The following is a 53,992-nucleotide window of genomic DNA, read 5'->3' as shown; positions in this document are numbered from 1 at the left end:
AGATGACTGATTATGCACGCATCAATTTCGAGGTAATAAGTATTTGTACTGATCAAAAACATGACTGTTCTTCCTACTTCGCCAGCCAGTCATTTTATTATATGAAAATACACTCGGGTAAAGGTCAGGCTTAGAGGTCGATCCGAATTAGTGCAGCATAACTGATACACTAAATCTTCTGAGAGCGACATGTACATTAAAGATGTACTTTGAAATGAAATATTTTTAGTTTTAGTTTAAATCAGATGCTGTAAATTAAACAAATCAAACAATCCTCCAGTTTAGCTGATACGATCTGATATCGGTATAAAGTACAGCGTCAAAACTATACTTTACAAAAATACATCTTTACGGCTGGAGCAACAGTAAGTCTACATACACATCTAGGAATTTGCTCAAGGTCAAAACGCTTATCAGATATTGCTGTAAGATCCTGTTTTGAGGAGTAATTTTTGTGAGTTAATATTTCAAAACAGCCAGAAGAGTTACGAAATACTCATCCTACTAGTATATATTGCACAAACATTATCTTATATCTTGAATCTTTTGGATTATATAATTATTGAAGTAAGTACTATTTTGCATGAACTATTTCTTGTATATGTTTTCTAGTTGACTACGCTCGATGAGCACTTTGTATAGATAAGAGGATTTTTTTGTATTCATTCCGCGAATATATATATGAGACATAAAATATATTTGTTTGTTTCAGTGTAAGATCTTTCACGAGTGAACACCAAAATGCAATATTTTCACGAATGGCATAGCCACGAGTGAAAATGTAAGAGTGAAAGATATTTTGATCTTACATATAAAACAAACAGACTTTCTATTTCATGTTTTGACTAATACACATTTTATAATTTCTAACCTGTGAAAAATATACTTGATATTTTATTACTGTGAAAATACTATATATATTTCACTATAATATTTCGATACTTCACTGAAAACCATGTAGTATTCATTGTTAGAGTACTCAGAGTACATTGATTAAGACTCTTTAATAAACATCCGTTCTTATGATTATCTAAGACCTTTTATCAGACAATTTTTTGGCCGTTAACCAGAAATGATAATAAAATTTTGCAGTTTTTCTGATATGGAAAAAACTGCACAAAAAGGGTGATATGAAAAATGTTGAAGATAAGAGTTATACTTTTTACTCACATTGATGTACCAAGTTTCATTGAAATGTTTTCAGTATTTTTGCATAGCCGAGTGGTTAATGTCACTGGCTTCGAATTACTTGCTCCTTACCTGATTCGAAACCTTGCTTGGGGTGCAGGATTCTTTATGTTAGGAAGCCATTCAACCGGCTTAAAATTACGGAGGGTCGGTGGTTCTAACCAAGATGTCCTCCAATGTCTGAAACAATGCAAGGAGTAGCACCTTGGGACTACTCCACCATCAAAATCCGGAATAGTCGCTGCATGAAACAAAATTACAAAATTTAAAAGTCGAAATATCTAGATTCGCATGAATAAATATCACCCGCCTAGAATTAATACTCTTTTTTTCTTTTGTAGCTGTCGTATTTGTTTTCGTATTTTCGATATTTTTATTTTTAGAAAAGGATTGACACGATCGATTTTGGTCATTTCATAATTCTTTTTATGCAAAAAGATAATACACAGACAACTTTGGTTGGTTTAAAAAATATACACATGTCACCTCTAGGTCACCGTGGTATTATATACTTATATACTGTACGTATAAAGAAAGTTGATAACTATGTGACTGTATGGCGGTTTAAATGTCGCATGTTACAACGTTAATTCAATAAGATATATGTTGTACCTTAATTTATTACTAATTTGTTCTCCATAATTCGCGGATTACTTTTCCAAACGAACCAGACGGAGAACATTAAACTCCCAACTGCGGTTACCTCCCTTAACGCTATGTTAACCACATATCTCTTTACTGTCATGGATGAACTGAGTTCATGCAGTTTTTTCTCTGTCAAAACTTCGCAGAGAACATTGCCAACAAGCGATTATGAATTCTTTCATGCAATATACGAATTGTTTATTAATTACAGAAAATCTGGCCCCGATATGCCGACTGTAAGTAGAGGGCTATATAAATGGTTGCTATGGAGAGGCGCTACCTTGGAAGACTTTGCAGACAGGCTAAATCATTTCTGGACTTTTGGCCTTCTTCTTCTATTAGCTTGCATTATTAGCTGGAAGCAGGGCACCAGTTCGCCTATAAATTGTTGGGTACCAGCTCACTTTACACCTAGTTTTACAAGCTACACACATCAACATTGTTGGAACAGTTATTTCATCCAGTATCCACGTGATATTGAAAAAGCTGAAAAGGAAATTCTCGAGATGGAGCTGAATATATCCTTACCAGATCTATCCTTTGTGACATATGAACGGAAACCGATACTTGTGAGCAATGAAGGTATTGATGAAACTGACAATCTTCTCAAAATAATGTCAACAACCAGGACACTATATCAATGGGTACCAGTAATTCTGTGCTTTCAGGCACTTCTCTTCAAACTGCCAAATCTTCTCATGTACATTTTACACAGCCTCTCTGGAATAAGCTTCGACAAGATTGCTGGTCTAACAAGTGGATATGAAAACATGAACTTAAAAGAACGTGATGATCTCTCTAAGAAAATAGGCCGATATATCTTCAACTGGTGTCGACAGTTTGAGAACTGGTTACCATGGCGTTTTCTCACATTACTGTGGCTCATTGTAAAATTCCTATACTGTGTTAACATCATTGTACAGATGTCTCTTATTGATGCCTTTCTAAGGACGACAGACTCACCCATTGACAATTCCACCTCGTACGGTGACGTCATCACTGGTAATCTCTTCCAAAACAACGCTACGGCATGGAAAGAATCGCCAGCCTTCCCTCGGCAAATTCTGTGCGACTTCTCAATCCGTCAGTTACTAAATATTCATAGGTATACAGTTCAATGTGATCTGCCCGTCAACTACTTTAACGAGTATGTCTACATGTTCATCTGGGTGTGGTTTCTCTTTGTTGCCATAGTAACCTGTCTCAGTCTCCTCCTGTGGTTATGTAAGACTATGGTGCCAATGTTCCGTAAACGGTAAGAAAATATTTATATAGATGCGTTCTGAGATAATTTTAAGATCTTTTGACTATTTTAATTAAGAAATGATATATCACAAAAACTGATTTGTAGTTTGATAAAATCATTGTTTGGAGTTCAGATATGAAGGAGTTATATCACAAGGGTGCCAGTTATCAAGAATTATCATGTACATACTTGATGACATCCACCAAATGTTTGATTGGGTTTCTTTCCCAGCGCACCGCTTTGACGTTTGACGCCATAACGTCATAAATGTGACGTACAAACGGTGAATTGTTGCATGATAACGCACAATTTTCAGTTTTCTGCGTTTAATAGGAAAACAAATGTCGTGTTAGAATCATGGCCTAATTTTAAGATCATGATGAACATCAAGGTACCAAAATTTAGCTACGGGATAGACGTTTATTTATGCTATTCACGAAACAGTGGGATATTATCCATACTATTCACTGTTATTAGTACAGCTTCCCGTTGTAGCCTCTACTTGTATATATGTATTAATATCTTATTTTTCGTGTAAAAACACATGAAAACTGTTCTTCACCCTTTGTTCCTTACAAGTATATTTCTCTGTGGTCGAATTATGTTATAATATGAAATTAGGTGCTACCTAAAAGGCAGAGCTCCCTTGAAAAATCACCAGTGCCCTTAAAAGTTAAAGGAGTGTTGTTGGAATTATCTGGAATTATGGATTCGTTTTGGAAGTTTATGTTCTATTAGATCTATTAAAGTTATAAGTATTAATGATAATTCATGATTTCTGAATGCATGTTTTAGACTGCATCAAGATTAATTCTTGACATGGGAAAACTCGAAAGATATTCTATATATAATCAAAAGAAAGTTCGATATAGATTAAAATCGGCACCAAGATAAAGAAGAAAACGTAATTGAATAATTTCTGTTATTCTTCTTAAAACGTACTGCATCAAAAATTTTACATAAATTATTATCATACTGGAAACCAGTCACAAATGATAACTCCTTCAAATTGAAAAGCTTGAATCTTGAAAATTTCAAACCTAACAGAATCTCATTACACCAACAGCCAAAAGAATTCTGTCTCTTTGCGTGTAAATGTTTGGCAATGAGGACTTAATGTAAAAAGTTAATGTTCCAGTTCCAAAGTTAATAGAAATTAGAATTTACGTAATCCTGGAAATGACTATTGTAATTCTTTTAAATGTCATTATTGTCAAATTTTGATTCTTTTTGGATGGAAGAATGTGTCCAACTTTTAGTAAAAAAACTGCTATAAAAGACGCCTAGTATGGGAAAATTACAATCATTTACATGACTGTACAGAGCTTGTTCTAAACCCAAAAGACTAGCAATTTTTAAAAGTTAATGATCAGAATTTTACCTAGAGAAAAACAGTGTTTGCCGAAATTCTCGAAAACACCTACAGTTTATTTACAGAACTTTTATGTTCACAATCTATGGCGTTTTTATGGTTAATCTTTTAGCACTAGAGAATAGGGATGGCAGTAAGAACCTTTTTGATGTTTATTGATAATTCATCGCCAATAGTTTTATTTTTATTTTTATAAACTCTGGTTAGTGATTTTAAAGCTAACGGACGAAATATATGTGAACGGGGAGAAGAGCATTATTTGCTTTTCACAGTTCAATGCCTGTATATTATGATCCTAAAGCTATTTTTTTTAAAGTTATGTCTACTGACTACTGCACAAGCACTGCATTGGAACCTGACATCAAAACTAAACACTTGTTAAATTTCACATGAATGACTTTAGCTATATAATATTTTCAAAACTTATAATAATACAAAAAAGAACTGAAATAAAAAAGGAATTAAAAAAAGTCCAGTTCAGGTGAGGTTCGAACTCACGACCTCAGGATTTCAACGCGAACTCGCTAACCACTACACCACTGTGGAGTTATTACGTCATCTGCACAAACATAAGTATATATAGTTAAGTTCAGTAATGGCAGCGTGACGAAAGTCGTTTCAAAATGAAATTATTGTATTTTATTTCTTTTTTCTTCCTAGAAAATGTATTTAGCACTAATTTCTTATTATCAAACGCTCATTTACATTGTTATTCTATATTCAAAGCAGTAAGCGAGACGCTTTTGTCAACCGTAAACAGTAAGCGTCTACTGACGTCTTTACTGATTAATAGGTATGAAGGTATTAAATGCATCCGCTACTATTTTCTATATAAAATTAACAACTTATAACATATTTTTATCAAGACTTCTAGCCTTTCACTTCCTGCGAGACTACCCTTGTCTTATAGGTCTGTCTTTAGGCAATCAAAATATACCCAAAAAATATGGGGTCGACCATAATGCAGTGAAACCATGGTCACGTGACTGAGACACGTGATGGAAACGCTAATATTGCGTAGGTAGACATCAGGAAATACCTACTTTCACTTTCATTACAGCACTACAAACTTTGAATTTTGCATGGAAAACAAGTTAGCTTAAAATTCATGCAGCGGACAATTCCTTTTCAAATGAAATATTATAATCTTTATATCTCCAGAAAATGAGGCCTTTTCTAAGGCGGAAACTATTGACAATATATTCGATATTGACAACATTCGGAGCTTGGACCAACGGAGGCATATCCGGCCAATTGCCCCCTTCATGCCTTAATTACTATGTACATAGTACACATGAAAAAATCCGAACAACACCGATGCCAAAAAGTACCACGAATTTTCAACTCGATAGTATACACAATTAGATCTCTCTATTCATTTTCTTTTTCACACGTCTAACCGTAATGCGACGCTGTCGGCGCCGCTTCGCGGCGCCGGTAGCTCTGCTATAACGAAATTTTCGTAACTTTATGCTGCAAATAATAAACGAAATGAGTATTTTATCATGTGCGTCTTTAAGACGTCAAAAGACGTCTAGCGGTTATTTTCGTTTACTCTCGGTGGTTGCAAAATGCATATTTAATTAAGCAGAAGAATTCTACTTAAAACAAGAAGAAAATTTCTTTTGAATTGGTATTGAATATATACGTGTACCCCTAAGAAAATGTGGTGAAAAGCTTTAAACAATAGCACAATTGAAATAATAGGATCTACTCCTCGTTTAAAAGGGTCAACAGTGTTGTTTGTACTTTGTAACCGTCCATGTTTACAAACACGTTTGTTTATTCTATGAGTTAGCTGGGACGCTGTCGTTAATACTTCTGATCGAAATAATAACACTTTCTGAATGCACTGTCACGAATACTGCTGAACTATTGTATAAATGGAAACAATAACACTTTCCGAACATACTCTTATGAATGCTTGTTAATAATAACACAAATCGAAACAATTACACCTGTTGAACACTTCCTGAAAAAAATAACAACTACTGTACGTATTACTAGGGCCTATATGCATAGTTAACCTTTAGCCTGCTGGCTGCAAGTGATTCTGCCTTTGCGACCAGTGCAGACCAAGATCAGCCTGCACATCAATGCAGGCTGATCATGGTCTGCACTGGTGCTATTCGGCCAGTAAATTGCAGTGAACACGCCTTCAAATAATTTATGGTATGTCCCAAATGGAATGATGGTCCAGTCTATTTTAGAAATTTAGCAGGGTAAGGGTTAATGTTAAATCGCATTTATAAGTAACATTATTACTTAATTATGCAATGTGTTATGAATGTGTCTATTATGATTTTACAGATACATTACAAACGCAATGGGCCTAGCCGATGACCTTGACATTAGAACCTTTCAGCACTATGACCTTAGTAAATTCTGTAACCTTATTGGAGAGGACGGGGTCATGGCTCTGAAGTTAGCTGGGGCCAACTCATCAGAACTTCTCGTCAGTGATGTTGTCTACAACATGTGGAAATTACGCGCTAAAGACCCGCGTCCACAGCAAGCTGGACAAATACTGTCTGTACCAGAAGTACGGGTCCAACATCCAACCACATCAGGATCAGGGAATGTAGCCTATACTTTGGTGCAGGGGCAAGAATCTGGCATCGAAGCAAAAACAGTGGATTAGACTGATCATAATCCGAGCAATTCGTGCATGTTTTGGGCTGAAAAATAAGAGATTCAAAATTTGTAAACAATAAACTGATATATGTTTTTTTTTGTAAATTAACTTCAAAAGAAAAACTTTATAAAGAGGATGATTCGAAAGGAGCATATAGTATTGGAGACACTTATGATGTTGTATACGAAATTTGTTTTTACTTTATTTCTACAAATATTTCATGGACAACAATTTTTTAACACACATTGCAAATATGATGCAAATAAGATTGTTTCAGCCTATGTATGACGCCATTGAATCCGAAACGAAAAACAGTTAGCATGGAAATTATAATTAATGGACCATTTCGAACAGGTAAGTCAAACGAAACCGAAACGGAAATATGCACGAATTGAAATCCTAGCTGAGTTATCGTGTTCGCCGGAAGCGCTGAAATGGTCAGTTTTTCCACAAGATGGTTAATTTACATATTTTCGTTCAAGAGATTCGGATCAAAATTGTGTGCCCTAGCCTACTCTGAAACGGTATACACTCAATATCTATCAACTCCTTGATAATTATTCTTTGTCTATAGATTATTACTTTTGTTGTCGAGCCCGCTTGCAGAAGCGGAGACATTGTTGTCCAAATGGCTGTTCGGTGTATGTGCGTGCGTGCGAGCGTCTGTCATGATTTATTTGTCGGACCATAAGTTGTATGGAGGAATCTTGTTTATATTTGGCATGAATGTTAACCTCAATGAGACGGAGTGTCGTGCGCAAACCCCAGGTTCCTATCTCAAAGGTCAAGGTCACAGTTGTTGGTCAAAGGTCATATCAGATCTTGTCAAGCCCATAGCATTGACATACATGGAGGAATCTTGTTTATATTTGGCATAAATATTTAACTCAAAGAGATGGAGTGTCATGTGCAAACCGCAGGTTCCTATATCAAAGGTCAATGTCACAGTTAGGTTTCAAATGTCATTTTAGAGCTTGTACAGGCCATCACTTTGATAAGTTTGGAGCCATCTTTTTTTCTTTGGCGTAAAATGTCCACCTCTATGAGAAGGAGTAACCTGCGCAAAGCTCGGGTCCCTATCTCAATGGCCAAGGTCATACTTGGGGGTCAAAAGTCTTTTTAGAGCTTGTCCGGTCTACAACTGTGCCATGCATAAAGAAATCTTTTTTTTTATTTGGCATAATTGTTTGCCTCAATGAGACAGAGTGTCGCTTGCAACTCACAGACCGCTACCTCAAAGGTCAAGGTCATAATTAGAGGTCACAGGTGAAAACTTGGTGCTGTTAGTCCTTTTGACACCAGGCGGGCTCGACATGTTGCATCTAGTTTTTTTACTTTACAAATGAAACTTTTAAGCATGCAAAATTAAAGTTTATATGGAGATGGCATAAACATCACTATCAGAAGTTGCTACAAAATTTGCAATTCCTGCCTAAGTATTGCTCTAAACCTAAAATTTACTGTCATTGGAAGTAGGGGAAGGGAGAGGATGGGGCGGCAGGGGTTTTCTTACATTCTAGAGAGTGTATGAGACTTTCTGAACATATATGTATTCTTGGATCCGATATTTTCTCTGCTATTTTCTTGAGAGCACAATAACAACAGTAAAGTCAATTTAATTCTAACTGCAATGAACTTATTTACTTTGTTATGCTATGTTGCAAAATATATGATCATTTAATTGTGACCCGTGGAACACCTATCGTGTAATCGTGAAAACAACATGAAAATGATGTAAGACTTGGTTCACGACTCTCTTAGTTCTTATCACATACAATAAGCATAGGTCTAGTTCCATTATTTCGCCGTCAGCTGTAAGCATTGTAATAAATATCTTGGACTGAGATCAGTTATTCTTTTCTTCTGCCATTTATCATTTTTATATATACTAAAGTAAAATAATAAAGATGTACATTTTATAGTTTTTCTTTCTGCATCAATTACCCTCCACTAAAAGTACTGCCAATGTTCTACAAGGGTTGATCCAAAATTACATGGACTTTTATTATAAATCAGACACAAGAGAAAAAAACTCCTTTGTGAAGTTTCATTTTTTTTTTGTAATAGGCAGCAGTTTCCCGATATATGTGTACATGTTTCATGTTTGTTTTCCAAGTATCATCAGTGCTATCAAATTAAGAAACGGATAAGGTATTGAAACCTGGTTGAAATGTACTTTTTTTCAGGTGGACAATTTGCCACAAATAAATATGATTCAATATCATTAGTAAGTGATGAAGTTTTGTTTTAAGGAGTATGCAGACACTAGTTTGTCTATAATTTGATATGAATGTACAATATTAACCCTTTATGCTGGACACAATTGATTCTGCCTGTGCGGCCAGTGTAGATCATGATCATCCGGCACATTCGTGCAGTCTGATCATGATCTGCACTGTTCGCCATTCAATCAGTATTTTTGTGGTAAGCACCCCTTTTAACACTTAAAGGGAAAGGCAATGTTGTTTTGATGTTAAATCCATCTGCTTGGATTTCTTTAGTCATTTAAAGAAGCAAAAGAATTTTCAAAATCGACTTGAAAATGAGAAAGTTATGAGCATTTCAATATTTGATCACAATGGCGGCCATTTTGTTTCCATGGCAACAAAAACAAAATGGCGGATTTATTAAATTTCTAGACACCTATTTGAATTGTATTTTCTTATTTCTGCAAAATAATTTCTCTATTTTTTCCAGCTATAATGAAAGAAATTGTCATGTTTTACATCTTACACTCAAGAAGCGTATAAAAATTAATCTGTTTGAAAGGTTATTTGCTAAATAAAGAATTCATCAGTGTGTAAATGACGTCATAAACACACAAAATGGCTGCCTCCATGATCAGCAATTTTCTTAAATTTCAAACTGCCATATCTCTTTCAATAGTAGTCCAAATTTAAAAATTCTTTCAGCGTTATGAAAGACGTGAGGATGGCTTTCATATAAAATTAACTTATTGTCAAGCTTTAATTGCCCTTTAATGTACATGTAATTTCCAAATTGAAAGATGGACAAGTTCATGATAGAAATTTAGGAGGATAAGGGTAAATCAAATTTAAGCATTAATATTGTTCTGCTGATGTACCGGTATGTGTTTTGAGTGTTGATGTACGAATTATAGCTGTCCCCTTTCTCAGTTTGCTGGTTGCCAGTTTGCTCAGTTTGCTGGTTGTTGCAACTAGCAATTCTAAACATTACCCGTACATACTGACACATTCCGTAACAAGGCGTCTTTCTGGCATTTAAACAGGACAAAATCCAATGAAAAAGCTACATCAAAGAACGCAGCCGCGCATCTCATGCTCTCTGTGCATTATCTGGTTGTGATACTGTCTCAAATCGTTTACAGACATAGGACATGATCTTTACTTATAGCTATGTCTCGTTTAAAGCTTTGTCAAAAGGCAGTTGTAACGGTATATTGTTCAACATATCGATATTTGTTTAGTGAGCTATGAGAGTGAAGTAGTGGCAAACCTATCGCTGTTTTTATGTAATATTAAAATTGCTTGTTTAGGGTAATCCGATCCTACCAAATGAAAACCCCCTACCTTAGATTTTCATTCAATTTTTGTAACAAAATGTTTAGAAAGTTCACAAAAAGGAGATTGAAAAGGGAATAAAAGCAAATAGGCATTAAGTGATATGATATTCGTTCTACGGTTTATGAAACGCACAACAAAAAGTGGGAGTGGGGGTGGGTGTCTAGCGCTAGCGCAAGCGTTTCCAGTGTCACTTTCACAGATACAGAAGAGCATTGATGGTGGAAAAGTATTTAAAAAAAGTATGCTGAAATTGTAACAAAACCCGTTTTATGATCATCACCTAAATACATGTATAGGCTAACATTTGCAGGGCCGGTGGAGGAGGGGGGGGGGGGGGGGGGGGGGGGGGTCCTGACCCCCAAGTGTGTCTGTGGGGATAAAAAAAAACAAAAAAAAACAGATTTCTTAAAGTTATCATAATTGTAGGATTGTATTCGGATATGATTACAAATGTGTGTTTACAGGTATATTGATCTTTGGGAGCCTGTGAGCTGTCTGTATTTCATCAGTGTCGGGTACCAGTAGTGCGTTAGGTTGTCTGAAACAAGAACACACACTTTTTTATAACTCAAAACATCAATTTAACATAAGTTATTTCAAACACAAAGTAAAAGGTTGTGATTTCGCAAATAGCAATATTCAGAAGCTATGTCACTTCAACCCAAGGGATTTAAGTTCGAACCCACTAGGGTTTCTAGGGTCATAATGGTACGACGCCAGCACGCAGGTCGTAGTGTGGTTCAAAGATATTATAAGACTTCTTCAGGTTCGAGCTGAAATAACTAGCTAGGCAACTCCATCATTAACCCTTACCCTGCTAAATTTCTATAGTGATTTTGTCCATCTTTCAATTTGGACAGTACCATTAACTGTTAAAAGGAGTGCTTACCCAAAAGATACTGACTGAATGGCGAACGGTGTAGACCATGATCAGACTGCACGGATGTGCGGGCTGATCATGGTCTGCATTGGTCGCAAAGGCAGAATCACTTGCCGCCAGCAGGCTAAGGGTTAAATAATACAAGTTTTAGTCTAAAGATACATGAAGAAGGAAGCAAACATCAATGAATAGCATAAAAGCGACATATTTCTATGAAAGTCTTGTAAAAGTTCGACAAAACAATACTTCGAAATGATTTTATCTAAAATGTTTGTAACAATGAAAAATAGCAATTCAATATTATCAAATTATTAAAGGTTTCTACAAGCTTACAAAATTCTCTACTTCCAATCATGGAAGCTTAATTAAAATGATACATGACATTTATTAGTTCCTGAAATTTGAAAACAAGCATACCGAGCGAAAAGTTAATTGCGACACACGATTATTTTTTCATTTAAAATACAAAACAATGTAGTTTTCTTTTTTATCATCGTTAGACTTTAAAGTAACATCTTTGATAACTATCGATAAAGCCGCGTAAAAGGTAGGTCACGTGGCCAAATCTTAGTCTCCAGTTAGAATGGAAAATAAATATTCGTTTAAATACCAGTTGAAAATCAAACTAAAGGATTTTATTATATCCGAGATACAACAAATTTTATTCATACCTCTTTGGTGGAGCTTGTAGTGATGCCGTCAGCGAATACAATGCACATACACTTTTTGGCGACATTTTTTGTACCAAACGCGGAAAACTCGTGCTGGAACCTTTCTTACTTGGAGCTGCTTTCTGTGTGCTAAATGACATTTCTTTTGTTTGCACCGGCTTCCTAGCTTGCATTGACTGATCATTTACATAATACCTGTGTTTCTGCTGTGCTAAAATTAGAGGTTTGGGTGGTTTTAGGCGCGGTAAAGGTACCACTTTTTCAAAGTCATTCCTATTATTTTTCGTATCACAAGTGTCGGCTGTCTGAGGGAGTTGCGAGAAATTTGAGTCTAAGGTAATCGTTTTCACTGCTGCTGGTCTTTTGTGGATTTTTTTATTTTGCATCATATATATTTCTGCATGCAGCACTGCGATTTCATGACGTAAGGAAGACTCTTGGTAACAAAGCTTTAAATAGTCGCTTTTTAATTCCGTGTATTTCTTCGTTGTTTCCCGGCTTAGCACCGTTCGAGGGTTCATGTTTTTATCAACGATCTCTCTGTTAATCATTTGTAGACGGTTGCCACATGTCAGTCGTTTTTTCAACACTGAATCGTACAATGACCTCTTAGTTTCGAAATGTTCTGGAGTGACGTAGGAATAAACCATTTCACCAGATTCAATGAGATTTTTGACAGGTGTTCGATTTAAATCATGAGCAATTGGTCTGGATTTCGTTTGCTGCTTTGGCATTGATGGTTTTGGGTTTCTGGCTAAAGAAACTGTTGTGTTTGGGATGGATTTGGAATCTTTATTTTCTATCTTACTACTGGCAAAGCCGAAATTGTTTGTTTTATTTTCACAATGATGCTTTTTAACTTTTTTCATCTGCCTTTTCAGTTTTTGTTTAGGTTTAATTACAGTGTTATCCTCTGTTTTTGCGTCTTCTAGTCTCCTTCTGAGTCCTTCATAAATTGCTTCGTTACTCCGGACACTTGGTATTGGTTTATGATCATCCTTGCTCGCTTCGTCCTCTTGCTGATGTTGTCTATTTCTTATAGCAAACCGCCAAAGCCGCTCCGATGCGGGTATTTCTGAATCTTTAACGTAAACTACATCCGAGTCTGACAAATTACATTCACTTCTGGTTTGTTGGGCGTTCGTGTCGTGGTTTTTATTCCTCCTTAGCGCCAGTTTCCATCCACTTGAAAGTTCCTTTTGTTTAGTATTTTGCAAGACTTTCGACATCTTAGAATTTGTGTGATCTTTTGAGGTAAAGGTACTTTTTGTGATTTGCGGCGTTTTGTCTCGAGTGAGTTTCGATAGCGCATGCCCGCGGCACAGCGCTGACAACGAAACATTATGACGTAATCGTTTTTGTTCATCATGTGACGAATGTTGGAGGAGCTTCTCAATTAGTTCCCAGAAAGTTTCTGGTTCCGGCACGCCTTCGCTTGGTTTGGCCGGAATTGCCGGGGCCTCGCTCATCTCTGTCCACTAGTCATTTTTTTCTAAAATGATAAATAAGAAATACTGATTGAGTCTGCAGTAATCGCACATATACTCAAGCAGTCAGTCAGCTGGTTCATAATAATTATTTGGAGCTAAGACGTGAACACTACTGTTACATAACTTTCACACTTTAACAAGGGTGCACTTTGTTTATTGCCAAATGTTAAACAGCCAAACTTAACACCAAATGCTAATGTAAACGTTGCTAATTTTTTAGCATTTTCTGACCATGCTGATCATAATCGAAATACGTATGAAGCAGTGTATGGCAAACACATATAAGCCGCGCCATAAGAAAAAACCAACATAGTGGCTTTGCGACCAGCATGGATCCAGACCAGCCTGCGCATCTGGTCAACATTAAATCATGTTGAAGAAATAGTGAACGCGATGAGGCTTTATTTTGTTCTTAATGTGTCTGTTATTTATTCGCGTTCGAATAAGGAATAAGGAACAAAATGAATCCAGTTACTTATTCCTTATTCGACGTATATTATTTCTCGGCGAAAACGATATGACATGTGTTCACAACATCTTATAGTGAATTATTAAATCATGTTGAAGAAATTGTGAACGAGATGAGACTTTATATGGTATTAATTTGTTTGTTACTTATTCGCGTTTGAATAAGGAATAAGTAACAAAATGAATCCAGTTACTTATTCCTTATTTATTAACAAAATGAATCCAGTTACTTATTCCTTATTTATTAACAAAATGAATCCAGTTACTTATTCCTTATTTGACTTTTATCGTTTCTTGTCACATAACTTGAAATAGATATGTGATGTGTTCAGAACACGTTTTGTAGGAGATGAGACTTTATCTGGTGTTAATGTGTCTGTTACTTATTCGCATTTGAATAAGGAATACGTATCAAAATGTACCTAGTTACTTCTAAGGAATAAGGAATAAGTAACCAACTTTCTCGTCACTCTACCCCTTCTGTTTAAGTAGTAAATTCACTTTGAACACCAAGAAATCGCTTATAAGATTCATCTTTTTTCCATTTTTGTACAAGAAATCAATAATAAGTCTTGAAAGAAGTAAAAACTTACCAGAAAAAAGGAAAATAAGAAAAGAAAATTTGGTCCCAGTAGGGCTTGAACCTACGCCCCCTAAGAATTGCAGTAAAAGTAGGTTAATGGTAGGAATTGAATACTCTTCAAAAAGGAGGTTCTCTATTTATAAATGCGGACTGTTAATTGCGAAATAGTCTATGCAAAATGCTCCATTTTAAGTGCTTATTCAAATAAAGAGCTGACTATATCAATGGATTTTGCCTCCATAATAACTTACATAACTTTGTCCCTGTCATTTTTTTCTTAACGTCTAAGTGGAAAAACATTCGTCCCATGTTCCCATGACCGGAAGAAATATTACATGTTTTCAAATTACGGTGTAGGCCTACCATGCTATTTTCCAAATTTTGAAAGACAAATATTTAATACTAATATCAGTTTCTTATTGCCAAATACATAATGCTAAATGTTACATATGAAATACTATATGCCTTATACTGAATGCTAAATGCCAAAATGCTAGATTTTAAACAGCTTATGCTTACTGTCAAATGATAAATGCTTATCATCAAATTATTTCACAGTATGAGCACAAACAAATGATTGTATCGAAGTGAATGTAACTTCAAATTAATAGCGTAGTGCCTTTAGCTTATTGTATTAGTAGCTTGATGTGGGATGCTGCATTCGGATTTCGGAGTGTGATCCGATTGCGCCTCGTGTGATCCGAGAGCCGAATACAAAATCCCAAATCTAGCTATTGTTATAATGACACTTTTATTATATATTTCCACCTTTTTGTTTGTTGTTTTGTTATCGGGCGAAATTTTAAATGTTTATCGATGTTAAACTAGAACTGAGTGTAGTTTTTATGTGCGCTATTTATAGAACTGAGTCAGGTGATGCATAATAAATGAAAGCAGTCCGGAAAACATACAATAAAAAGATACAATACGGCTTTTTTTCAGCCTCTTCGTATTTACTTTAAATTTTCTTACCTCTTACCTCCCAGTTTCAATACGAATTGGTACAACATCACAACTAAAAGCAGATCTATGTTAAGGCAGACTCATGAAACAGTAGTTTTAAGCAATAGATTAATATTCAAAGGATAGTTCTTAATTTATTGTCCCATCACCCGACGTACCTGAAACCCTTTTCAGGGTCGTGATCCATTAAGTAACAAATAAGGCCGAACACAAATGACTGCGAATTTCTTTGGTATCGGTGTACCAACATTTGTATAATTACTAAGATTACGTATAAAAGATTTGAACTTTATGTTATAAAACCAATTCTTACAACCAACTCCTGACCTGCCAAGCCCATAATATAAATGCTTGTATTTACTCAAGATTCAAGCGTATCGCAAATTCGCACATATACAGCAGCAACATGCTTTCGTTCCTGCCAACGCTGAGTAATGCGGAAATAACGCACAGTTCGGTCATGAACAGCATTCATAAAAGACAGGGATCGCCCATAAAGCAGCTCTGTAGTTAATAACTGGCCAAACAACAGTGTTTGTTTGTTGTTTGTTTGGGTTTAACGCCATTTTTCAACAGTATTTCAGGGCGGTTAACCTAACCAGTGTTCCTGGATTCTGTACCAGTACAGACCTGTTCTCCGCAAATAACTACCAACTTCCCCACATGAATCAGAGATGGAGGACGAATCGAACCCACGAATCTTACAACTTTGTAAAAAAACATAGTAAAGGACTAGGCAAATTACTTTACATGTCGCAAAAACCTAGTCAAATGCTCGACGTATTTTGGGCTACAGCTTTAGTTGTAACGCTTAAATATTTCAGTACTTTTGATAACTGACAATGCTAATTTTGCAGAACTTTTGATAACTGACACTGGAAATATTGCAGAACTTTTGTTAACTGGCAATGGAAATATTGCAGAACTTTAGATAACTGGCAATGGAAATATTGCAGAACTTTAGATAACTGACAATGGAAATATTGCATAACTTTTGATAACTGACAATGGAAATATTGCAGAACATTTGTTAACTGGCAATGATTGCAGAACTTCTGATAACTGACACTGGAAATATTATATTGCAGATCTTTTGATAACTGGCAATGGAAATATTGCAGAACTTTTGTAAACTGGCAGTGGAAATATTGCAGAACTTTTGTAAACTGGCAATGGAAATATTGCAGAAATATTGCAGAACTTTTATTAACTGACAATTGAAATATTGCAAAACTTTTGATAACTGACAATGGAATTATTGCAGAACTTTTGATAACTGGCAATGGAAATATTGTGAACTTTTGTAAACTGGCAATGGAAATATTGCAGACCTTTGTAAACTGGCAATGGAAATATTGCAGAACTTTAGATAACTGGCAATGGAAATATCGCAGAACTTTTGATAACTGACAATGGAAATATTACAGAACGTTTGTTAACTGGCAATGGAAATATTGCAGACCTTTTGTTAACTGGCAATGGAAATATTGCAGAATTTTAGATAACTGACAATGGAAATGTTGCAGAACTTTTGATAACTGGCAATGGAGATATTGCAGAACTTTTGTAAACTGACAATTGAAATATTGCAGAACTTTTGATAACTGGCAATGGAAATATTGCAGAACATTTGTTAACTGGCAATGGAAATATTGCAGAACCTTTGTTAATTGGCAATGGAAATATTGCAAAACGTTAGATAACTGACAATGGAAATATTGCAGAACTTTTAAAAAACGACAATGGAATTATAGCAGAACTTAAGTTACCTGACACAAGAAGAAACATTGCCCGACAATGACACATAGATTCTACATGTATATAGTAACATACAGACCATCCCCCGCCCCCCCCCCCCCCCCACCCCGCAAATGCCAGTCTGGCTGGTTCAAATGGTTCAAATTTTTTCCGTATTGATAAAATCATATGCTTCGTTTCTTTCTAACGTGTGTGGAAAATGTAGATTATGCTGAGATGACGCTCAAACGAGAAGCTTGACTCCAGTAAGATAAATATAAAGTGGCAAAAATTTACTATTATGTGGGCAGGACATTTCAATTCAAATATGGCTAGATCTATATTCAGGTTAATATTGCTTTTCAAGAATCTTATTCTTTTTCACAATATCACAAAAAGAATGAATGAATTGCGTATTTGTTTCGGGTTCTTTTTTTTACCGACGATATTAATATCAAATAAAGAAACATTAGATCTAACCTAAAACGCATCTTGTTAATTATGAAATATGTAGAAAACACAATCTGCATTACATCTCGAGCTAATACTATTTTTGTGAATAAGAGGGAAAGGCAACATGATCTTTCGCGAATAATTAATAAATGCCCCTATATGCAATATGAGGACGTTGATAGATCTATATCTATTAACAATAAAAGAGGCAGGTGTGGAACTTCAACGAAAAGGAATTTTGAAAGATGCAGTTTTATTTCCAAATCGTATCTATAGGCCTAAGTTACATTAACAATTAGACATGGCACTCGGGCCCAAATCAGTCCGTCTGCAGGGCGACGCCATTGTTATACTGGAATAGATTCTACATATCTCTCCACTTTTAATAATTGAAAAACAAAACCAAGAGAAAATTGAAAAAAAAAAATGCAATGAATACTTTGTATAAATATAATATTTACCTCTAACGAAACAAAACATGCTGTTGTGTAAAACTGGACGCCGTCTCCAATGTCAAAATGGCGTCATGGACGTTGAACATGACGTCACAGTATCAGCGTCAATATGCCGCATTTTGTCTTAAGTAACTAAAAAATTATGAACACTCGTACATGGTTTTACTAGTTTGGTTACTAAATAGCTTTACTTAACTTCAGTTAATTAACAACTTGCCACATTAAAGTGGTGGATTATTATTTTCATTGGGTCAAACTATTATTTTGGACACTGCAATAGTCTATTATAATATTTTATCATGCAACTAGCTCTACTCTGCATGGATCGATTCTTGGAAAGGTTTACAATACACTTGACAAAGTACTTATTCTTGATTTATAAATGCCTAATTTAAGGCATCCGTTTTTTATTAAGTTGTAGCAAAAGTGTTTGTGTTAATTATAATTCTTGGATCAGTGTAAATTTAGTGATAAAACTCTGACTGAGTCTGGAATTGGAAGTGAAGTTTTCAGCGCTTTGGACATGTAGTTGTCTGAGTCAAATGTTTAAAAATGTGGAAATATAAAAAGCATGTTCTGGTTTATCCAAGAGGATGATTCTTGATTTTTACGCAAGTAAGAGTTTATTTCATTGTTTTTTAATAAGAATATCAGAAAGTCAATAAACATTGTCGAAGTTGAATTCAATATGGCTGCTGTATTGTTTCGTTCAGATGTTTCAGGGGCGGATGAATTTTCAAATTCGTAAAATATGAATTTATTAATTTTTGCTTCAGAAGTCAATTTTTACGAAATAAGAGATGATGGCATATGTTGTTCTAGGCAGGTTGTATGAGTTTCATGATAAATAGAATAACAGACAAGGCCTTTATTTTTTTATTGTTCATTTCACAAACCGTGGTTTGCCCAAGTGTTGTAGGAGGAGGGAATAAAATTAAAAATAAAATTTCAAATCCCAATTTTATTTTACTGTAGGAAAGGAGTATAGAGTAAAAAATAAAGAATAATAACAGGAGGAAATAAAAAATAAATTGATAGAAATTCCCCCACAGAAAAATAAAATTCCTCAATTTATTTTATCGTAGGAGGGTTTGTAAAACGAAGAATAAAAAAGTAACGGCCCAACTGTCTTTTGACTGTCTTATCAATGTTATCAGGCTCGGCAGATATGGGCCGGTTCCCTCATCCCTTCCAGCCCATATCAACTCGACCTGATAACATTGATATCAAAAGACAGTAGCCTGTTATTCTCTATATATTCACTTAAGTACGTGACGTCCTTTCTTGGTGCGAAGCGATGATTTTCTATGAATGAAATATCCACTGAACAACGCAAAAATAACCAGTGCATTCTCTTTAAGCTCATATAGATGGTTGAAAAAAAACCCAACAAGCAATGACTGATAGTACACTAATACAATTACAATATCCTGTTGTGTTGATATTAAAGGTAGCATGGCTTATATTATTACATGACTCCTGGTATCCATCGCCGGTCCATAGTTCGTGCTAGATATATGACCTGTCTATATCCAGCACATTTCTACTTGGCTAGGTCTAATAAGTTTAGCATTTAAAAAGAAAACTGATAAAAATTAATTTTTTTAAAATTTTTTTTTTTAATGTTTTGGGGCCCCGTTAAAAAAAAACATAATTTCTGATGTCAAGTTATAAAACACTTATTAATGTCTTGCTGGTTAAACATTGTAAAATTTTATTTTCAACAACTATAAATTAATGAAAACAAGATTTATAATATATGTCACGACAACCAAGGTGTTATTTCCCTTTGTTTACAAAATGTGTTAGGCCATAAATGAACACGGATAAAACAGAAGAAAAAAATACCGTCGCTCACTCATCATAAAATTACAGAAGGATCAAACGAACAGTTTGAAATGACTTCTAGCGGGGAAAATAGCAAAGAAAAAAGCTAGTGATAATATATCATTTACTTATGTACGTAAATATTTGCATGATTATAAGGAAAAATATTTGAATACTGCGTAAACTACCTTTAAAGTTTGTGAAGCAGAAATAAAAACAATACTTGTACTTACGTCAGTTCATTCATTAACCTATTTTCTAGACTTTCCCCTTAAACCGTTTGCGTTTTAAAATGTTTTACTCACCGACACGCTAGTATACGCAAATATCCTGTTTATAAAATATATATAAATTGAGTTGTGTTGCTTCAAAATTAATGTTATTCAAAAGTTATGACTGTCAAATACGCCGTAGGAATTTTATTTTATTTTTGCACTTCTGGTAAGTGTTTATTAATAATTAGTTTTATTTTTGAGAATGTTTTCTGTTTAATAGTTACTTGCGGAGAACAGGTTTGTACTGGTACAGAATCCAGGAACACTGGTTAGGTTAACTGCCCGCCGTTAAATGACTGAAATACTGTTGAAAAAACGGCGTTAAACCCAAAACAAACAAACAAAATTTTCTGATAAATCCTACGACATGTAGAAATGGAAAGATTGTCGGAATCCTTATTGACAGTAATGTATAGAATTATCGATTGTGCATATAAAACACTTCTAAATTCGCCATGAGTTGTTTGACATGTTTCACAAAAGTTCGTAAGTTTCATCGCGAGTCTCCTCAGTATGGAGTTTTGCAATAAAATTTTTGAGAAGGTTATGACTTACATCGTCCTCGATGAACTATTATTATAGGAACTTTTTAGATTTTCAAAATATCATGATAACTTTGAATATATAGACAAAAAGCGATTTTGTAAGTGTATTTTGCCGATTGTAAAAGAAAACGCACGCGCACGCGCACGCACGGACGGACAGACGCACGCACAAATTTACATTTTCAACCTGTTGATTGATTGTTATACAACTTCCGAATGTCTAATTTTGCAAATACAGCATTTCTACGTGAAACATATTTTTAAGTTTCGAAATAAAAATGAATCACATGTATGGGTCAGAATAAAATGAGTTCGGACATGCAGTTCAAGATCACACTACCATAGATTGGGATTGGTATATACCTTGTATCTCCATCTTAAGAAGTAAAACCGTTATTCGCGAAAAAACCGTTTAGTTTGGTATCAATCTGGTCGCAAATAGCAACTATGTGCTTTGACTCAGTGGCCGGCTCACTTATCAGTTTGCTATCATCTCGTTGTTCGCTTTACCCTATTCATAAAATCCTTTGAAGAAACAGTTGGGTATACAGGACGCGCGTGGTGGTCACATCTGTCATACATAAACTATATGATACCATGAAATAAACTTTTAGAAAAAGTAAAACCGCTATCCCAATAAACTGAATACTTTCAGAAGTGAACGCTATGAAACAATAACACTATATATATATATATATATATATATATATATATATATATATATATAGTATAAGACCGATAATAAAATATATAATAGATAATAGGATAAAAATGATATCTGCAATATAAATTGAATTTTGCACCGAGGAAAAGTTTTTTTTATTGCAAGCTTATAATTCACTATTTACAGTGTTTTCATCCTGAACTATTTATTGTAGAGTGTTATCTGATGTAGTACGCCACTACTGCAATGTCGGTTTTCATTGTTATGTCAGTTTTACAGTGAATTTACTTCTTAAGTGTTTGTATGTCGGATTTTAATTCAGTAAGGAATTCTTTCCTGGTTTGTGTAATAGTGCGAGGAAGCTACATGCTTCCATTTTCAATCGGCTGTATTTTCATCGTTATTTTCAGTGCTTTCGCAGTCAGCTCCCCTAGACGATTGTCTAACCGACGTCAAGCGTCCATGTGACAGCAAGAATCCTTGCCCTTCTGGTTCCCTTTGTATAGGCGGGAAATGTACCTGCAGGATAATAAAACCATTATGTCCTGCTGGAGAGCGGGGATCTACCTGCTCAAAACTAAAACCATGCAATTCAGGATACAGCTGCAGACTGGGTCACTGTTGCCGGGATAAATCGTGTCCGAAGGGCTGGCAAAATGGTGGTTTATGTTATCTGTCAAAAGAGAGACCAAAATGTAATAGCGGCTTCGTCTGTATCAATGATTTCTGCTGTCGACCGAAGTCAATAATAGGTAAGCGAAAAGTAGTTTTGTTCGTCAAAATGCAAAAACAGTTAGACCATGAAGTCAATCTGACTAAAGTACATCTCCTATTACGCTACGCTTAGGATCTGAACACGAGCTATTGATAGCCTCGTTCTGACGACCCTTCCGCTGGCCAATCAAAAGCTAACTTACAACATTCTGCAAGCTTAAAAAGCCTTGCTTTTCGATATCTACAATTCTTATATCGTAAGATGTCAGATAGCTGGCTAGCTCAGTTGGTAGGACACTTGCTCTGTAAGCCTGGACTGACTGCAAATTTTTCTTACTCTTTGACATTCAAACAAGTCGTCTGATTGGTTCAAATAAAAATAGATTTGTGAAAATAAAAATAACAATACTGGAAATCCAAAATATACAGAAGACGTATGTGAATAGGTCGTTCTCAGATCTTCGTTTAGAAGATCAAGTACTTTAGTCAGATTGACCATGAAGTCGTATTCTTAGACAGTGAAAATTCAGTAACAAGGTAAACTACCAATTTATGAAAACACGTGCAAAAATAAATAGTTATTGATATGTTATTTACAAGCATCATGTCATACATTGATAATACATAAATTTATTATAAACTTCACAATGAATAGTGACTACATTGTACAGAACATAATCCTACAACCATCCGAGTTCCGAAGATGCGTGCACATTAACCAAGAGCCGGATGTTACGCTTAGGTGTATGAAAGTTATTTGACGCAGCAATGTGCTATTGGCAGTCCTAAATGTAAAGTCGAACTTGGGCTTAGCCCTCTTGTACATATAGGTTAAATCATCCCAGGGCACGCCACTGCATTTTAATAAGTGTACAGTATTTGCGTAGAGGAGACCTGTGATAATGTTGTTAGTACCCGTGTTTCAACTTTATTCTCGTGTATAATTTTATAATATGCATATGCATACTTATTATTCTAGTTGTTTTATCATAATGTTTAAACTAATAGAAATTTTTTCTTTGCAGATCGTCCTCCAATAGCAAAGTGTCCAAGGGGTCAGAGCCAAGTTCCAGGGACTTGCATATCCATTCCACCGACTACCCAGACAAAGTGGCCTGTTCTTAAGTGTCCCAAAGGATCTGATGTGCTGTCGTCCTACTGACACTACAACATGTCCTGAGGGTAAAACCCTAGTTCCCGGATTTTGTGAAAATCCCTCACGTTCCTCTGTCGGAAAAGTACCTTTACATACATGTCCTAAAGGATCAGAATGTTACAACGGAAAGTGTTGTCGCTCTAGGGGAATTGTAAAATGTCCTATATTTAAGACTAAGGTTCCTGGATCTTGTGAAGATCTCTCACGCTCGCCTGTTGGAAGAGCGCCATTTCCTGCATGTCCTAAGGGGTCTCAATGTTACAAAGGGATATGTTGTCGTTTTACCGAATTTATGAGCTGTCCTAACGGTAAAGTTCGGGTCCCTGGTATTTGTGAAGGTGTCTCGCACTCGTCCGGTGGAAGAGTACCGTTTCCTACATGTCCGAAAGGGTCAGAATGTTACAAAGGGATGTGCTGTCGTTCTGTCAGTGTTACAAAATGTCCTAAGGGAAACGTTCAAATTCCTGGATTTTGTGAAGATCTCTCGCGCTCGCCCGTAGGAAGGGCGCCATTTTCTACATGTCCCAAAGGGTCAGAATGTTATAAAGACATTTGCTGTCGTTCTGTCGACGTTGTCAAATGTCCTAAAGGAAAAGTTCAAGTTCCTGGATTTTGTGAAGATCTCTCGCGCTCGCCCGTAGGAAGGGCGCCATTTTCTACATGTCCCAAAGGGTCAGAATGTTATAAAGACATTTGCTGTCGTTCTGTCGACGTTGTCAAATGTCCTAAAGGAAAAGTTCAGGTTCTTGGATTTTGTGAAGATTTCTCAAGTGCGTCTGTAGGAAGAACACCATTTCATACATGTCTCAAGGGCTCAGAATGTTATAAGGGAAAGTGTTGTCGTGCTATAACCATTCCACATGGTAAGTAAATTTCTTAATGTATTTTAATACTTTGGTTATCTAACTATTCTAAAAATAAGTGTCAACAAAGCGTCTCTTGAAATACTTTTTACCAAAGATTTATGTTGATATATCTATTTAACCGGAATGGACGCTGAACCTCATGTGTTTGTTCTGAGTAAGTTAAAATATTGATAACTTAAAATCACTGTGTTTCAGTGAATTTCAGTCATAATTTTTTTTAAAAGTTTTACTCGACCAATTCTATCCATGGCGATGTAACTAACAGCCTGGTTTTCAGCGTGTACTGATAGCATTGTGAAGCAATTAATAGGAATATTAACTGATAGACATTTTCGAATTAAGACTAAGAGGTGTGTGAACTGCATCTCAACATAATTTAATTATATTAGTTGCGATATGAAATATGACCTTATAACGGTGATAAGGTTTGGTTTATTATGCCCCTACTTTGCTCGGGAGTGATATAGATTTGCCTTTGTTTTTCATTCTGTTTTTCCGTCTTTCCGTCAGAGAAATTTTGTGTTGTACATATCTCAAAACCGTCACATTACATTTGTAGTTGTGCCCCTGAGAAAAAGTGCTTCAGGTGAGATAGCGTGATCGCACTGTGTCCGTCGTCGTTGTCTGTGGCAAACCATTTCATTTTTAACACACTAAAAGTGACAATAAATCTAATCTCAATGCGACTTAGACAGAATGTTTGTCTTAACAAAATGTCGGACCAGTTTGAAACTAGTTAAAAACTAGGTCACTAGGTCAAGTCATAGAATTACATTGGTCAACTGAAAACTTGGCCATTTAAGGTCAAAGGAGATGTGTAACTAAAATTTTCTCTGACGGATAGACAGGCAGACAAAGGCAAATATATTCCGCATCGCAAAGTGACATAATTATTCAGACATTGGCACATTATGGCATGTCATGCAAACGTTGCTAAATTATATATATGTATGTTATTATTATTGTATGTTTGTTATTGTTATTCAATGTCTTGTCATTCGTATTCTAAAGGTCATTATTGTTATTCTATATTTCGTTATTGTTATTGTATCTTTGATGTTGTTATTCATGTCGTGTCATTCATATTCTAAGTCTTACCATTGTTATTCTATATGTCGTTATTCTTAGTGTATGTTCGATATTCTTATGGTAGAAGTCATTATTGTTATTCTATATTTCGTTATTCTTATTGTATCTTTGATATTGTTATTCAATGTCGTGTCATTCATATTCTAAGTATTACCATTGTTATTGTATATGTCGTTATTCTTATTGTATGTTCGATATTCTTATGGTAAAAGTCATCATTGTTGTTCAATATCTGACGATTCTATTTACAAAACGTGTCATTCTTATTCTATGTTATGTGATTGTATTTGTATAGCGTAGCTGTGCTATTTATATCGCGGGAAATCGCACATACAATAAGAATATCAAGCTTACAAAAACAATAATGAATATACAACAACAATAACGTCTTTTACAATAAGAATGTAGAACATACAATAAGAATAACGACATATAGAATAACAATGGTAACACTTAGAATATGAATGACACGACATTGAATAACAATATCAAAGATACAATAAGAATAACGAAATATAGAATAACAATAATATATAAATACCATATGGCAGCGTGTGTGACATTGATATTGTCAACTCGAGGGCAGAATGTCACCCGAGGCGAAAGCCGAGTGGTGACATTCTGTTCCGAGTGTTGACAATATCAATGTCACACACGCTGCCATATGGTATTTATTTTATTATACCGAACAAAACTAAACACATAAAAAAAAGTTTTTAAAATGTTCTTGATTCATTTAATTCAATACTTTCATCTTTAGCGCGGTAATCAGTTGTGTACACATTGAATAGCGACGTCATTACAATATGATATTGTGTACAAGGGAGGCAATCATGTGGCTAAAAACTGAAGCAGTTATTTGCCCTTATATGACATTCAAAATATCAGCGCTGTCACATGACCTGACAGTCACTTTCGCTTGGTCACGTGTCAAAAAGGTTGAAAAGGTTTCTGATAGTCAAAATATCTCCCTTTCGGGTAATGGGAGTTTACTATTGTAGACAAAAGTGAGGTATAATAATGACTTTTACCATAAGAATATCGAACATACAATAAGAATAACGACATATAGAATAACAATGGTAAGACTTAGAATATGAATGACACGACATTGAATAACAATATCAAAGATACAATAACAATAACGAAACATAGAATAACAATAATGACTTTTACCATAAGAGTATCGAACATACCATAAGAATAACGCATTTACAATAACAATAGCAAATTTTAGAATATGAATGACATGACATTGAATAACAATAACAAACATACAATAATAATAACATATATATATATAATTTAGCAACGTTTGACATGCCACAGCCATCATATTTTAATTAAGTTATGGTAAAATATCGGTCGTCACCACTTGTCTTAATTCGCAAATTGTAAATTATGACAATGTGTGTTTGTTCGGTCAGGGCACACAGTAAGTGTAGGGAAAGTGGTATTATTCGCGCCGCCATTGAGCCTGTAAGGGAATATCTTCTGACCCGAAGTAATAGACTAACCGGAAGGATCGGACATTAAAAGCTGATTACTACCAAATCAAATGTAAGCCTACGCTGGACACAAGTAATCCAAATATAAAAAGTCCAACTCCATCTTCCTTTCCTCGTGCCCTTTCTCAAAAGCATCGTGTTTTCTTTTACTCTTCCGCGTTTCAATATGTATCGAAATCGGCATGTTCCTATCGCATATATAAGGTAAAAATGGCAGCGTTAGAATTTTTGTCTCAAAAAGAGGCAAAGGAGTAAATTGTATTTAATGATCTGTAGTTTTCTTATTAAAAAAGTTAACACCCCCTTTTTCTTTTTTTTCATAGTAGCGATATAGTTCTTTATTGAATTATAAATCTCTGAAAATCTGGTAGGCTAGAAAATGTCGATAAAACGTTATCAAGTAAGTGTAAAGAAGAGCCGGATTGTTACAAAAAATGGTAATTAAGACACTGTTTATTTAGAGTCAAGTTTATTACGCAGATTATTGAAAAATTAAAATTCAATTTCAAGAAAAAATGGTTACTGGCTTGTTCTGGGCCAGGGACAGTTCCGTATTGTGGCGATAAGGGACAGTTTTCTGAATGAAAGGAGTAGATTCATTCTAAAGGCATTTTATATTCAATTGGTTATATTTATGTCTCCCCCAGGAGACATATTGTTTTTGCCCTGTCCGTCCGTCCGTCCTTCCGTCCGTCCGTCCGTCCGTACGTCACACTTCATTTCCGAGCAATAACTGGAGAACCATTTGACCTAGAACCTTCAAACTTCATAGGGTTGTAGGGCTGCTGGAGTAGACGACCCCTATTGTTTTTGGGGTCACTCCGTCAAAGGTCAAGGTCACAGGGGCCCGAACATTGAAAACCATTTCCGATCAATAACTAGAGAACCACTTGACCCAGAATGTTGAAACTTCATAGGATGATTGTACATGCAAAGTAGATGACCCCTATCGATTTTGGGGTCACTCCATTAAAGGTGAAGGTCACAGGGGCCCGAACATTGAAAACCATTTCCGGTCAGTAACTTGAGAACCACTTGACCCAGAATGTTGAAACTTCATAGGATGATTGGTCATGAAGAGTAGATGACCCCTATTGATTTTGGGGTCACTCTGCCAAAGGTCAAGGTCACAGGGGCCCGAACATTGAAAACCATTTCCAATCAATAACTAGAGAACCACTTGACCCAGAATGTTGAAACTTCATAGGATGATTGGTCATGAAGAGTGGATGACCCCTATTGATTTTGGGGTCACTCTGTCAAAGGTCAAGGTCACAGGGGCCTGAACATGGAAAACCATTTCCGATCATTAACTAGAGAACCACTTGACCCAGAATGTTGAAACTTCATAGGATGATTGTACATGCCGAGTAAATGACCCCTATTGATTTTGGGGTCACTCCATTAAAGGTCAAGGTCACAGGGGCCTGAACATTGAAAACCATTTCCGGTCAGTAACTTGAGAACCACTTGATCCAGAATGTTGAAACTTAATAGGATGATTGGTCATACAGAGTAGATGACCCCTAATGATTTTAGGATCACTCTGTTAAAGGTCAAGGCCACAGGGGCCTGAACATGGAAAACCATTTCCGATCAATAACTTGAGAACCTCTTGACCCAGAATATTGAAACTTCATATGGTGATTGTTCATGCAGAGTAAATGACCCCTAATGATTTTGGGATCACTCTGTTAAAGGTCAAGGTCACAGGGGCCTGAACATTGATAACCAGTTCCGATCAATAACTTGAGAACCTCTCGACCCAGAATGTTGAAACTTCATAGGATGATTGAACATGCAGAGTAGATGACCCCTATTGTTTTTGGGGTCACTCTGTTAAAGGTCAAGGTCACAGGGGCCTGAACATTGATAACCAGTTCCGATCAATAACTTGAGAACCTCTCGACCCAGAATGTTGAAACTTCATAGGATGATTGAACATGCAGAGTAGATGACCCCTATTGTTTTTGGGGTCACTCCGTTAAAGGTCAAGGTCACAGGGGCCTGAACATTGATAACCAGTTCCGATCAATAACTTGAGAACCACTTGACCCAGAATGTTGAAACTTCATAGGATGATTGAACATGCAGAGTAGATGACCCCTATTGATTTTGGGGTCAGTCTATTAAAGGTCAAGGCCACAGTGGCCTGTTCATGTGAAATCATTTTTTGGAAATAACTTGAGAACCACTTGACCTACAATGTTGAAACTTAATAGGATGATGGACTTGCAGAGTAGATGACCCCTATTTATTTTGAGGTCACTTGATCAAAGGTCAAGGTCACAGAAGCCTGAACAGTGACTTGAGAACCACTAGGCCAAGAGTGTTGAAATTTAGCGGGATGATTGGACATGCCAAGTAGATGATCCCTATTGCAGCCAACCATCAGTGTCTCTTTGACTTTTGCTCCTGACCCCTATTGACTTCTTGCCTATAGGACTTTGCATTGGGGGAGACATGCGCTTTTTTACAAAAGCTTTTTCTAGTTTAATATTTATTTAACTAAGGATTCCCGCGAATGAGTAATTGTTCTGTACAACAAAGGAAATTTACTCGAATTTTCTAGCTCCTTAATGGCGGTTGGGTCTAAAATGTAACATGGGGCTCCGAAATTCAGTCAAAACTTTTGACTGGAACATTCATTCATCCATCTAGATTTAGCTAACATTTGCGAAAAAGTAAATAAAACGGTTATCATCTTTTTCACCACCATTGTTTACGTTTGGCCTCCTGCCTAAAAACTATACTTATGTGCTTTACAGGTATCACTTTTTTTATCTCTAAATTATTGTCTTGTAACCATTTTTGTCGTTTTAGTTGAAAAACGGCTAAATTGGTAGGCTGAAAATCCTATACATTCGTTCTACTCTCCACTAACATTTTACATTAAATTGATAAGTGACAAGGAAAGGGTTTTTGCGAAAACGTCTATTACTCTTTTAAATGTAATACATTTTAATTTTGATAAGTAAGTTTGCTTGTTTTCTGTACAAAAAAAACCCCAACATTTTTTTGCTATTAAATTGAAGTAAAGCCTATCACTGGAACTTGCATCGGCGTGAGCTTTCTTGGTTAAAGTTTTTCGGCAACCTTTGTTTTTCTTTGTTACTTTTGCTTATATCTTACTGTAATTTCACATTAACTTTGTTCAGCATGCAAACAAAGTATGTGCAGGGGCTGGGCCCATTAAACCCAAGGTCAATGTCATCAAGGTGTTATACTTAGGTTATTTTAAGATTAAAGTTTTTTGGCAACCTTTGTTTTTCTGTCATATCTTTCTTACTATTGCTTATATCTTACTGTAACTTCACATAGACATTGTCCAGCACACACTCAAAGTATGTGCATGGGCTGGGCCTATTATACCCAAGGTCAAGGTTACCAATTTGTTATACCTGGAATTATTTTCATACAATTTTTTAAGCTACATTTATAGACACATATTTTGTATGTAAGTAGAGGTATTTTACTGAGGCATAAATTCATTTTACTTTCAAATTGCCGAATAGTGGAGCGCGCTGTCTTGCGGACAGCTCGTGTTATTTAAATGATTGTTTTATTTCATTTATAATTTTTTGCTAAGAAGTGGATGCTAATTAGCTCATCAACAATGTGATCGAGATAAAAACATTTTTAGTACAACCAAATTTAAATTTGGCTGTTTTCTTATTCACGGTTTTATGGGCTTGTCTCAATATTTTATCTGAGCTTAGGTTAGCAACTACATTTTTCTTTTAACATGCTGTTTTAAATGTGCTTATATAATAATCAAAGTAATATTGATATGTTTTAGTTATAAGTCTCTTATAACGCTTTTATAGAGTAGCAGTGTGCATTTTACTGATACTCTATTGTGTATATTATGTAATATATGTTGTACACTGATGAGACTGAAGTAAATAAATAAATAAATAAATATAAATTACAGTAACATGTTCACAAATTATTAAAAAGAGTCTTTCTTGAATATAAGGCAAAAGATTGATTTTTCACACCTTTGTCTAAGCAATGTTTTCCAGTGACACCTGTCTATCTACCTAACAAAAACTACATTTGCTTTTTCAATAAAATGTTAAACAGACTATTCTTTTTCTGTATAAAAAGACGCCCTTTGATGTTTACATCTATGGTTTTCTTGTGTGCAAATGAAATGAAAAATAATTGTAGTACGAGTGATCAAAGTCGGTCAGACGGTGTATGAGTAAATATAACATGCGATGACTATTGGTTTCCGGTCAGCAGTGAATAAATATTCTGATATATCATTATTTTCATATTTTTTACAGGAAAATGCCCTAAAGTGATTCGTATTCCTCAAAAAGGCCGATGGCGTGTGTGTCCTGTTTACAAGAAAAGTCCCGATCAGTGTCAAACCGACACGGACTGTTCAAGTAATGGTAAAGGGAAGCTATGCTGTTCTGATAGATGTGGAAGAAAATACTGCTTCTCTCCCTTGTAGCCGATATTGTAAAATATTAGAAAAAATAAATGACAAATAATATATCTTTTCCAGCTAAATAAGCATTTATGTGAAGATATACCAAGATTATTTTTGTCACAATTTTTATCTCGAAGAGAGATATACATTGTACTTATTTGTTTGTGTTTCTTATAAAGTTAAAATAATATGAATTAAGGCACCGCCTAGCATTGGGATTTATCTTTTATATATCCGCTTAGAAAGAAATATTCAACGCTCAAGAAAGTGAAACTTTGCTCTAAACTGTAGTTTACATTTAGTGTCACCATACCTCTTACAGCGAATATCATACTTTGCAAAATTTACGGAAGCCATGCCGGTGACGTCATTCAGCGTTCTCGCACTAGCTTTTAGAATTTTGTTTTGTTTGTTTGCACTCCACGCAGAAACTTGACGGTCTTTACACTTCCTTACTGTTTTAAAAGTGTTTTTCAGTTGCATGTACAGTTTTCATTACGAAAAAGAAGTAAAATAATCATGTTAGCGCGGTTTACGAGTTTCTATGACTGATTCGGGGTGCTCGGATGTTCATAAAGACAACCAGTCAGTGGATTTTACATAAACCGGAACCGGAAAACATCGAAAAAATTGCCTCAGTATATGCAAACAGCAAAGACGAATATCTATATACGGACGTTACCGTCTCGGGGATTTTCATCCCCGGCGCTTTGCGCCGGTGATAAATCCCCTATAATTGTTTCTTTGTTATTATTGTTCCATAATACATAAGGATGCTGTCCAAATAGAGGCTACACATAACTGAATAGTTAGAAAAACACTACTCAAGGTAATAATGGGAGATAATCAAAACAGTGCATTTTATAGTACTTTCTATTATGTTAATCATATGAGCCGCGCCATGAGAAAAAACATAGTGCGTTTGCGACCAGCATGGATCCAGACCAGCCTACGCATCCATGCAGTCTGGTCAGGACCCATGCTGTTTGCTGATGGTGCCTATTGCAATTAGAGAAACCGGTAGCGAACAGCATGGATCCTGATCAGACTGCGTGGATGCGCAGGCTGGTCTGGATCCATGCTGGTCGCAAACGCACTATGCTGGTTTTCTCATGGCGCGGCTCATATGATCAAACCTATCACAAATACATGAACAATCAATTACCAAACATTAGATTTAACAAGAAAATAACATATTTTATGTTCATAACAAAGAATATGGCAGCCACATTTTAATCAATGGCATTATGACCCTTATTAGTGTTAATGATAATTTCCATATAGTGGGTAAATATTTGAAAATATTTGAGCCGTGCCATGGGAAAACCAACATAGTGGCTTTGCGACCAGCATGGATCCAGACCAGCCTGCGCATCCGCGCAGTCTGGTCAGGATCCATGCTGTTCGCTAACAGTTTCTCTAATTCCAATAGGCTTTAAAAGCGAACAGCATGGAGCCTGACCAGACTGCGCGGATGCGCAGGCTGGTCTGGATCCATGCTGGTCGCAAACCCACTATGTTGGTTTTCTCATGGCACGGCTCATTTCTTGATCATTAAAACTGTACATTTGTACATTAATATGCTTTGTGTACACTACAAAATAAAATGTACGATTGAATTCCACTATATTTTGTCGTGAGTAGAGAAGTGCATAGTCTTATATGGTGAGCTTTTGTGTACGTTGGATAATATCGGTTGCCCGTTCTTCCTTGCCGTCATTAACTCTAGAATCCGCATTTCTCAAACATGGACATAAAATGTATGGCACTAGGATCTCGATCAAGTTAGGTTATTAGCTAAAGAGGACAGTAAGGTCAAGAGTTGTGTCACTTGATTTAGAAGACATGCCATATTTGTCCATGCTTTTACTGTATCAGCTAAATTTAATCATGCTTAGATGGAATAGAGATGACCTCAGGATGGATTTTAGGTAAACTCAGACTGGTACTCACTTTATTTATCTATGAAAGCACACTAGCACCTTCATGTTTTCGCCAATCATAAGACGCGGCCCCTGGAGGGCGGCGATCGTTAGAATATGGTGAACATTTCTCACATAGAGTGACGTAGTGATTTTTTGAGAAATTCTGTCCTTGCAAAATATCAGAAACACGTGAAGTATGTAATGTATTTGCATGGAAAAAATACTATTACAGAACACTGAATAAAAGAGTTTTGAAAACCATTATTTAAACAAAAATTGTGCTTATGTATAATACCTTCTCCCTCAAAATCAAACATCAGCGGATATTCTGCTGATAGATATATCCTTCTCTTGCAACATCACAGCACAAGTAGAATACCCAGAAAGCGGATATGGTGCTATTGTATAATACCCTCCCCCCACCCACGCCACCATCACAATCACAGGTCGAGTGAAGTCTTCAGAAAAAATACGAGGGTCCTGCAAACAGTTTTGTCACTAATGTGCTTCCGTAGTTTTATCCCAGGTATTTTTAAAACGCTTCATTGCACTTGAATGGTGTGTCCAGTAGCTTACGATATCCGTTTACTTCGTGCAAATTGCTTTTTAAATGACCGAATTATTTCAAATTGAAATACATGCAGTCATATACACTGATCCATTTACTTGTCACATTGTAAAATGGATACGAAGACTGAAATTCGTAGCTATATTAAATGCCACATTAGGCTTGATATAGATTCAAAGCAGATAATTACAATAAGAAAGTCAGGAGTCTATCTTATACATGACAACGCGCGAGGTTGTTAAGTCTTTTTATGCCCCCGGCATTTACTGATGCGGGAGGCATATAGTGATTGTCCTGTCCGTCCGTCCGTTCGTCCGTCCGTACGAGGTTAACCAAATGGGACCGTTTCGTCTAGCATCAATACCCCTTACTAGAATGACTTGATACTAATGCAGATGTAACCAGTGACCATTCCTCACCTTCAGACATCACCTGACCTCAGTTTGACCTTGACCTTGACCTCATTTTGGACTTAGGTTGCTTTATATGGGCCATCTCTTGGTTAACCAAATGGGACCGTTCCGTCTAGCATCAATACCGCTTATAAGAATGAATTGATACTAATACAGATGTAACCTGTGACCATTCCTCATCTTCAAACATCACCTGACCTCAGCTTGACCTTGACCTTGACCTCATTTTGGACTTAGGTTGCTTTATATGGGCCATCTCTTGGTTAACCAAATGGGACCGTTTCGTCTAGCATCAATACCGCTTATAAGAATGAATTGATACTAATACAGATGTAACCTGTGACCATTCCTCATCTTCAAACATCACCTGACCTCAGCTTGACCTTGACCTTGACCTCATTTTGGACTTAGGTTGCTTTATATGGGCCATCTCTTGGTTAACCAAAGGAGACCGTTTCGTCTAGCATCAATACCGCTTACAAGAATGAATTGATACTAATGCAGATGTAACATGTGACCATTCCTCATCTTCAAACATCACCTGACCTCAGTTTGACCTTGACCTCGTTTTGGACTTAGGTTGCTTTGTATCGACAAGGATGCCACCGGGGACTTCAAGCGTTTATTGAACGCAGCTCCTTGTTTGGCTTCTGAAAAGGTGGAAACCATCCGCCATTTTCACCTGACCTGAGTCCCTGTGTCTTTTTTATATTTCCAAGACTTAAGAAAATGCTTTATGGAAAGAAATATAAGTCAAGAAATTCTCTTTTCAGCGCCATTTGTCAGTGTCTCAAACAGATACCAAAAGAAAACTATTTATCTGCTTTTCGCGATTGGGTAAAAAGGTTACAAAAATGTTTCAGTAAAGAGGGAACACTTTGAAGGTTCGTAATATAAATAATTTTGATAAAACGTAGCACTTAAAAAATCCAAACCCAATGGCAGAACTTATTGCACGACCTTCGTAATCATGTGAAGAATCTTTGGAAGCAAGACTTACTATATCTGTCTGTTAAGAATACAGTTACGATACCTCACATGTTGCAACGTAGTTTGATGTGGGAGAAATACCAGGGACATATCAAATATATGATGTGAATACATTAAAAATAATGCATATAGAACACTGTGTAAGAAACTGATATTTTTCTCAAATATACCCTGTTTACGTAACGGAGAAATCATTCTTCCGAAATATATATGCACCTAAAACATAACAGAATAGTGCAGTAGCTAATGGAACGAATGCTACAAAAGAAACTCTTTGTTAAATACCCTTTGATGTGATTTAACATATTCATTTCAAATAGATGTACATTAAGGTACATAAACATATTACATTTGTAGGGGTAGGCGTATAATGACACAACGACTCAAAGAATTCTTCTTCTATAATAATAATAATAATAATAATAATAATAATAATGATGATATTATTATTATAATTATTATAATACAACATATCGTCATGTCTGTGCAGTAACTCAATAAGTGCATATATATTATATAAGCACTTATTGAGTTATTGCGCTGACATGACGATATAACACTCTTTTTCATGCACATGTACATGTTCAAACGTGCTTTACAGAATACCTTCCAAAAATACAAACCATTACGAATTCAAAAGAAACTGCCTTTTTACATTAAACAAACATGAGTATAAAACATAGATATAACTGTTATATAATCAAACAAGACAGACATATATACATATTGAAAAGTTAAGCGAGTTCAGGTTAAAATACTGTTCGAGCTTTGAAATGGAAAAATGCGAAGTTTGCGAAGTGTTGTACAAAGAAATAGTTTTAGCAGGCTATTGAGAGCAGCCAGCGTATCGGCTCTGGCTTCCCCCACCTTGACTGGAATGGAGTTCCAAAATTTGGGAGCAGTGAACAAAAAGCCCTGATTGCAGCACACCAAGGATTTAGTCTTTTGCACAATCAATGACACAACGTTTCTTGTGCTCTTTTGTTTCTAACAGCTTCATACACTTATATCATATCCCTTAATATAGGCATGGGACTTATAGAGCCGTTAACCTTGTTCTGTACCCATAATTTCACTGGTAACCAATGTAGCTCCTTCAGTACGGGTATATGATAGTGACGGGACGTCCAAGTGATAGCATAGGTCATAGCTGCACGTAATTTATGTGTAACGGAAGTCCCAATGGCACATAATATTAGTTGAAGCAGATAAGGATATTCATTAGAATATAACGTAGTTGACATACATCCGTGCAGTCTGATAATGATCTGCACTGTTCGCTATTCAGTCAGTACCTTTTTGGTAAGCACCCGTTTTAACAATTAGTGGTACTGTCTAAAATTGAAGGATGGACAAGTTCATTATAGACATTTAGCAGTGTCAGGGTTAAGGCAGTGGACCCGTAAAGACTATCGGCAAATTACGTTACATACGGGCATTCTTTGAGAACTGTCTATAGGTCAGAAATAAAACGAGAATACTTGATCACACGGAAATTACCGGGTGTTATTGTGAGTCCACTACCTTAATTAAAATGCATTTCAGTATGCGTTAGGACATAAGTTAGAATGGTAGGTTAAACACAGTAATAGATGAACCAATCATGAAATCATCATTCTCAACAACGTGCTTCCAAGCTTCACCATTGTTTTAGAGCTTAATGCCTTCCACACTAAACGTCAGTATATATATTTTTTTTGAAACATCTGTAAAAATATCAATATACTAATTATAATAGATATCGAGAATATTTTGATAATTATTCAAGTCTGGTGCTAAAATATATTTTTTGTTAGAAACATAACATGAAGATTGTAATTCGTAACGTGAGAGCAACTTTGCTGCATATTTTGTAGACTACATGCATTTGTGTTTTTATTCTAGGTAAAAGTTGCTAAATCAACTGTGTTTCTACATTTTACAATTAACAACAAATGAAAGTACATTTTTGTACACATGCACTTTATAAATTACGAATGAGAATGACATACAACTGAAAATATGTAAAATGCTATTTTTGTATTGTGTTTATTGTCGTTATGTTTCCATATAATTCAATGAAACTTTGCTTGTTTATAACACATAACAACTTTAAAGAGTCAACATTTTACATTTTACAAATTTCTCATTCTCAAGTCCATGAAATTCTAAATTTAAAACCCGGAATATTACTGGATACGTGTTCTGGACAAAACGTGGGATTATTATCAATAATCTAATGGATGACCAGAGATCTCTAGTCTGTCTTGTTAATGACCACACAGAACATAATATCAGAATTCTATATAGAAGGTTCGATGATCAAGATGAATTTATCATGCATTCTTGAAAATGAATGACCGATTATGCTGTTTTATGTATAGGGACTTATATAAATCTCTAAAGAAAAGATATTTTGCTACGAATATTCCAGAAACGTTTTGACAGATAGTCAATTTTTCTTGGACATTGATGTCCATGTGTGGACACGCGACTAAATCAACGGTCATTGTAAGTTGATGGATGGGATAAAATGCCCCTATCCTTACATTTAGCCTGCCATGCTAAATTACCGCAAATAATGTAATAAAATTCGGATGACGACACGAAATCCAAGGATTAGCTCTTATTTTTTTTTGTCAGTGTAGTTCTTTTTTTTTGTAAGATGAAAAGGTCATCAGACTATACTTCGTACTAAATCTACCTTCAAATGTGATTTTGCGCATTCCTTTTTTCTCCAAAGTCACAAAATATGATTAATACTTTTTTCCTGTTCGTTTTAAAATATTGTTGTCTACTAAATTATTTGTATTTCAGAAAGTAACTTTATAGGAATTGTTCACAACATTTTTGCCATCTTTCAAACCAAGGTATTATCAATAAATGTATTCTACGTCATTTTCGACGCTAAATATACAGGTAAATACCTTAAATTCCCTATAACTGATCTTTACAAATTTTCCATCTGAGGTACAAATAATATCAAAATTAACTGGGAAATGAGTGATTGATTACGACGCATCTGAACGGAAAATCGTGTTTTATTTGCCAACAAATCACGCAAAACTAAAATCTATTTCCATTCTTTCACGTTGGGAAGGAATACTAATCTGGAATAAAATGCGGGAGTAAACCGGAATAGCCAAAAGTATGTCATTTTGCAAAACGTGTTCTAATCGACAAGACAATACCCGGTGAAACTTCTTTGTTTATATAAAAGAAAACCTTAAAAGTGTTAGGATATACAGTTATCATACCGTAATTACCGATTACAGGATTTTATTACATGCTTTTCTGTGAATTATATAAATATTAGAGTGAATTGTATCTGGTATTTTCACCGTGAAAAAATATCAAAGATATTTTTTAATAAGTAAGAAACTTTAAAATGAGTAAATTTAGTCAAAACATGAAATAAAAAAGAAAATTTGTTTTACATGTAAAATCAAAATATTTTTCACTCATGAACACCATATCTCACATATTCACTCGTATCTATGCAACTCGTGAAAATATTGCATCTGGTGTTCACTCGTGAAAGATATTTCAATCGTACACTGAAACAAACGAAGATTCTCTAAATATCATTGGCGGTAAACGTTCCTGTCTTTTAGTTTTTGCACCGTTGATTTTTTTCTATGAAAAGAAATTGCAATTACAGTGGTGGGCATCAGACAGCCAATACAGTAATAATACATTATGTATAAATTAAGTAACACTTTATTGAGATATACACAAAAAGTACGTTTTTTTCAAATCTTCATTAAATACGATTCAAAAAGTCGACGCGACATCTTAACATTATCATTGTTATTATTGTTATTATTATTATTATTGTTGTTATTAAACCTCTTTTTTGTATAAAGCACCTTTTCCGTGTAATTAAAACAGCTATTAAAATCAAACATTCCAGTAAGATGTATCCATAAAACAAAAAAATATAACGAATTAAGACATATGCTATCAAATACAAGATTCACTTTGTAAATTGTTGCACAGGACTAGCGGTGTATAGGCATCTCTAACCCATACTTTCCATAGTCCGGGAAGTCTTTTGCACAACTAATGACAAGATACGTTCAGATTTAGATTCCTTAACGACCTGTAACTTCTAGCATTCCATATGTAGAATGTTGAATTGTGTAATAATTTTGTATCTCACGGGTATCTAAACGGAGCTCTTCAGTATAGGAGTGACTTAACGGGACGTCCAGGTTATAATGTGGGCTGTCTTATTCTTGACGTGTTGCAGTTTGTGCAATGTAGAGTTATGTCGCATCATTATAATCCAGTTGTGAGTTTACAAGACTGTTCACAACGGATTATGTGACATCACTGGTAATATTCTGATGTGACATACCCTACGAAGATGAACATATCCATTCCTGCGAAAACTTGACCTGATAATCTATTTCCATATTAGACTCTAAGTGTAAGCCATGCCTTTACATAGACTATAAACAATAAATGCCCTAAGATAGATCCCTGTGGAACAACATCATTCTTTTCTATCGATTCAGAGCGTAAATCATTTACGCTATTTGCTTTCTGTTTGAAATATATAGAACTGGTTGTTTTCTGTACTTTGCCTAAACATTTATGACTGTCTTTATCTTTTAAGTTCGTTATCTATTAATAGGCAAATTATTGAATATTTTTTAGATTAAGCGCGTTTTACACATCTAAATATATCTAGTACATATTAATAGAAGAAATGTTTTAATACGTTTAACATTTGCGTGTTTATTTTATATATTTTCTATGTAATTTTGTAACCCAAATCCTCAAGTTGAGTATTTCCAGGAAAAAGTAGACAGAAAAAAACTATGTACATATAAATTATTTACAATACATTTCCAGTTGTCAACGAAGACTGTTTCAGTATAAAATTGCGGTTGTCCTGGACTTTTTTCCCAGACATTTGATTAAGGGCACGCAAGCTATTTTGTGGAACATATAATTTGGTGTTTAAGCAAACTAGTCTTGTATCCATTAGTTTACCGTCTCCTAGACAATAAAACATCAATTATTGCCGATTAAAGGAACATCATGTCATCAACCCCTTCATTAGGGTCGGAAGATGTTCTGAACTAAATTTACCTAAACACATGTTTCTCCGTTGAAAACATTGATTCCCTTAATATTGGACTTAACTTGCAGACGAACATCACTTTTCATCATTTTACAAAAAGTAGAGAATGAATGGTCATTAATTTCACACGAACACGTGCGCACGTGCTGACGTTCGTCCAACGTAACAAAACGAATACGATTCTTTGAGGAAGAAAACTTATGAATTGTTCACTTCTCCGTCACGAATGCAAATTGTAGACCCCATGGGATGAAACCAAAATGAAAATATCTATCAAATTTATTATAAAATGCTTAATTCCGAACACAACAAAATATTTCATTTGACAATATAGTGTTCAAGAAATGCAGATAAAATATTGGCAGCATATCATTTTCACTTCCTTTTGATTTTGGATGAGATCATGCGATATTTTCCCATTATATTTGTCGATCCTAGGTCCAATGTTATTTACTACTTACTTGAATAGACTCAAGTCTATGTGTGTACAGTTGTATACTATGCTTCCAAAGTATACTCAGACATGTTCGACTAACCTTCACATCAGTGGTCTAAAAGTTACGTGGGCTGGTCGTAATAAGTCCCCCCACCCCCCTCATAGGCCTTTGCTAGTAACTAGTTTATCATGACACCAGTTTTAGTGCAACATGAATATGTGTTACTGTTTTAGATTATAAAGGCAATTATAAACATATTTTCATCTTTATTTAATTTAGTGTCACGTAGGATCCACAGATGACATGAGCTACCAAGCACCCAGTTAAAGATATGACCTGGGCTTATTTTACTTTGAATACCGAGTTTCCAGCGAGGGAAGATATTAGTATCATTTTCACGTCTTTGGTAAGTCGCCACCACGTATCGATCCCCGACCTCCCGTGCTCAAAGTTGGAGACCCTACAAGTTACCTGTTGATGCAGTAGTAACTGTGACAATGCATGTGAATACTTTCCCAAGGATGAGACATAGCATCCGTTTAATTGTTTCTTACCCATTCACAAAGCATTCGTTTAATTGTTTCTTACTCCTTCATCTATAAAGATGACAGATGGAAACACGCAGAGGAAAAAAGAATATTTACGAGAATGTAATCTTTCATTTTCTAATGACAATGATGAAATCATCTCAAGTTATTATTTGCATTAATGGCACAAATAAATGATCATCAGAGTGTAGAATTGAAAACAAGGGAAGGTCTGACTTAAGGGTGATCGGGATGTATTGTCTAACAGAAATGTCATTTGTAGTGGATCTCCCCTAGGAATGATTTGGAATTAGAATTAGTTCATACAGAAGTCGAATGTCTTCAAGCTGACAATTATGTCGATGCGGAAAGGTGATAATTTGTTCAAAACTTTAAACTGGTACACTCCTATTATTGCTATGGAAATGGTTTTACATTTTATATCAAATATTTATATAATGGAAACGTTTCACTAGGGAAATGATACGTGTCGTTGTCGGTAATGGCAGTTCTTTGATCGTGATATTCATAAAATATTTGATTTGTTTGAAAGACTATAACTCATCATTTGCGAAAGATATAGTGCAACTAAATGACTTGAGCAACACGTTTGTCTCATTTCTGCTATGCATATATCGAACTTAAAGTCGAAATGAAATCCAATTTGCTCGCACATTCAAAAGAAGGTTTGTAGTCTTCATACATTTTCCTACTTGGGCCTCGGTTACATACATAAGGTTTGAAGATGCGAGGTGTAGTTTGGGCTTGTATAAAAAGAAGCACTGTAATTAACTTTACTGTGCTAGAGGATTTGTTGTGAAATGTGTACGCTCGGCTGTACTATTAGGCGTTTTACCGTACTGAATTGATCTAGTGTAGTTTTGTTTATTTATTCATATACATTTTCTCTACTGATATATGTAATATCTTTATATATATTGCAGTCTTATAGTTATTGATCTGTTTTTCATCATGCCTATACTTTATTTAGCAACATGAAAACATCGAAGGCAAGGCATGCGCTTTGATTATTTCGCAACAAGTACGTTGGCCTAACAGACTGGTGCCTTTACGTCACATATAATAAAATGATTGGACACCAGAATCTCTGATTATAAAACGGAATTTGGAGAACAATCTTAGAATAAAAGCTTGACATTTGACAATACAGAATCAACCATTTTGAATCGGGTCTACAAAGTCTTGTCCTAGACCGAGAATGCAACATTTGATTTGGTCATTTTTAACCCCGTGCTGACTAACTAATCATTATTAATGCTGGTATCTTTTAGCTGGTTCCCAAACACTATTTCAATACACCTCTGCATGTATTGTCCGCTAATTGTTACATTATCTGCTATATGTTAAATTTTATTTGAGACGTGTCTTTATATTATGCATTGCATTTAGCTGTGAATATTATTAACGTGAAACACAAGAGGGTATATATAGCTCGTCTTGACTCATATTGCCAAATTTCAGCGGTGAATGTAGGGATCTTTAGATACAATAACGTCAATTAAAGTGACGTTAAAGCTCGTCTTGTTTGCGTTACGCACTTCCCTTGTCCCGCTGTGCAAGTCTTAAGATTTAAATCTAAGTGGAAATTTCCAAGAAAGCACACAGCACAGCAAGGCCAAACATCGATAAGTTTTACAGAAAAGGTAGAAAACAGTATGTTACAAATTTCTCGGACTAGTTAAAAGTATTATGTTATACCATTTGCACAATATGTAGCTTTCGTACATTCTGTTTGGGATGCTTTTCAGATTGTTACATATTGTCAAACTCAAACATGTAGTGTGGACTTTAAAGGTGGTCAATCACATTTAAACAACATTTAATGACATTTTTTACTTTTTGTATATTCTGGTAGAGAATTATTTAAGGAACAAAAAGACCGATTACATAAAGTTAGATTCCTATTTGAAAAGTATATTTTATTATTATATAAAATTTTGTAATTACTTCCCTTTAATATGAAAGTATATAAAAAGCTGGGTATTTCTTTTTATTTCGATACAATGTCTAGTTTTACATTGCATTTGATAGACATATCAACTATTGAACAATCTGAACCAAAATGCAAGTTTAAAAGCTGTGTGTAGCTTCTGAATTCATTTATTTCCAATCTATCTTGGTTGCGCAACCAAGATAGGCAAAGGGAGGTAATAATAATTTTTCAAACTTGCGTTTCTAATGAATTCCATCTAAATACATAATTTTAATGCAAATATTTTACAAATATATTACAATATGTCTAATATTTATACATTTCCTTAGGCAAAATCTGTTTATCAAATTTATACTTATGATAAAATAACTCTATCTTGGTTGGGCAACCAGGATAGGAAAATGAAATTTTAAAAATACCTCCAGTGAAAGTCTAATTTGTATTAAGTGTTAAGTGAACATAAATGAGTGTAAATGATCAGATGTTAAAGTTTCGAACAAATCCGTTACATGGCCAAAATCTGATTATCCACCTTTAACTTTTTTTTATTAGTTCTCTTCAAGAAAATCGTTCATCTTTTTGATTTCGCTGTTCTATTTGACACCGATTAAGCTTCTGTTATTAACTATATTTAAAAATAGATTGCTGACGTTTCTATGTTCATAATGGACTATCTTTCTATCAACATGTATCTTACACGCGCAATCTAACCAAGATGGACAAACTGGACTTTTGATTCTATTAAAACGTTTGTAGAAGTTTTGTTCTTTCCTCCAATCAATGAAAATTGTAACAGAGTTTTATCAATATTCTTTGAATTCTTTTTATCAAATTTGCAATTATAATTTAACATTTTTGTTGGCCAAACAGGGCCAAGTTGTTCGAAACTTTAACCGGCTGTTAAATTAACGGCCTGTTAAATTTTGATTCAAAATACAAGACATGATGGAAACCACTCGTAGGATTTTTTAATTTTACTGTAAAGACATTTTAGTGTTCATAACTCTTAAATTATAATAGGTTTCACTAAGTCTTCTAAAATGTCGAAATGTAACTCTAAAAGTTAATCGGCCGTTAGCTTAATCGCCTGTTAAAGTTTCGAACAACTGGGCCCTGGTTGCAATTATCAAAGTTTAAAAAAAATCCTGTTTTTAAATGACAATTCTAAATATGCTCTGATAATTCACAGCACCATACAGATTCAATTCCAAACGTTTTTTTTTTCCAAACCAGTCCGTAATGTGCATAAAAGCTGAATAAGCATCTTTAAAGGACGTTTCTTTCGTGACAAAGATAAACTTTTTCTTCCATGGGAAGTAATAAAAAACTTAGGTCGCAGTCAATGTAGTTTTAAGTAAATGTTTAGATTTAATTTTAGAACTAATCATATCTTTATTTTGCTCTGTTTTCAGCGAAATGATTTTCCCATTCAACTGAACAGGAAGCATTAATGTTCTGTTGAAACAAAATATAGTATTCATTCTTTGTTCAATGTGGTAATTGTGTAAAATTACTTCTTTTCATTTGTAATTAACAATCATCAAATATTTGCAGAACAATTTCTACGCTTATTTTTCAGTTAGCAATTCATTCAGTGCCAACATTTCCTTTTTGTTTTAATCTTAAACAAATCAGCAGGAGTCATTTAATTAACGACGCCATTACTGAATTAAAGCTGTTCATTTAAACGTTCTACTTCCGGTGGCGCATTCAGACAAGTGCGCATTACAGGAAATTAAGTTGATTCAGCACGTTTTTGTTCAATTTCATGTCCAATTCGTTGTACACCGATCGGGATTAATCGGCTAACGAATGCTTAGACGTATAAAATCAATGTTATCTTAACTGAAACATATGTTTACTTGACGGACCGCCTCTGTCAGAACGTTACTAATCACTAGTTCCATGACAATGTACCATTTTGTAGACGCTTGATTACTGTTTTAGTGTCTCGAGGACAGAGAAGAATGACTCCTGGGAGTTTTGATTATTCTGGACCAAATTGCATGTTGGTCTAAGTTGCTTCCGGGAGTTAGTTTTGCTATTTGGCGTGGACCATTAATAAACACTGATACCATAGTCACGGTAAAATGAGACTTTGAATCTTCGAAGCTGTAAGTAGCCCCGTCCGTATTACTTTGACTAACATTTATTCAATGTCCAGTAGATTTTATTATTTTGACAAAGATATTTTATTATTGAAAATGCACTCTTTGTCTTCAAAATTTGTACATTTATCTTATTTACTAAAAAGAAGTCAAGCTCTTTCTAGCAAAAGTAGTTAGATCGGTTATTTTTACAGGAAATAACCAATGATCGACTTTTGGTATCGTATTCATTTTGGGTGGACAATTTACCGTAAAATGCAAGCTAAAAGTTGAGAGTGCCAGCTGAATTTTAGGCAATCTGTTGTCATTCTCACTGTGAAATATTGGTTAAAAAGGTGATAACCAACTGTAATAAAAAAGAGGTGACGATCTAAGTACTATATCAATCCATCCGGGGACAATCACCCATGAAACACAAGCTAAATTTGACTATGTCATACAATTCACAATACAAATAATCAGTGCCATACTTTTAGAAAATGTAAGACTTTCTTGTTAAAATGTGTGTGCTACAGTCTAAAATCCTTGTGTAGAACATTGGACACAAAACAGCTGAAAATCAAATATCTTGACTTTTTTCCTGGATAAAGAAAATGCGCTATGCCTAGCGGGGTGGCATTTGAAAATAATTTTCAAAGTGGTGCTCATAAATTAGCTTCTAATTTCGATTCTTCGATTCTGTTTTGATCCATGTAGCTGAAACAGTGTCACACCCTGTGTGTTGGCGTCCAGTTTTGATCGATGTAGCTGAAACAGTATCACACCCTTTGTGTTGGCGTCAAGTTTTGATCGATGTAGCTAAAACAGTATCACACCCTGTGTGTTGGCGTCAAGTTTTGATCGAAGTTTTGATCGATGTAGCTGAAACAGTATCACACCCTGTGTGTTGGCGTCAAGTTTTGATCGATGTAGCTGAAACAGTATCGCACCCTGTGTGTTGGCGTGAAGTTTTGATCGATGTAGCTGAAACAGTATCGCACCCTGTGTGTTGGCGTGAAGTTTTGATCGATGTAGCTGAAACAGTATCACACCCTGTTTGTTGGCGTCAAGTTTTGATCGATGTAGCTGAAACAGTATCACACCCTGTGTGTTGTCGTCATATCAAGGTTACGCAAAGAAAGTCCTTTGCAGATGTGCATAAAATATTTCATCATTTATACAAACCAACAACATTATTATTATTACAGACTGTCCACAGAAATCCTTCACTAATTACCTACTTGTCAAGATTTCTGATGTACAATCTCAGTCTTGGAAAGAATACATGTTATTCTAAACCAATCAGATTGTTTCTGTCAATTTGCTGATGGTAGTCAAGTCTAAGAATAGAAAAATTGACAAGCTGGAATAATAATCATGGGCGTAGGAGCGAGTTTAACTTTGGGGGGGGGGGGGGGCAAACCTTTTCGTACAGCGGGGGGGGGGGGGGGGGCAGTATCCCTGGTGTATTAGTCATATCAAAGCCTCAAAGCCTTGTACAGGGGCCAAATGGGCCATAGGCCCCCTCAAGCCTCTATGTTTTAGCAATCATTGAGTTATTCTAATGATACACATATGACTAGGCACTAAACTGTCTTAATCAGTCATATTATATATTGTTCTAATTAAGTGTGCCATTTTTTACATTCTTCTGTTGAAGTCCTGGACATACAATCAATTAGCGCTGCATTTGTCTAATTGTGATATAAAGTTGTGGAAATATCACTTCCCTTCAATGGACAATGAAAAACAAAAAAATACATAACGTTTACATGCGTAAACAGGTTAGGCCTACATAGATTTTGCAGACGCTCAAGCCGGAACTGTAGTGATTGCGCTCAATGATATATTATTTTTATAAAATGTATCAAACAATCCTTGGCGTGGCGCGTACAGAATTTAATTCCTCGCACTACGGAAAGAGACAAGTCAGAATACAAGGGAAGGCCAAATGCAAATCAGAACTCAGGTTGAAAAGAATTATATGATGCTATGTAAATGTTATATTAGACTGCAAGTTATATCTCTTTTTCAAAATATTTGGGGGGCGGGAGGGGGGGGGGGGCAAACTATAGTTTGACCCCCCCTCTCCTAGCTTTGTGGGGGGGCCTGGCCCCCGCTGGCCCCCCCCCCCCTGCTCCTACGCCTATGATAATAGTGTTCCAGGTGTATATGAGTGTGGAAATATTTAATGCTTATGTACATAAGACTTTTTCCTCATAACTTCTATTTGCCGCACACACGCAGGGGGTGATACTTAGTTTAGCTACAGCGAATAGTTTACCGTTGATTGTTGTACTTCCATCAAACCACCGTGCAAAACAGTGCTTTGTTTGACAGATTATTTTTTTCCTACTGAACGATGTATAAAATATAGAAATTGGGGTGGACTTGTAAAAAAATGTTGGATTATCAGATGGGTGTAAATTTTTGAAGTTGCCCTTGTATTTCATTGAAGTATGGACCCCTCCCCCCACTCCCGCTAAGAAAAGAAAATTACGCCCCTCCGCTTCTCAAAATAGATATTCAGTTTCATTAATGCGGTAGAAAAAATGAAGTTCATATATCATAAAATAGAAATAACTAAAGGTTATCTAGTAGGAAGCCAGACTACTAAACTGCAAGTTTTACACAATCTCATACGTATAACGTAAATAAGATAAAGAAATACTATAAACAAATACAAACACATTACAGAAATGAAACGTATACTGATGAGCAGACAAACTGTAAAACTTAAATAAATGTTCTTGATTCTTTCCTTCCTTATTACAAAAAGGTAGCATTAAAACGAACAGTCCTATCAATTTTCTATTTTCAACATTGCACACATTTCTTTCTACACAGACAACTGCAAATAACTGTCAAATCTCAAGTTCTGTTTATTTTCCTCTAAATTTATCAGGCCACTTTCCACTAAGGCAATGGTACAAAAAGCCTGACATTACACTTACACGCAGCTATTATCTGTCACTGAGCCATAAAATTAAGGAAAACAAGGACTATTTTCTTTCGTAAAAACAAGGAACGACAAAAAATGAGCAAGTCAGACAGAAACAACAAAACAGTATCAGTTTTGTCTCTAGGTCAATTATGTTGTTCGTTTATATGCTTTATATGTGTTTTTTACTGATAATATTTTTTTGACAAAATTAAATATTTAGGCGTATTTGAAACGCGTTCTTATTACGGAAACGTAGAAGGAATAGGTTAAATGACGGATTCAGATACATTCAAGAGTATTTTCATTATTTGTTATTGTAATATCTTGCTGAAATCACGTGAGAGGAGGTATATGCCTTGCATTTTTGTAGTAACTTTTTCATGAAATATTTCTTGGAAACTTGGGTCATATTATCAGATCTTATTGTTTGGCTGTGTAGGGAAAGAAGCTCACATTTTCAAAGATAGAAAACATTGATAAAATAAAGCCTAGACATTGATTTCTTAGTCATTCAAATAGCCAAAATTTATTTTATCATTTTACATAAAGTTTTGTTTTCACTTTGAGATTTTTTGTGCCTTTGTTGGCAAAGAATGACAACTCTTGTTTCGGTATTTATAGCGTGTACTTACTGGCACAAATATCTGTTAATTTACACAGTTTAATATTTCTTTTCACAGCAAAGACAATATGGATCTATATGCGTCCGTGTTTGATTTACATAAGGTGTTTTTGTAAACAGAATAAATGATAAAGTGGAATATCTTCCAATATTTTATGATGGTGATTCTATATATTTGCTTGAAACAGACTTTCGCATTTGCGAACATCCAAATGGAGTGTATCATACGTCATCATACAAATTACTATATTGCATATTACAAATTCTATTAACCTAGATGTGTATAATAAATGTTGCTGCTCGACATTTGAGTTGGCCACATATTTTGAGAAAAACATTCAAACAGCACCAAATCATAGAAGGAAAAGATTGTTTTATATGAAAATTGAACAGCATAGAAAACATGTATATTGATCTAAAAATCAGTTGTCAATTCACTGTCGATTATCAATTTACTGATATATACATTGAATTCCGGAAAAGGACTGCATAAATGGACCACCCTTTCGGTCAGTTCATCGCTTTTAAAAATGCACCATTTTCAATGAACTGTTAATTACATTAGCAGTAATGTTCCAGTGTTGAAAATTCTCGTAACTAGGTGGAACATAGTTTTCAACAATTGTTTATTTTTATTTCTTTACAAATATCATTGAATTTTGAAGGAGGACAACTTTTTCATAATATTTTAAATATGAAGTCATACGGGACAGTAAGGTAGAACATATATGGATGTGCATATCTTGGGGACATGTTCCAGTTCGATGTATGGCCCTAGGTTTGTCAATTTATTTGACGTTTTAGCCACTTCTGGTGTATAATAGGATGGATTTCCTCCAAACCTTAATGGAGTGATCAGTTCCTTGTCTTATTATGCATTATCGGCATGTTCTGGTTCACTGATTTTCAGGGGAGTTATGGTCAAATTTTACGATATTGGCAACTTCTTTTACAACATTAGGTAGCTTTTCACCAAACATTTTAGGAGCTGTCAGTGCCAGTCCTAGTTATAAACATCATCGGCACGTTCAGGTTCAGTGATTTTCAGCAGAGTTATGGCTCTTGATTTGTCATATTTTACAGTGTTTCACTACTTGCTGTATACAATTAGGCTGGCTTTCACCAAAACGTCACGATTGATATTTTCGTCATGTTCTGATTAAATCATTTTTAGAGCCATGAATTTTGATTTGTCAGTCCTTTGAGGTGTTCTACTTCTCTGATTGCAGTGGTTTGAATTCCATCAAACTTCACAGAAGTTACCGCTGCCGAGCCTTGTTGTGTATATCGTTGAAATGTTATTGATCTGTGATTTTCCCTGGAGTAATGACCCTTAACCCTTAGCCTGCTGCAGGCGAATTTCACAGCCTTTGCAAACAGCTTGGAACCAGATCAGACGCCGATTAAATCGGCGTCTGATCAGGTTCCAAGCTGTTTGCTACTCTGACAATATTTCTTCCAATTTTGGAGCAAATTGAATGAACTTTACAATTTTAGCAGACGACATTTCCAGCAGATGACAATTTATCTAGCATGCTAAAGGTTAATTTGTGACAGTTTACTATTTATGCATGGTAAGTCGTGGGAGACGTACGTTTACGTGAAAAACAACCTCTAGCTACAAATTACATTCACTCAAATGCGAAATTTGACTTGTATTCATATACAAGTATGTGTATAAACTGCATATTAAAACTTATAGATATATCACATTATTCTCGATTTAAAACAATGATGGAACATAGTAACTATGATACATTTTCGATAACTGGTCAATTAATGTGAGAAATTTATTAAATGAACTTTTGGTTTATTCTTTGTGGTACTATGAGAGAATATCTGAAACAACTGTTAATGCAGTAGTTCCGAGAATTTATGACCAATGTCTTACAGAAATGGTTGGCTGAACTTGACTCATCGAATAAACTAGATAATAAAAACAATTTAAGTTGAATTTGTTCAAGAAAATTATCTAATCATGATAAACCATGTTCATAATTTAGGGATAGAAGAATGTCGTTATAGAAGTATGTACTTGTTTCAATTTCTTTTGGTACGTCCATTATATAGCGATTGTCATACATTTCAATTCGCCTCTGTAAAGCAAAATGATGCCAAAAATATTTTGACTTGATTTGATTTATTCTCGAAGCACATTTTATCAATGATTATAATAAATTTTGGGCAACCTCTATTAGCTCTGGAAATAATTTCAGTTTTATCCAGTAAAGATATGACAGTTGTGTATAACGTAATTGTTGAACAGCCTCCTATAGTTTTGTATAGAATGGTCATATACTTGTAGCGTTGTTTTAATAACATATTGTAAGGAAATGTACACATTGGCGATATAGCACTAATTTGTTTACCATACGGTATCAAAATGAAAAAGTCAATCTTGTCGTGAAGTTTACATCACACACACAAAAATGCGCACTTGCGATCTTATTATCTTACTTATCATTACTTTTCCTTTCCAACCTTTACTCCTACTTTCTTTTCTTTCTTTTTCGATAGGTCACTTTAGACTATGGATTGCCTCGCCCTATAGTATATTCAGTCCGGGTATTACTTAATGTCTGTAGTTTTAATCTTATATAGGGAGAGGGTAGGGCTTTTTGTTGGACTTCAGATGAAGACAAAGGGTCTAAGGCGCTTTACAACTTTTGAGCTGATAACCTGGACGGCTTTGATTCTTCTTCTAGCGGGCGATGTTCACGAGAAACCAGGACCTAGCTCAAACGGTAGTCAGCCTTCTTCTTCATTGTCGTCATCTTCTTTGTCGTCTACTTTTGATATCGTAGATGGTTTTAAGAAGTCATTATCTTTAGTACATTATAATGTTCAGAGTTTTTTCCATAAACGAGATATATTACAAGGAGAACTCCAGCATTTCGATGTCATCTCTTTTACTGAAACTTGGTTAAGTAATGACGATGAGTCTGATTGTATCACGTTTGATAATTATGCTGCACCTTTCCGAAAGGACAGACCAGGTGACACCCATGGCATCGTTCTTGTTTATGTTAAAAGACATATCCCTGCTATCAGGAGACCTGATCTAGAGATTGCTGCAGTGGAATGTTTATTGATTGAACTTAGAATCATGCGTAAAAAATTCTTTATGGTACATTTTATCGCCCTTCAAACTCACCCCCCTTCTTTTGTCAAACATAGAAAACTCTATTGGCCTTGCCTTTGACACAAACATCAATAGTGTAATCGTCACAGGTGACTTTAATTTAGATATGTTAAAACCGGCAACACATAGAAAACTAAACGACATGGCATACAACATGAACCAGCTCATAAAACATCTCACTCTCTTATTGACCTTTTTCTGGTATCCTCTGCATGTAGTGTTTACACATCTGGAGTAGGAGATCCCTTTCTTGACCAGAATCCTAGATTACATTGCCCCGTCTATTGTTGTCTTAATTGCTCCAAACCTAATTCGAAAAAGTATAAGCGCAATATATGGCAATTCGACCAGGGGGGTTAAGACAACCTGAGAAGAGAAGCAGCATCTATTTATTGGGACTCCCTAGCTGATGATGATATTAATACATATGTAGAAAGTATTACTGATACAATTCTATCTGTATCTAAAAAGCACATTCCAAACAAAATAGCAACAATAAGACAATCAGACCCTGCATGGATGCATAACGACATACGAAAACATATAAGAAAGAGAAAGAGACCTTATGACAAGGCCAAACGAACCCAAAATAAACATCACTGGAACATTTACAAACAAATAAGAAACAAAACTACACAATTATTACGAAATGCAAAAACACAACTTTCAGAAAAATTATCAAATAAACTACAGACTGAAAATCTTAAAACATCCGACTATTGGAAGATACTAAAACAGTTTATATCACTATCCAAAAACACATCAGTTCTACTACTAAATGACAATGGTACTCTTGTAACAGAAGATACAGATAAAGCAAACTTGCTTAACAATTTCTTTCAGTCCCAAACACTACTAAATGACAATAACAAAACACTGCCACACATGCAAACAAATACAAACCATCCAAAACTTGATTCAGTTATCATCACAGAGGAAGAAAGAAACAAACACTCAAATTACTCACAGTAGGTAAAGCTGCAGGACCTGATAACGTGAACAACAGAATCCTGAAGGAACTCTCACAGGAACGTGCAAGACCACTTTGTCAGCTTTTTAACATATCTATTAACACTGGTCAAATGCCATCCCAATGGAAATTAGCACATGTATGTGCTGTTAAGAAAAATGACCCACAGCCAGTTTCAAACTACAGACCTATATCGCTTCTAAGCACAATCAGCAAAGTACCAGAAAAAATCATTCATAAGCATATTTTTAACTTCCTTTCAGCAACACTCTCCAATCTGGATTTGTTCCCAATGACTCAACTACCAACGAACTTGTTTCTATATATAATACTTTTTGCCGAGCATTAGATGAAGGTAAAGACGTCCGAGCAGTTTCTTATGGTATATCCGAAGCTTTTGACCGCGTATGGCACAAAGGTCTTTTGTTCAGCTGGAATCTGCAGGTGTATCTGGATGCCTGTTAAAATGGTTTCGTGACTATTTATCGGAGAGAAAGCAGAAAGGTGTTCTTCCTGGAGGTTCTTCTCAAACGGTTTGTATCTCAGCAGGTGTGCCACAAGGTTCTATCCTTGGTCCTCTTCTTTTCATCGTCTTTATTAATGACATTGTTCTCAATATCAGTTCAACTATCAGACTCTTTGCTGATGAAACAAGCTTGTACATTGTTGTTGACAACACGGTCACTGCAGCCGAAACCCTAAATTCAGTCCTCATGAAAATAGAAGAGTGGGCAAATGAGTGGTTTGTCGACTTCAACCCTAAAAAAACAGAATCTCTTCTTATTTCACGTAAAATTAACAAACCCCTGCATCCTCCTTTGTATATGCATGGTGTTCCAGTCTCACAAGCATCTTGGAGTTGCATTTTCAAACGACGGAAACTGGCACGAACATACAGATAGTATCAAAGAAAAGGCATGGAA

At 35.3% G+C, this 53,992-nt stretch overlaps 3 protein-coding genes across 3 annotated transcripts; 2 read left to right on the top strand and 1 right to left on the bottom strand.

The window, feature by feature from the left end:
* The first annotated feature begins 387 nt into the window (after nucleotides 1-387).
* On the top strand, nucleotides 388-9,005 carry LOC123549361 (innexin unc-9-like). The gene is made up of 3 exons (XM_053545458.1): nucleotides 388-567; nucleotides 2,045-3,088; nucleotides 6,762-9,005. Exons 2-3 carry the CDS (start codon nucleotides 2,061-2,063, stop codon nucleotides 7,090-7,092), a joined length of 1,359 nt encoding a protein of 452 aa, XP_053401433.1. The 5' UTR covers nucleotides 388-567; nucleotides 2,045-2,060; the 3' UTR covers nucleotides 7,093-9,005.
* Nucleotides 9,006-11,028: 2,023 nt separating this feature from the next.
* Nucleotides 11,029-18,445, bottom strand: LOC123550252 (uncharacterized). Its single transcript, XM_045338679.2, has 3 exons — nucleotides 18,338-18,445; nucleotides 12,183-13,674; nucleotides 11,029-11,169 (listed from the first exon to the last, which is right to left on the bottom strand). The coding sequence occupies exons 2-3, from the start codon at nucleotides 13,649-13,651 to the stop codon at nucleotides 11,076-11,078; spliced, it is 1,563 nt and encodes a 520-aa protein (XP_045194614.2). The 5' UTR covers nucleotides 13,652-13,674; nucleotides 18,338-18,445; the 3' UTR covers nucleotides 11,029-11,075.
* Nucleotides 18,446-20,448: 2,003 nt separating this feature from the next.
* On the top strand, nucleotides 20,449-32,310 carry LOC123549362 (prion-like-(Q/N-rich) domain-bearing protein 25). Its single transcript, XM_045337389.2, has 4 exons — nucleotides 20,449-20,599; nucleotides 22,053-22,394; nucleotides 23,382-24,375; nucleotides 31,268-32,310. The coding sequence occupies exons 3-4, from the start codon at nucleotides 23,499-23,501 to the stop codon at nucleotides 31,438-31,440; spliced, it is 1,050 nt and encodes a 349-aa protein (XP_045193324.2). The 5' UTR covers nucleotides 20,449-20,599; nucleotides 22,053-22,394; nucleotides 23,382-23,498; the 3' UTR covers nucleotides 31,441-32,310.
* Nucleotides 32,311-53,992: the final 21,682 nt, after the last annotated feature.

Source organism: Mercenaria mercenaria, chromosome 6 (assembly GCF_021730395.1).
Source record: "Mercenaria mercenaria strain notata chromosome 6, MADL_Memer_1, whole genome shotgun sequence".
NCBI classification, from domain to species: domain Eukaryota; kingdom Metazoa; phylum Mollusca; class Bivalvia; order Venerida; family Veneridae; genus Mercenaria; species Mercenaria mercenaria.
Note: the sequence above shows the minus strand (reverse complement) of the source record. Positions and strands in the feature narration are given on the sequence as shown.

Bases quoted from the DNA above. Each gene is read 5' to 3' on its own strand.
- LOC123549361 (XM_053545458.1), top strand. From the start codon at position 2,061: ATGCCGACTGTAAGTAGAGGGCTATATAAATGGTTGCTATGGAGAGGC. The intron at 3,089-6,761 runs GTAAGAAAATAT...ATGATTTTACAG, and splicing joins GTGCCAATGTTCCGTAAACG to ATACATTACAAACGCAATGG.
- LOC123550252 (XM_045338679.2), bottom strand. From the start codon at position 13,651: ATGAGCGAGGCCCCGGCAATTCCGGCCAAACCAAGCGAAGGCGTGCCG. The intron at 11,170-12,182 runs GTATGAATAAAA...TTCTTGTTTCAG, and splicing joins CTACAAGCTCCACCAAAGAG to ACAACCTAACGCACTACTGG.
- LOC123549362 (XM_045337389.2), top strand. From the start codon at position 23,499: ATGTGCTGTCGTCCTACTGACACTACAACATGTCCTGAGGGTAAAACC. The intron at 24,376-31,267 runs GTAAGTAAATTT...TATTTTTTACAG, and splicing joins TGCTATAACCATTCCACATG to GAAAATGCCCTAAAGTGATT.